The 56,010-nt window shown below is 39.7% G+C and overlaps 1 protein-coding gene and 1 non-coding gene across 2 annotated transcripts; both read left to right on the top strand.

Annotated features, from left to right (window-relative positions):
* Positions 1-2,124: 2,124 nt before the first annotated feature.
* LOC126419564 (neurofilament medium polypeptide-like) lies at positions 2,125-52,729 on the top strand. The gene is made up of 3 exons (XM_050086752.1): positions 2,125-2,277; positions 50,864-51,163; positions 52,129-52,729. Exons 1-3 carry the CDS (start codon positions 2,252-2,254, stop codon positions 52,727-52,729), a joined length of 927 nt encoding a protein of 308 aa, XP_049942709.1. The 5' UTR covers positions 2,125-2,251.
* Trnas-uga (transfer RNA serine (anticodon UGA)) lies at positions 43,637-43,711 on the top strand. The gene has a single exon. It is a non-coding gene; the product is annotated as a tRNA-Ser (tRNA).
* Positions 52,730-56,010: the final 3,281 nt, after the last annotated feature.

Raw genomic sequence — 56,010 nt, 5'->3', positions numbered from 1 at the left:
TTCCTTCAGCTCAAGGCGTCAGAAATATCATCTGCCAATCAGCATTGCTCTTCTAAAACGGGAGAATGACGTTTCGTTTAAGGCGACCAATCTGGAAACCTATAGCTTTGGCGTTTAGCGTTTGCTGTCTTCCTGTGAAAATCTCTGAAACTGTGTGTAAAGAATACATAGACTGGCCGCTCCCACACAATGTAGCGTAATTTGCTTTTAAGCCGAACACTGGGTTGTTCCCCCTTTCCACTCGGGCCCACGCTGTTCGCTATGGGCGGTCACCGGCTGACATGGGCTGGGTCGTCCTCTGAAGGGCCTGGCGTCCCGTTGTGCGGCCTCTCTCCCGAACTTTAGCCTCTGTGACCGTCGCGTCTGGAATGTATGTGTGCACGCCAACCTCGAGTGTTTCAACCACGGTGCTCTCACTTGTCAATTGCATATCGTTTGCATGAATTTATACAACATTGACTTTATCTTATCGAGTTTCGGTTCGAATGAAGCGTCTTGATGTGCGGAACATGATTGTGAGGTCGGAATATGTAAGCAATGAAGGTCAGGAGACCACGACGTCTTACAGAATGTGTATGGGCATGTCTGTTGAAAATTATCGTTGTGGAATGGTGCGACAAAGGGTGCCGCTGCTTCATGATAACTCACGTCCTTATAAAGTCGTAACGCAGAAGTTACGCTAACTCATGTATTGAACTAGGGACCTAGGAACGACAGAGAGGCTTCATCCCACCGTAGCCCTCAGTGATTCACAACGCCACAACAGGCCACAGCAGTCAAATGGTTCAAATGGCTCTGAGCACTATGGGACTTAACATCTGTGGTCATCAGTCCCCTAGAACTTAGAACTACTTAAACCTAACTAACCTAAGGACATCACACACATCCATGCCCGAGGCAGGATTTGAACCTGCGACCATAGCGGTCACGCGGTTCCAGACTGAAGCGCCTAGAACCGCACGGCCACACCAGCCGGCTTGCAGCAGTCAACCCGCCCCACACCGAACCCAGGGTTATCGTGCGGTTCGGCCCCCAGTGGACCCTCCTGGGAACGCCTCGTACCAGACGAGTGTAACCCCAAATGTTTGCATGGTAGAATAATTACGGTGTACGCGTATGTGGAGACAGTGTTTGCGCAGCAATCGCCGACACAGTGTAACAGAGGCGGAATAATAGGACCCAACCCGCATTCGCCGAGGCCGATGGAAAACCGCCTTAAAAACCATCCACAGGCTGTCCGGCACACCGGACCTCGACACTAATACGCCGGGCGGATTCGTGCCAGGGACCGGCACGCCTTCCCGCTCAGGAAGCAGTGCGTCAGGCAGGGCGGCTAGCCGGGCTAACATCCTATGACTACAATATCAATGAGTCATGTAGGTGTTGGTCAACTCATACAAATATCTGGATGTAACTCATTTTATCGATATGAAGTGCAAAGATCACATAGACTCAGTTACAGGTAAAGCAGGCGGCAGGTTTCTATACATCGGTAGAATACTGGAGAAATGCAATGAGTCTACAAACGAGACTGCCTACAAAACACTCGTCTGACACATCCTAGAATATTACTCAAGTGTGAGGGACCCACACCAGATAGGACTAACAGGGGATACTGAACGTATACAAAGAAAGGCAGCACATATGGTCATAGATTTCTCTGGCCGTTGTTGAGCGTCACGGAAACGCTAAAAACTGAAATGGCTTGAAGATAGATACAAACTATACCTTGCAAGCCTACTTACAAAATTTCAAGAAGCAGCTCTAAGTGACGAATCTAGGAATACACCACAACCCCGTATGTATCGCTCTCATAGGGATAGCAAAGAAAGATTAGAGTGGTAACAGGACGTACTGAGGCGTTTAAACATTCATCCTTCTCGCACTCCATGCACGAATGGAACGGGAAGAAGCCCTAATGACAGGTAAAATGGAAAGTACCGACAGTCATGGGTTTTACAGTGGTCTGCAGAGTGTGGCTGTAGGTGCAGAAATGTGTTCATCCGGAAAACACACACTTACTCGCAGGATGTATGATTATCAACTATTACCTGCGTTGTAGCGCACTTATAACGCAGAACAGTAACACGCAGACGATAAACGCTGGTGGGGTGACGTACCTCACTGCGATAAACCAGGCAGTGCGAGGAGTACATTGCCAACTCTTGTCCTTGCCACGATAACAAAACTCGAACGTTAAGTCCTGAACTAGGACTTTCAGCGGCGTCTCAGTTTTCGCCCTCTCTCCGCCATGGACACAACATCAGTGACTTTCAGGTGAGTTCCAGAAGTGTATGCAACAATCAAAATTTTACAGCAGACACTATCGTTAGCGTACCCTAAAATTTCATAATTAATTCCCTCCAGGGCGTTAATGGTAAGATAAAGATCATTTATAAGAAGGATTGAGTCGTACAGCATAGTTTTCTGTGGTACCACAAGAGGCAGATTAAGCTGCCTAATCGCAAAGGATTTTCTTCCTCCCCATACAATGGTCACTGCCTGGTTTCAATCTGGCCTGCTGAAAGAATTCGCATAGTTACTTCTAATTGTTTGTCGACTGGGATTGCTTGCCTTGTTGGCGTATTTTGTTGTTCTGTTCTTTCTCATGTCAACATGAGTAAATAATTCTTGTCCGCTATAGACGTATTAGAACACTGCAACTGCTGAAACGGAAGGTAATTTATAATGAATTAGCTGCAACCAGTTGCTTTTATAGACTTTCATTTTTCCATGTAGTCATTTCAAGATGCCTGACAACCTTTCACCATGTGTTTACGTTTATTTATGTGTCGTGAACATTGTTTCTTTACTTACAGCGTTGTAGATTTTTGCAACGGAAGTTTTTAAGACAGCTATTCTAAAACCGTAAATAATGATACAAAGTTCACAACGAGTAAATAAATATAATCATATTGTAAGTAGGCTGTTTAGGTTTTTACTTTGTAATGCGTAGTGCTGTGTATGAAAATAGCGGGCTGTGCTGTGTGCAGTCTGTGGTTGGTTGGACTCATTGTTGGAATATTCGCTAGTGTAGTGTTGGGTAGTTGGATGTGAACAGCGCGTAGTGTTGTGCAGTTGGAGGTGAGCAGCCAGCAGTGGTGGATGTGGAGAGAGAGATGCCAGAGTTTTGAGAGGTTACTGTAAGCGGACAATCTGGACGTGTATCCGCCAGAAAAAGGAAATTTGTATAGATGGTTGTCTTGAATTGATAGATATATATATGATGACTTTTGAAAATTATTAAGGTAAATACAGTGTTTGTTCTCTATCAAAATCTTTCATTCGCTAACTATGCCTATCAGTAGTTAGTGTCTTCAGTGGTTAGAATCTTTTACTTAACTGGCAGTAATGGCGCTCGCTGCATTGCAGTAGTTCGAGTAACGAAGATTTTTGTGGGGTAAGTGATTCACAAAAGGTACAGGTTATTGTTCGTCAGGGTCATTTTTTGTAGGGATTATTGAAAGTCAGATTGCGTTGCGCTAAAATATTGTGTGTCAGTTTAGTGAGTGAGATCTTATGGGACTTAACTGCTAAGGTCATCAGTCCCTAAGCTTACTTAACCTAAATTATCCTAAGGACAAACACACACACCCATGCCCGAGGGAGGACTCGAACCTCCGCCGGGACCAGCCGCACAGTCCATGACTGCAGCGTCAGTTTCAAATGTGTGTGAAATCTTATGGGACTTAACTGCTAAGGTCATCAGTCCCTAAGCTTACTTAACCTAAATTATTCTAAGGACAAACACACACACCCATGCCCAAGGGAGGACTATAACCTTCGCCGGGACCAGCTGCACAGTCCATGACTGCAGCGTCAGTTTCAAATGTGTGTGAAATCTTATGGGACTTAACTGCTAAGGTCATCAGTCCCTAAGCTTACACACTACTTAACCTAAATTATCCTAAGGACAAACACACACACCAATGCCCGAGGGAGGACTCGAACCTCCGCCGGGACCAGCCGCGCAGTCCATGACTGCAGCGCCTTAGACCGCACGGATAAACCCGCGCGGCGTCAGTTTAGTGATGATCAGAATAAGTAAAGAGAGAACTGTCTGAGCACGTTCAATTTTGCTCAGCTGTTTGAAAATCAAATAACGTAAGAGTTTTTCCAGCACTGTCATTCTTAATTTTCAAAGGGGAAGTTTCAATATGAAGATGAGATGAACATAAAATGAATGTACTCTCAAAAACGCGTGTATTGAGGCATAATTTGTCGGCGTGATGTGTCGGGCAACGGGTGCCATTTATATCGGTGCGTTACCTCATAAACATTAACGTCATGGGCACTATAGTTTAGACTTTATGCGCTAGGAGCGCTGCCAGCGCGTCACTTGATTAAGCGGCTCGCGATTTTTGGTAAGTACGCTGATCAGCCGAAGCATTATGACTACCTACCTAATAGCCGGCATGTCCACCTCTGGCATGGGCATTGAAGCAATGAGGCCATAGTAGGTCGCTGGTGGGAGTTGGCACCACATCTGTACACATAAGTCACTTAATTCCCGTATATTCCGGGGAGGGGAACAATGAGCTCTGACGCCATGTTCAATCACTTCCCAGATGTGTTCGATCGGGTTCGGATTTGGCGAGTTGGAGGGCCAGTACATCAGTTGGAACTCAAAAATGAGTTCCTCGAACCACTCCATCGCACTCGTAGCCTGATGACACAGTGTCATCTTGTTGAAAAATGCCATGCCATTGGGAAACATGATTGTCAGGAAGGGCTGTACATGGTCTGCAACCAGCGTACGATACCCCTTGGTCGTCATGGTGCGTTGTACGAGCTCCACTGGAGCAATGGATGCCCACATGAATGTTCCCCAGAGCATAATGGAGCTGTCGCCACCTTGTCTCCATTCCGCAGTACAGGTGTCAAGAAGCGGTTCCCCTGGAAGACGACGGATTCGCGCCCACCCATTGTCATGATGAGTAAGTATTAGGATTCATCAGACCATGCAACGCTCTGACACTGCACCAACGTCCAGTGCCGATGGTCACGTGCCAATTTCAGTCGCAGTGCCACTGCCGTGGTGTTAACATTAGCACTTGCATGGGTCGTCGGCTGCAGAGACCTGCCGTTGGGAGAGTTTGTGCATTGTGTGCTCAGACACACTTGTACTCTGCCCATCATTAAAGTCTTATGCTAATTCCACCACAGTTCACCTCCGCAGCTCGTGCTCTGGTGGCTAGCATTGCTACCTCTGGATCGCGGGGTCCTGGGTTCGATTCCCGGCCGGGTTGGGGATTTTCTCTGCCTGGGGACTGGGTGTTTGTATTATCCTCATCATGTCATCATCATCCCCATGATTCGCGGCAGTGGCTAGATTGGACGGTGAAAACAATTGGTCTGTGAAAAACTTGGCACTTTGTAATGACCGCACAGTTGAGGGCCCACGAACCAAACATCATCACCACCACAGTTCGCAACCTGACCTTTTTTACCAGTCTGTCCAGCCTACGACGTCCGACATCTGTAACGATGGGTGGCCGCCAATCCCATGACGTCTGGACATCGTTTCACCTTGGTTTCACCACGTGTGGTAGACACTCACCACATCTTTACTCGGACACCCTAAAAGTCGTGCAGTTTCCGAAATGCTCGTGCCGAGTCTCCGGGCCATCACAATCTGCCCTCAGTCAAACTCAGATACACTGCGCGCCTTCCCCATTCCAAACACGGACAGCACACTCACTGATACTAAACGCACAGTGCGTGTGTCTGACTAGCGGTCATTCCTCGCCAGGTGACGCTGCTATTGCCTGGACGGGTTTATATCGATAGTAGGTCGGTGGACATAATGTTCTGGCTGATTAGTGTATGTGAACGAAGCCCGCAGGCTGTGTATGCCTGTCCAAGAGATAGGTGGCTGTGACTGTCATAGATGAACGTATAACGTGTGTCTTGTTTGTGTTGGATGGTGATTAGCCACACAACCCACTCCTCTTGAGTAGCACCACAGGGGCCGCCCATCTTAAACGCCCTCATCTGACAAACGGATCACCATCGACTAAGTCACTTTCGCTCACGTAGTGAGACACTGCAGGAAGGTGTGAAATTTAATCCAGGCCAAAGGCGCTGTTTGAAGACTTAGGAACTCTGCATCAACACCCCTGCTCCCCCTGTAGGCTAAACACTGGCGATGAAAGTTTCTTCCGCCACGCGGGTTCGCACCGACTACTGCAGGGTCGAGCACCTACGCCCAATCATCTGTTAGTGACTTCGGCTACGGAAGCGGGTGTCAATTACAAGTTATTATCCGGTTTAACAAAAATTTATTTTCATCAACTGTGAAATAAGTTTTTTTAGAGGACGTCTCAGGAGGAATGGTCAATATTTAGAGGTATGACAGAAACCATCATTTGGAGCAAAAAAATCTAGTATACAGAGGCTCTAAAATGCACGCCTTAAGAGGTATGAGTATTTCTTCATCTTAGATACTGTGAAACAATCTCTTCTGCTGGAAGCTCTTCGCTTTCCATATTTTGAGAGTAGGTAGTGTAGATCAAAACAAGAAAAAAATGTGTAGAAAACATCGGCTCTAAAATGCATACCTTAAAAGTCGTGAGAACTTGTTCAGTAGGAGAGATTTGTTTCACATCATCGAAGATGAAGAAGTGCTCATAACTCTTTAGGCACGCTTTTTAGAGCCCATGTTTATAGAAGTTTTTGCTTAGAATGATCATTCCTGTCATATCTCTGAATATTGACCAGTCCTCCCCCGAACACCTCGATTACAGAGCGTTTCAGATAATGTGGGTTTCTCTGTAGCTTATAAAACAATAAGTGAAAGCAGTAGCCTTATTTATTTACATAGGTAAACATAAGATAAATTACTCTTTCTGTTGGGTTATGAACGCAGTTCATTTAGTCATTTTTAATATAACTGAAACAACGAGTTATAATTTTTCTAAACAGAACATTAGTTTTTTCTACAGTGTAGCTCAGTAATTACCAACCTTCCTAAGATTATTACCCATGAGTGAACCAGATGTAAGCTAGGAACCCATCACTCCCTACCATCATCAACATTAGCGCCTAACTAAACTTAGACTGAAAAAGTGTTTTCTTTTGACACTTTTATTTTTAAAATGACGAAACACAAATGATATTTAGTTTTTGTAGGTATTTTATTAAACTACGAACTAATGAGTCAATGAGGGAATTGCTACTGCTAACTTCTATCAACCATTTTTACAGAATAATGAATCTTTTGTCAGCGTATCGCGAGTGCTACCTACTCCTTCTCAGGAAAGAAAGCTAGCTGTCCGCATCGTTACAAATATTATCCCTCTGCACCACTCCTCTCCCTAGCGACACTTGCTTCACGCGCACCCTTCGCCCTCTAAAATCAGTCAAGTTAAAATATGTGCACTATACTTAATATCTTTAAATCACTTGTGTGTTGGACTCCTTAGTTATGAAATAGCAAAAATTGAAAGACTAGTCAGTACATTGTGTCTGACCATTGTCATTAATAATTGCAGTAATAATAATAATAATAATAATGACATAATGATAGTTATACGCTGGAGAGCCAAGGAAACTGGTACACTTGCCTAATATCGTGCAAGGCCCCCACGAGCACTCAGAAGTGCCGCAACACGACGTGACATGCACTCTACTAATGTCTGAAGTAGTGCTCGAGGGAGCTGACACCATGAATCCTGCAGGGTGAGAGTATCTGGGGGTGGGAGATCTCTTCTGAATAGTACATTGCAAGGTATCGCAGATATGCCCAATAATATTCATGTCTGGGGAGCTTGGTGGCCAGCAGAAGAGTTTAAATCCAGAAGAGTGTTCCTGGAGCCACTCTGTGGCAAGATTGGACATGAGGGGTGTAGTATTGTCCTCGTGGAATTGCCCAAGTCCGTCGGAATGCACAATGGACATGAATGGTTGCAGGTGATTAGAGAGGATGCTTACGTACGTGTCACCTAACAGAGTCGTATGTAGACGTATCAGAGGTCCCATATCATTATAACTGCACACGTCCCATATCATTAGAGAGCCTCCGCCAGCTTGAACAGTCCGCTGCTGACGTGCAGGGTCCATGGATTCATGAGATTGTCTCCATACTCGTACGCGTCCATCCGCTCGTACAATTTGAAACGAGACTCGTCCGATCAGACAACATGTTTCCAGTCATCCCAGACGAGGGGTAAAGCTTTGTGTCGTGCTGTGATCAAGGGTACAAGAGTGGGCCTTCGGCTCCGAAAGCCCATATCGATGATGTTTCGTTGAATGTTTCGCACGTTGACACTTGTTGATGGGCCAGCTTTGAAGTCTGCAACGATTTTCGGAACGGTTGCACTTCTGTCACGTTCAACGATTCTCTTCAGTCGTCTTTGGTCGCGTTCTTGCAGGACCTTTTTACGGCCGCGACGATGTCAGACGTTTGATGTTTTACCCTATTCCTGATGTTCACGGTAAATGGTCGCACGGGAAAATCCAGACTTCATCGCTACCTCGGAGATGCTGTGTCCAATTGCTCATGCGCCGACTGTAGCACCACGTTCAAACTCACTTAAATCTTGATAACATGCCATTGTACACAGCAGTAAGCGATCTAACAACTGCTTCAATGTTATACTGTGTACACTCTCCAGCAGTATAATATCCATTTCACAAGACACTAGTGCTGTGACTCTCAATTAGATTTTTATTGTTGCGAAGTGAATAACGAATCTATTTCTGGCCTATTATGGGAACTAACCCCAAATCGGAGAAAGAATTTCCACGAGGGGTTTAAGAGTATGTGATGTATACGTCTCATTTTTACTTTCATAAATCCGAGGGCTATCCACAAAGTACATTACGTTTTGGAATTAAAAATAAATAAAGTATTGGAAATTGTTTTTATTATATACAGATGAAAGCCACACTTAAATACTACTTTTCTACATAGTTGCCATTTAAATTAAGGCACTTTTCGTAGCGATGGACGAGCTTGGAAATTCCTTCGTCGTAAAATTCGGCCGCCTGCGCCTTCAACCACGTGGTTACCTCTTCTTGAAGCTGTGCGTCGTCATCAAAACGCTGCATAGCCAACCACTTCTTCATTGCTGGGAATAAGTGGAAGTCGCTCGGTGCCAGGTCGGGACTGTACGGCGGATGAGGAAACAGCTCCCACTTAAAAGATTCGAGAATTTCACGAGTGGCATTTGCCGTGTGGGCCCGGACGTTGTCGTGAATCAGCAAGATCTTTGAGCCCAACTTTCCCCTGCGCTTGTTTTGTACTGCTCTTCTGAGGTTATGCAGAGTTTGGCAATACCTTTGAGAGTTTACTGTAGTGCCTCTTTCCAGGAAATCCACAAAAATCACACCTTTTCTGTCCCAAAAGAGGTAACCACGTGGTTGGAGGCGCAGGCGGCCGAATTTTACGACGAAGGAATTTCCAAGCTCGTCCATCGCTACGATAAGTGCCTTAATTTAAATGGCAACTATGTAGAAAAGTAGTATTTAAGTGTGGCTTTCATCTGTATATAATAAAAAAATTCCAATACTTTATTTATTTTTAATTCCAAAACGTAATGTACTTTGTGGATAGCCCTCGTACATGATACAAAGTACCAAGTATATGGGTAGAAGACTATTTGAGGACGACGTTGTTCATATATTAGTTTCACAATTAGTAGCCTCCGCCCCACGGTGTCACGTGTTAATTCCAGCAAGTTAAAAACAGTGATAATAGTAATAATAATGATCTTTTAAAAATAATTTAGTTTTTTAACCGAAACACAACTGAACCCTTTTGTTTTTATTCCCCAGAAAATTTAATTTTGCCCTCAGGTAGATAATTACCCGTCTGGTTGGGAACCACTGACTTGCCCCTCTAAATACCTCGCGGCGGCAGAGAGTGCCGCAACCCAAGTGTTGCTCACTTTCTATTTATAGGAATTCCCAGATTCGCCCTTCCCCCGAGAATGCCACGTGTCTATCTCCTGTTTCCTTCTATATAATCAGTGAGAAACTATCCGTTCAAGTGAAAACATCGCACAACCGGCATTCCATACCGCGCGAAGTCAGTCAGGTACGTATTTACTTTGACGTATCTCCCTTTACTTTTACCGTTGTTTGTGCTAACCGTCGCTGCATATCCCGATAAGTGCAGTGCACATAATTACGTCTGTGGTCCCTTTTGCTTTTCTAGGAATAGGGACCATACACCTGATGAAGTTGTACCTCAAATACTTCGTGGGCTGTCTGACGAAGATGAAGGGGTAGAGCCTCCATGTGACTTCACTAATGAAAGCGAAGGGTAGGAAGAAATTGTGAACGCGGATTGTCACAGTAGCGACTCAGAACAATCCAGGGACGAACATTCCAATCCTTTAGATGGAAATGTCGTGTGGCTAGGGCCTCCCGTCGGGTAGACCGTTCGCCTGGTGCAGGTCTTTCGATTTGACGCCACTTTGGCGACCTGCGCGTCGATGGGGATGAAATGATGATGATTAGGACAACACAACAACACCCAGTCCCTGAGCGGAGAAAATCTCCGACCCAGCCGGGAATCGAATCCGGGCCCTTAGGATTGACAGTCTGTCACACTGACCACTCAGCTACCGGGGCGGACATCCTTTAGATGATATTCAAGGCAATGATTACCGTTTTAACGGCGGAAAAGATGGAGAAACACTTTGGAAAAGCAATTCCTTATACCTATCGAATAAAATGAGATTTAAAAAAAAAAAAAAAAAAACATTATAAAAGCATCACCAGGCCCGAACAGCGAGGGCAGAAATATTTCTTCGGAATTGGACGCCTTTATGAGATTCATTCCTTCAAATATGAGTGACGAAACTGTTCGTTACATAAAACTGTATATTTCAGGACAGAGCTGTGCAATTCAGTATACGACGGAAAGAGGTTCTAGGTTTACATCTTCTTCAGAAATGGAAGTTCTTTCTTCTTATTCTTCATCGCTCCCAACAAAAGTAGCCGCACCAACACCCGAAGAGCTTGAAACGTAATTGTGCAGGGATGATGGCTTGCCGATCTACGTTTTCCTATTACAGATTTATTATGGACGTACCGAGCAGCATCAAGTTTAACGAGAGGGCGACCAGGGCAATAAGAGAAAAGTATGATAAATTAGCAGCTCTTAGGGAGGTACATAAGGACTTTGAAAGTACCTGTAAAAACAATTACTCCGTATCAGGATTTGTGACCATTCATGAAATGCTGCTTCCCTTTCGAGGTCGGTACAGTTTCATGCAAAACATGCCTGTCAAGCTGGCAAAGTAGGCTTGAAATGGTATGCCATGTGCGACAGTAGAACATTTTACGTGCACGGCTTTGAGATGTAGTGCGGCAAACAAAGAGAAGGTCCTTACTTTAGATCGAACAAACTGTTCGACATAGTCAAGACCCCTTCTTAGGTTCTTACAGAAACGTGATCACCCACAACTACTACGCTAGCTATCCACAGGTGCAGTTGTTTCTGGAGAACGGTGTAAATTTTCTTGGTACAATGAAAGAGAATACAAAAGAAATCCCCTCCGATTTTCTGGATCTGATATCCCGAGAAAGGAACTCTTCGCTATTTGGATTCCAGAACGATTGCACCCTGGTATCTTAGATGCCAAAGAAGAAAAAACGTATCCTCTTGTTGTCTACAGTGCTGAATTTCAAGGCAACAGACACACAAACGGGAGAACCTACCCCAACAACGGACTATAACAACACCGGGGGGGCATGGATCAGTTCACCAAAAGTGTTTCCTTTATTCGGCTTCAAGAAAAACGAAAAGGTGGCCGCTGGTAATATTCTTCAGATTTTTGGACATTGCAGGAATAAATGCACAGATATCGTGAATGTGGTATAATATAAACCAAACACGAAGTAGGCAGGACCTCCTGGAAAATATGGCTTTCGGGCTTCTTGAAAAACACTATCGAGAACCAACTAACACCAATTCGTCGAGACAATAGAAAGAAAAAAGAGTAGGTCTGTGCCAAGGATGCGGCCCACACTAAAGTAGCAAGACATGCAAACATTTTGCATGCAAGAACGATTCAAAACGCCAAGTAGTTTGTGATTGCAGTCGTCGAAGGGATGATGGGGTAATGGAAGTGCAGAGCGATTAATACTTAGTGTATCGATATTTATATATGGTGTAATTAGTAATATCGCTAATTTCTGTTAACACGAGAAATATATGAACATGATTTAAGCTGTAATTAGTCAATATTATACGTTATTGAAAGCAAAAGTCTTACTGTTATAATATCAAACATAGCTACATACTCATTTGTCTTTACCCCTAAATTGGTATCGAAGTAAGAATAAATATTATTTTTCTGTGACTTGTAATGTCCTTATTTTCTACTGACATTATACAAGTAATAATACTTACAAAAATGTACTAATGGTACCATTTTGTACCTGGTATCCAGTACCAGGGCCTCGTGCAGTATCTCGTGAAACTATGACGCACGTGGTATTTAGAGGGCAAAACCAACTGTGTAAAAATCGGTTTAACCCTACACTGCATGAATTTATTTTTAGTTATTAAATCATGGTAAAAAAATTCAGTAATTTTGGGCAGAAAAAATGAATTATAACTTTAAGATTCCTTAAATTTTCGTTTATTATTGCATTATGGGTACAAAACGAAAAATGTGCGAAAACGCTACATCATGCTGTGAGACTAATATTTGATATTGTGCAAAAACGCTACATCACTCAGTGTGACCTGAAATGGGTTAGATTAGCACCATTTAACAAACTGTACAATCCATATTTCATAGCTTCTAAGATGTAATTCAGCACAATATTGAAAAATAGTCACATTTTTGCAAAACTGTCAGTCACCATGAAATATTTAGATACAAACACTGTAAAAAATGACCCTTATTTAATGTGATAAATTTTGAAGCAATCAATGTTCTTCTTCACACACAGAACTACTCCACACTTTTCACACTGGACTAATGTAAATGCCTTGCAACTGGCACGCTTACAACGTTGACGCTTTTCCATCACTTTTGGCCAATGACCAATGCCATCTCTCCGTACCTCAATTGTTGGCTGAGCTGCAACAGGAGACCTTATCACTTTATTCAGAGGACTGGATGTTGGTCTACCTCGCTTTCGTTGTGTTCCTCCTACTTTGCAGAGACTTCTCCCAACGTCCATCCGAAATTCAGACAATTTCAGTGTTTTTAAACCTGTGTTTTGCTTTGCAATACGCTTGTAGAGAGTCCAGGCATTGATGGTTGCAACATCTGTTAGATGATAAAATAGTCTAAAGTACCATTTTTTGCTCCTCATTACAATTTTGTAGCGTCCGAGTAGACTGTCATGAAGTTCCACACACCCCATATGTTTGTTATATTCCTGTATCACATAAGGATCACTTATCACTTCCCTCTGTTTCTTTTTGTGATTGTACCTTTCGGCCGCACATCTCGGTAGTTCCCCTGCGTATGTTGACAGTAATGTTACGCATTTATTGTCTTTCCATACTACAGAGGATACATCTGTTCCACTTATGTGTGTCATATACTCCACAGAAGTTCCCCTTGACCCCTTTCGCATATTATCATCTGTTGGAAGTTTACAGTCTGGAATTCTGTTTCTCCTAACAGTTCCCAGAGACAAAATTCCTTGAGAAGCCAAGTATGTTGACTGATTTGACCCAATATATATATATATATTTTTTTTTTTGGGGGGGGGGTTCCTAAAGAATCGTGTTTATGTCACCGAATCCACGATCCCAGATAACTTCAAATAGGCGTCGTCGAGGAATCTTGTCACTGTGTCAGACAAGAAACTTTATTTACAGCAATTTGCATCCACCGCTGAAACTTTGAACATTTCTAGCTCACTTATTACAATTGATAGAAATTTGATTTCAGCTGAATTATACTCAATTTAAACGCATCACCTACACGAAAGGAAAAAATTCTGTTCTGTTTAAAGAAATATACTCTAAGACATAAAAAAACACGCACCGCCGAAGAATTATCCTAATGGAAATCGTTAGATATGATGTACATATACAGACAAATAAGTGATTAAAATTTCAGAAAAATTTAATGATTTGTTCAGGATGATGATGATGTTTCTACATCTACATCTACATTGATACTCCGCAAGCCACCCAACGGTGTGTGGCGGAGGGCACTTTACGTGCCACTGTCATTACCTCCCTTTCCTGTTCCAGTCGCGTATGGTTCGCGGGAAGAACGACTGTCTGAAAGCCTCCGTGCGCGCTCTAATCTCTCTAATTTTACATTCGTGATCTCCTCGGGAGGTATAAGTAGGGGGAAGCAATATATTCGATACCTCATCCAGAAACGCACCCTCTCGAAACCTGGCGAGCAAGCTACACCGCGATGCAGAGCGCCTCTCTTGCAGAGTCTGCCACTTGAGTTTATTAAACATCTCCGTAACGCTATCACGGTTACCAAATAACCCGGTGACGAAACGCGCCGCTCTTCTTTGGATCTTCTCTATCTCCTCCGTCAACCCGACCTGGTACGGATCCCACACTGATCAGCAATACTCAAGTATAGGTCGAACGAGTGTTTTGTAAGCCACCTCCTTTGTTGATGGACTACATTTTCTAAGCACTCTCCCAATGAATCTCAACCTGGTACCCGACTTACCAACAATTAATTTTATATGATCATTCCACTTCAAATCGTTCCGCACGCACACTCCCAGATATTTTACAGAAGTAACTGCTACCAGTGTTTGTCCCGCTATCATATAATCGTACAATAAAGGATCCTTCTTTCTATGTATTCGCAATACATTACATTTGTCTATGTTAAGGGTCAGTTGCCACTCCCTGCACCAAATGCCTATCCGCTGCAGATCTTCCTGTATTTCGCTACAATTTTCTAATGCAGCAACTTCTCTGTATACTACAGCATCATCCGCGAAAAGCCGCATGGAACTTCCGACACTATCTACTAGGTCATTTATATATATTGTGAAAAGCAATGGTCCCATAACACTCCCCTGTGGCACGCCAGAGGTTACTTTAACGTCTGTAGACGTCTCTCCATTGATAACAACATGCTGTGTTCTGTTTGCTAAAAACTCTTCAATCCAGCCACACAGCTGGTCTGATATTCCGTAGGCTCTTACTTTGTTTATCAGGCGACAGTGCGGAACTGTATCGAACGCCTTCCGGAAGTCAAGAAAAATAGCATCTACCTGGGAGCCTGTATCTAATATTTTCTGGGTCTCATGAACAAATAAGGCGAGTTGGGTCTCACACGATCGCTGTTTCCGGAATCCATGTTGATTCCTACATAGTAGATTCTGGGTTTCCAGAAATGACATGATACGCGAGCAAAAAACATGTTCTAAAATTCTACAAGAGATCGACGTAAGAGATATAGGTCTATAGTTTTGCGCATCTGCTCGACGACCCTTCTTGAAGACTGGGACTATCTGTGCTCTTTTCCAATCATTTGGAACCCTCCGTTCCTCTAGAGACTTGCGGTACACGGCTGTTAGAAGGGGGGCAAGTTCTTTCGCGTACTCTGTGTAGAATCGAATTGGTATCCCGTCAGGTCCAGTGGACTTTCCTCTATTGAGTGATTCCAGTTGCTTTTCTATTCCTTGGACACTTATTTCGATGTCAGCCATTTTTTCGTTTGTGCGAGGATTTAGAGAAGGAACTGCAGTGCGGTCTTCCTCTGTGAAACAGCTTTGGAAAAAGGTGTTTAGTATTTCAGCTTTACGCGTGTCATCCTCTGTTTCAATGCCATCATCATCCCGTAGTGTCTGGATATGCTGTTTCGAGCCACTTACTGATTTAACGTAAGACCAGAACTTCCTAGGATTTTCTGTCAAGTCGGTACATAGAATGTTTGGTTTGTGGGGTGCTCAGCTGCGCGGTTATCAGCACCCACACAAATTCCCAACCTTTGCTCAGTCCAAACTCGCCATTTTATGAATGATCATGAAATGATGAGGACAACACAAACACCCAGTCATCTCGAGGCAGGTGAAAATCCCTGACCTCGCCAGGAATCGAACCCGGGTTTGTTCAAGAAAAAGAGCTTCACAAATGGAGTAAGTCACTAACGCGTTGGTCCTGCTCTGGCCCTCATGCAAACAGTTATCTGCTTTACACTGATTGACAGAGTTCTTGGATGTCGTCCTTAGGTATATCTTGCCATATCCTGTCTAATTAGTGCGTTATATCGTCAAAATCCCGAGCTGGTTGGAGGGCCCTACCCATAATTTTCCAAACATTCTCAACTCGGGAGAGATCCGGCGACGCTGTTAGCCTACGTGGGGTTTGCGAAGCACGAAGACAAGCAGCAGGAATTCTCGCTGTGTGCGGATGGGCATTATCTAGCTGAAATGTAATCCCAGTGTGCCTTGCCATGAAGGGCAATAAAACAGGGCATAGAATATCATCGACGCGGGTACCGCGGATAACAACTAGAGGGGTCCCGCTATAAAAAGAAACGGCACCGCAGACCATCACTTCCGGTTGTTGGGTCATATGGCGGGCATCAGTCAGGTTGGTATCCCACCACAGACCGTGGCGTCTCCAGACATATCTTCGTTGATCATCGGGGCTCACCTCGAAGTGGGACTCCTCAATGATGACAAACCTGCTCCCATCATTGCGATTCCAGTCCGAAGACGTGTCTGGAGACACACTGGACACAACCGGGGGATACCATCATAACTATCGCCCGCCGTACGGCTAGACAACCATGAGTCACGGTCAGTTGATTAGGTAGCGGTGTGGAATACCTTCCGGAAGTCAAGGAACACGGCATTCATCTGGGCGTCGGTATCTACTGCGTTCTGGATCTCGCGAACGATCGTAGCGAGCTGGATTTCACACGATCGTTGTTTTTGGAACCTATGTCGAAACCTACAGAGGAGATTTTTGGCATCAGTAAATGTTATAATACGCGATTATAAGACATGTTCCAAAATTCTACAGCTGACTGAATTGGGAGAAATAGGCCAATAGTTTTATAGATCCGTCCGATGACCTTCCTTGAAGACAGGTATAACCTGTTGACCTGTGCTTGTTTCCAATTATCTGGAAAACTTTGCTTCTCCAAAGATCTACGGCACACTGCAGCCAGAAGAGGGCCAAGTTCTTTCGTATAGTGTACGTAGAATCATTATTGGTATCCAGTCAGGTCCAGTGGCCTTCCCTCTATTGTCTATTGAGTTGCTTACCTATCACATGATCACTTATTTCGATATCAGCAATTTCGTCGTTCGTACGACGAGTTACAAGAGATACTACAGTGCGAGCTACCTCTGTGAAACAGTTTTGGAGAAACACATTTAGTATTTAGGTCTTTTGTGTCTCATCTTCCATCTCTTCTGTGTCGTCCTCCGTCTCAATGCCAATCTAGTCATAGAGTGTGCGGGCAAATGGCTTCGATATGTTTATTGATTTAACATAACACTAAAACTTCCTAGGTTTCTCTCTCAATTCGGTACACAGAATTTTACTTTAGAATTCTTCTAACCTTTCATTCACGGTTCTCCTCACACTGATTTTGCTTTCGTTTGGTTTTTGTTTGTCTGTGAGGCTCTGGTTACGTTTAAATGTGCAGTGAAGCTCTCTTTGCTTTCGTAGTATTTTTTAACATGACTGTCGAACAACGGCGGGTCTTTGCTGTCCCTCCAGGTTTGCGTGGCACATACCTGACCTCCTTCTATTCATATTTACAGCCGTATTCAGTGACGCTGTAATGGCCTTATGATCACTGATTCCCTGTTCTACACTGAGTCAAAAGTTCGTGTTTAAGATGTCATCTTCAGAGTCCTTCTCTGATTATCTGCTCAAGGTAATTTTCGACTAACGCACTTGGAACAATTTCACTTGATTCTCTACATTACAACATGACCAGGAAATTTACACGTAATATTCTCCAAGTTCCACTTCAACTGCAAACTTGAAATATAACTTCTTTCACGATACATTTTTAAGGGTATTTGAAAATTGTTTTCCCAAGAAAATAGTTAAACATAATTCCAAGAAAACATATAAAAAAACCTTGGCTAACTAAAGGAGTAAGAATATCTTGCAACCGTAAAAGAGAAGTGTATCTAGCAGCAAGAGGGAGTACTGACCCCGAAATTGTTCAATATTATAAAAACTATTGTGCGTTACTAAGAAAAGTTATTAAAAAGTCCAGAAGCATGTGTACCATGTCTGAGATCAGTAACTTTGATAATAAAATTAAAGCAATTTGGAATATTATTGAAAGGGCAACCAAGAGCACAGGAAGACTTTAGTGCCATAAAACTGAATGACAAGTGTACTAACAAACAATCAGAAATTGAAAATATTTTCAATAATCATTTTTTAAATGTTGTGGAGAAAATAGGATCTAGACCTTCACTAGAAAAGGCAAGGCTACTAATAGAAGAGGCCATACCTGTGCAGTTTGAAACAACTGTAATTCCACCAACCTCTCCCTCTGAAATCAGTAAAATAATAAACTCACTGAAAAGTAAAAGCTCTTACGGAATTGATGGCATTTCCAGCAAGGTACTTAAAGCTTGTTCCCCACAGATAAGTAGGATTCTCAGCCACGTATGTAATAGCTCTTTGGAGCAGGGTGTTTTCCCTGATAGACTGAAATATGCCATTGTAAAACCATTGCATAAAAAGGGGGATACGTCGGATGTCAACAACTACTGCCCAATCTCTCTTCTGACAGCTCTACCAAAAATTTTTGAGAAAGTAATGTATTCAAGAGTAGCCTCCCATATTTGTAAAAATAAAGTACTAACAAAATGTCAGTTTGGTTTTCAGAAAGGCTTTTCAACAGAAAATGCTATATAAGCTTTCACTGATCAAATATTAAATGCTCTGAATAACTGGACATCACCCATTGGTATTTTTTGTGATCTCTCAAAGGCCTTTAATTGTGTAAATCATGGAATTCTTTTAGACAAGCTAAATCATTATGGTTTGAGGGGGGCAGTGCACAAACGGTTTAATTCATACTTAACTGGAAGAATGCAGAAAGTTGAAATAAGTGGTTCATGTAATGTTAAAACAACAGCTGATTCCTCAAACTGGAATGGGGGGGCTATCAAGTACGGAGTCCCACAGGGTTCGGTCTTAGGTCCTTTACTGTTCCTGATATACATTAATGACTTACCATTCCACATTGATGAAGATGCAAAGTTAGTTCTTTTTGCTGATGATACAAGTATAGTAATAACATCCAAAAACCAGGAACTAAGTAACTAAGTGATGCAATTGTAAATGATGTTTTTCACAAAATTATTAAGTGGTTCTCAACAAACGGACTCTCTTTAAATTTTTATAAAACACAGTATATACAGTTCCGTACAGTAAATGACACAACTCCAGTAATAAATATAGACTTTGAACAGAAGTCAGTAGCTAAGGTAGAATTTTCAAAATTTTTAGGTGTGTCCATTGATGAGAGGTTAAACTAGAAGCAACACATTGATGGTCTGCTGAAACGTCTGGGTTCAGCTACGTATGCTATTAGGGTTATTGCAAATTTTGATGATACGAATCTCAGTAAATTAGCTTACTATGCCTACTTTCATTCACTGCTTTCGTATGACATCATATTCTGGGGTGATTCATCGTTGAGTAGAAAAGTATTCATTGCTCAAAAACGTGTAATCAGAATAATTGCTGGAGCCCACCCACGGTCATCGTGCAGACATCTATTTAAGGATCTAGGGATCCTCACAGTAACCTCACAGTATATATATTCACTTATGAAATTTGTTGTTAATAATCCAACCCTGTTCAAAAGTATTAGCAGTGTGCATAGCCTTAAGACCAGGAGAAAGGATGATCTTCACTATGCAGGGTTAAATCTGACTTTGGCACAGAAAGGGGTAAATTATGCTGCCAAAAAAGTCTTTGGTCACCTACCAAACAGCATCAAAAGCCTGACAGATAGCCAACTAACATTTAAAAATAAATTAAAAGAATTTCTAGATGACAACTCCTTCTACTCATTGGCTGAATTTTTAGATATAAATTAAGGGAAAAAAACAACTTAAACATTAGTGTCATGCAATATTTGATGTAATGTAATATCTTGTACAGACATCTTTTATTAACCTGACACGTTCCACATCATTACGAAGTGTCGTATTCATGATCTATGGAACAAGTATTAATCTAATCTAATCTACTGTTCCACTACTACCGCTGCCGAGGAAAGAGACATCCGATGACCATGTTTGGTCCACCTTTAATGCTTATCTTCATCCATATTATTTCATATTCGGAATCTGTACTAATCTCTCTAGATATTACCGTATTTATTATGGCTATAAATATGCCTCCACCACCAGCGTTCATGGTATCTTTGCAATATAATTCCAATCGGAGTTTAGAATTTCAGTGCTATTGTCATCTGGTTTCAGCCAGCTTTCTGTCCTTAGTATTAGACGGGCATTGTTACCATTTATAAACGAGATTAACTCGAGTGCATTTCCACAGGCGCTCCTGCAGTTAGCTGATATTATATTAACATTTTCTTTCTCCGATCTGCTATGACGAATGATAGTCTTTCTGAACTCAAAAGACATCCTATCGGGCCTATGGAGGGATTTCTGTACCCTAAAAACCCCACATGTGCACGCCACACGTACTCCGCTGCCCTAGCAGGCGCTTCTTGCGTGTAGTTAACGACTGATCTATTAAGTGAGACCCAATAGTTTCCCCTCCGATAGCGGTGGTCGATAAATTTGCATCCAATATCGTCGCAGAATCGCCTGAGTCTCTGTGTTAGCCCTTCCACTCTGCTCCAGACCAGAGGACCATGAGCAGTTCCCCGTGGGCAAAGCTAGTTGTCTCCACCAACACCAAATCTGCCATCTGCATGTAGGAACCAAGGGTAGTGCAGAACACAGGCGACAGGTGTCATTTGTGTCTACGTGAGCTACGTTTTGCAGCTGGGTGCACCCCATGCACTCACAACTACTGTCAGCAGAGCTTCCTCCACAACTGGGATGAGAACCCCAGGCAAACAGGCTGGACACTGACCTTCTTCCCTGACGTGCCCGCTATTTTCCTGAGGGGCTCCATCACGCGCCTAACATTGGAGCTCCCATCGACAAGGAATTTGATCCTCTGAACTTGTCCAGAGCTCTCAGGAAGATCAGCCACAGTTGTAACATACGAGGTGTTCCGAGCTGACTAGGATGGACTTTTCAAACCTGTTTTTAAAGAGTAAGGGGACAGCCGTGCGGTCAGTACCCACTTTCAGTTCCTGCCCAGAAGTTCACGACCCCGCCACTATTCGCCAGTCACTGTCAGGTAACTGTCGACCGACCTCGACGTGCGATTTGGAAGACGCAGTGACATCAGGAATCCCAGGCGACACAACAGGCTCCAGAGGTGCCACAGCACTCGCCTCAGATGCCACAACGCCACCGTAGCCCAGAACAGCAGCATGAAGCCTGTCGACCATGGCCAACACAGCTTCCAGTTGTTTACGGTCAGTGGCTAATTCCTCCTGCATCGCCGTAGTACTTATCCTTCTTTAACCAGCTGTTGTCTGAACCACAGGTAATTTAACCATAAGCCAAGAAACTGAAATAACGACACAAAAAATCGAAAAATACGCAAACTCTTACAACAAAAATAAATAGCACAACTAAAAATAACTGTATAACGAGCTACTGTTCACTTCTACTACGAAGTAAGTTAGATGACCACTAAACTAAACGATGTATGCAATCTATATGCAAAGATTAAACTGCTGCTACCGTTGCTGACTCCGCTCTGCTAGGAAATGAATCCAAATCATGGTATGGAAACCACCTCTGAAATTACACATAACTACCTCCAGCCTGAGCTACACTCTCCATACTCACCGCTGATTAAGCATCTCATTGGGCCGCCGGGGTACTCGAGGCCTTGTATCTTTAGGAAAGAGGTAACATCGCGACGTGCTGGAAATACTACCTGCCTCCAGTCATAAAATGTCCAGTTTCTATGTTTTTTGGCCCATCGAAGTGCACCTTTATATGCCGCTGTGAGCAACGGATTTTTGTGAGGTATCTGCCTCCTAATATCTGTTTCATGCACTTCCCTTCGCAATGGTCGCTCGAAAACTAGATGAGACGGACCTGCATTCACTGACACCAGTCCCTGTTGACTATGCTTTTTTACGACCATTGTTCTTAGTCCATCTTACGTGGCTGCGGCGAGTGAAATGTGCCGCGCAAATCGTGAAATCATAGTACTCTAATCATTGCAGAAAGAACTGAAAGCCACAAGAGAACATGCTCTCTTGTTGGAAAACATTATTAAAAGTGTATCTGACCCATCACATAAAGAACTCGGTCAACTTCAGGAGTACAGTGAACCAAAGAAATGTGCAAAACCTAAATTTGTTTCCAGTGAGTTAAAAGTTCCGTTAAGAAATCGATTTCAACATCTTATTACGGATTGTGAACTTAAAAATGTTGAAACAAGCAACTCACACCAAGACTACGAATCGGAATCGGCGGACAGGAAATTTACAAAGCGTAATACGTCAGTAAAACGTAACTGTCTCGATGTTGCAAACAACGTGACTCCTAAAAACTTTAGTAGGCCTACAGTTTTGCTTGCTGACAGCCACGGAAGAGGACTTGCAGGAATTCTTCGTTTCCAGCAGGATCTCAATGTTACAAGTGTTGTGAAACCTGGAGCAGGCCTAAAAGAAGTTTTGAAAGACTATAAAAACAATAATCACGTGACACAAAGTGAATGCGTTGTAATATTGGGCGGCGCAAACGATGTATATAAGAATGAGCTAATAGTAGCAAACAGAGCGCTAAGAGATGCGCTATGTACAAAAGAGGATCAAAAAGTTATTGTTGTAGGCATACCACACAGACATGACCTTACTGAATCTTCTTGTGTGAACAGAGAAATCCAAAAAGCAAACAGGGTGTATAAAAAGATCTGCAAGACCACTTCAAATGCTTTTTTCCTCAGTATTGACGATCTTGAAAGAGAGCACTTCACAACACATGGTATGCATTTAAATAAATGGGGCAAATCGCTGCTCAGTCAAAAGATCAAAATGGTAGTGGATAGTGTTTCTCCTAGATGGAAGAAAAGTGATCCTATTCCACTACCACTGGTAAGGGACGCCTTCAAAGTATCTTACCTACCATGTACTCCAGTTGCAGCAGTAACACAACATCAGGTATCACTGATTACAAAAGAATATGCTGGGAGAGAAGAAGCTGTAACTACAGTTACAACAGGTAGAACACCTCATTCAGGAACTAAGATAACAGAAACAGCAAAACTGGCAGCATATTCAGCAACAAGTGTACCAACAGGTGATCCAGCTGTCCATTCTGCAACATTTGAACTACCTACAGTGGGAGCCCAGCCACTTAGATCATGCCATGAACAAGAAGAAGCCAAGAGACCTCCAAGAGTAGAAGTAGTATCAAGTGTAGCGGGCAAACGGAAAACTGTACCTCCATTACATCTAAATGATTTTTTAGTAGAAGGCAGCAAGGGGAAGAAGCCCATAAGATAAATAGTGCCAGAGATTTAATAGCCTCTCAGCAAAACAGTGCATCTGTAAAGAAATACAGGTTTGATTTTATAATCTGTTATCTTAACATTGAAGGAGTAAGGGATAAAGAATTTATTGTCAATGACTTTGGATTAGAAAATAAGTTTGATATCTTTTGTTTAAGTGAACACTGGGCTAGTGAGAGTGAACTTACATTTATTAAATTTGATAATTATAATCTAGCCAGTAGCTACTGCAGAAAATTGCATTTAAGAGGTGGTGTGGCAATATATGTTAACAAGTCACTTAGCGGTACAGTCAATAGATTAGATCTAGATTTTCCGTGTGATGAACAGAACTTTGAAGCTGCTGCTATAGTAATAGACAGTTTTAAGTTAGTTGTAATTTCCCTGTATAGGTCACCTAAGGGTATAGCCAATGTATTTTTAGAAAAACTGGACCTGCTGTTACATGTACTTACAGATACTAGATGGATACATCATGATATTGTGATAGGTGGAGATGTGAATGCTGAATTTGATGTCACAACACAAAAACGTACTGTCACTGAACTCCAAAACCTACTAAGACAGTGCAACTTACATTCAGTCAATAACAAGCGTACAAGAGAACATGCATGTCTTGACAATATTTTTGTAAATTTTAAAACAACAGAAGAATCATGTTTTGTGACAGTATTTCCATATTCTGATCATGATTCAGTATCTTTAAATTATACAAGTAGGTTCCCTCTTGATAAGAGTAATGTAAATAGGCTTGTCCCAGAAGTTGCGGTCACTAGACCTGTCACAGATGAGAAAATTGACAGGTTTCGTACGTCCCTTTCTAACAGAGATTGGTTTGGCCTGTGTTATGATAAGACACATTATACTCTAAGCAATTATCTGCCAGCAAAGGTACTATTTGATAGGTTTTTCAAAGCATTTTTGGGACACTTTAATGACTGCATACCAATAAGGAAACGCAAAGTAACTGACAGAATTCTAAAAGCAAAAGTTCCAAATAGACAAAATACATGGTATACAAAACAGCTGTCTACTATGAAAAATCAAGTTATGTTGTTGTACAATATTTATAAAAGTCTGAAAACCAACCATGCTAAATTAGCCTACATTAGATCTAGGAATGAGTACAAAAAAGCACTTGTGGAAGCCAAATAAGCACACAATCTCAGAAGTATTGAGAAATCCACCAATAAGTGCAAAGCAGCATGGACTGTAATAAATAGTGTCTCCAAAGATAAAAGAAGTGACAAAATTAGTACCTCTCCCCAGGAATTTAATGACTTTTTTATTAAATCAGTTGAGGAAGTAGGAAGTGCTATAATTAAACATGAAATCAGCTCATCACAGTTACTGTCAAAAAATATTGCGAGGTCATCAACAAACACAAGTACCTTCAATTTTTCTGAGGTCTCATCTGGTTTTGTGTTAAAAATAGTGAAGCAGTTAAAATCATCAGACAGTGTAGACATATATGACCTGTCTTGTAACATGCTGAAGAAAGCAATAGACTGTATAGTTTACCCCCTAACATATTGTATATACAAGTGTATACTCGAGGGTTTCTTCCCTGATGAGCTTAAACTGTCTAGGGTAGTTCCAGTACATAAAAAAGGAGATAAAAATTCTGTCTCAAGTTACAGGCCAATATCCATAGTCCCAGTTTTTTCAAAAGTTCTAGAATGCATAATTTACCAACAATTATCTGTTTACTTTGATAACATAGGATTAATGAGTAGATCACAGTACAGCTTTAGGAAAACCTGTCAACCATTGATGCCATAGACAATGTTGTTAAATACATCCATCAAGTATTTGAAGATAAATGCTTTGCTCAAGTGACTTTTTGTGACCTAAGCAAAGCCTTTGACTGTGTAGAACATACACTACTACTCGAAAAAATGGACTTTTATGGTGTTAAAGGTAAAGGCCTTAAGCTATTAAGATCATATTTACAAAACTGTAAGCAAGCTGTCTGTGTTGGGAAAGAAATGTCCAGTATAGAACAAGTTAAGGTAGGTGTTCCGCAGGGATCCGTGCTGGGCCCTTTCCTTTTCCTAATAATGATAAATGACCTGCCATCATTTATTAAATCCAGAACAGTACTCTATGCTGATGATACAACGTTTCTGAACAGCAGTAATGATCTTAATAGCCTTAAAACATATGTTACAGAGACAATTGAGCAAGCTTCACTCTGGTTTAAAGCAAATGGGTTCTTGCTTAATGAAAGCAAAACCCAGCAGATGGTATTTAGTTTAAAAGACAAGTTTCCATCAGATGATCCTAGTTGTGTTAAATTTTTGGGGGCATATTTGGATGATAAACTTTCTTGGAATCCACATATTCAGTATATTAGTGGTAAATTGTCTAGGGTAATCTATTTGTTAAGGCAATTAATGCACTGTGTACCTAAAAATTGTGTTAGAGTATCTTACTACTCATTTTTCCAAAGCATCATATCCTATGGCATTATTTTATGGGGAAAATCCACTTGTGTGCATGATATACTATTGCTGCAAAAGAAAGCTATTAGGATAATTACAGGCTCACCATACAAGGCTCATTGTAAACCTTTGTTTACTCAACAAAAAATCATGACAGTAATAAACCTATATATTTATGATGTTTTAATCTACACAAAAAAGAACTTACCTAAAGTAAAACGCAGGGCAAATATACATTGTTACAGCACTAGGACAAACAGCTCTATCTATACGCCCTACCACACACTGTCAAAATCAGTTAACAGTTATGAACTTGTGGGCCACAAATTATTTAACAAACTTCCACAAGCTATACAAAATTTACCAGAGCAACGATACAAACAAACACTTTATGACTGGTTAGTTGTAAACCCATTCTACAATATAAAGGATTTCATGACCTGTGATATTAAACTGTAAAGTTCTTAACAATTCTGTTCTTTTCTAGCATGTACTGTACTGTATTGTATTATGTGTATGACTTTGTCTATTGCTGTAATGGCTTAAAGACAATAAAATTATTATTATTATTATCACAACTTACATAACTATCAAATGAAACTATATGGTTCCAGACACCTTTTCAAGTCTCAGACATTCATGATGTATACAGGGTGGTCCATTGGCCGTGACCAAGCCAAATATCTCACGAAATAAGTGTCAAACGAAAAAACTACAAAGAACGAAACTCGTTTGGCTTGAATGGGGAAACCAGATGGCGCTATGGTTGGCCCGCTAGATGGCGCTGCCATAGGTCCAACGGATATCAACTGCGTTTTTTTTAAAATAGGAACCCCCATTTTTTATTACATATTCGTGTAGTACGTAAAGAAATATCAATGTTTTAGTTGGATCACTTTATTCGCTTTGTGATAGATGGCACTGTAATAGTCACAAACATATGGCTCACAATTTTAGACGAACAGTTGGTAACAGGAAAGTTTTTTAAATTAAAATACAGAACGTACGTACGTTTGAATATTTTATTTTGGTTGTTCCAATGTGATACATATACCTTTGCGAACTTATCATTTCTGAGAACGCATGCAGTTACAGCGTGATTACCTGTAAATACCACATTAATGCAATAAATGCTGAAAATGATGTCCGTCAACCTCAATGCGTTTGGCAATACGTGTAACGACATTCCTCTCAACAGCGAGTAGTCGCCTTCCGTAATGATCGCACATGCATTGACAATGTGTTGACGCATATTGTCAGGCGTTGTCGGTGGATCACGATAGCAAATATCCTTCAACTTTCCCCACAGAAAGAAATCCGGGAACGTCAGATCCGGTGAACGTGCAGGCCATGGTATGGTGCTTCGACGACCAATCCACCCGTCATGAAATATGCTATTCAGTACCGTTTCAACTGCACGCGAGCTATGTGCCGGACATCCATCATGTTGGAAGTACATCGACATTCTGTCATGCAGTGAAACATCTTGTAGTAACAACGGTAGAACATTACGTAGGAAATCAGCATACATTGCACCATTTAGATTGCCATCGATAAAATGGGGGCCAATTATCCTTCCTCCCATAATGCCGCACCATACATTAACCCGCCAAGATCGCTGATGTTCCACTTGTCGCAGCCATCGTGAATTTTCCGTTGCCCAATTGTGCATATTATGCCGGTTTACGTTACCGCTGTTGGCGAGTGACGCTTCGTCGCTAAATAGAACGCGTGCAAAAAATCTGTCATCGTCCCATAATTTCTCGTGTGCCTAGTGGCAGAACTATACACAACGTTCAGTGTCGTCGCCATGCAATTCCTGGTGCATAGAAATATGGTACGGGTGCAATCGATGTTGATGTAGCATTATCAACACCGACGTTTATGAGATTCCCGATTCTCGCGCAGTTTGTCTGGTACTGATGTGCGGATTAGCCGCGACTGCAGCTAAAACACCTACTTGGGCATCATGATTTGTTGCAGGTCGTGGTTGACGCTTCACATGTGGCTGAACATTTCCTGTTTCCTTAAATAATGTAACTATCCGTCGAACGGTCCAGACACTTGGATGATGTCATCCAGGATACCAAGCAGCATACAAAGCATACGCCCATTGGGCCTTTTGATCACAATAGCCATACATCAACAGGATATCAACCTTTTCCGCAATTGGTAAACAGTCCATTTTAACACGGGTAATGTATCACGAAGCAAATACCGTCCGCACTGGCGGAATGTTACGTGATACCACGTAGTTATACGTTTGTGACCATTACAGCGCCATCTATCACAAAGCAAATAAAGTGGTCCAACTAAAACATTCATATTTCTTTACGTACTGCACGAATATGTAATAAAAAATGGGGGTTCCTATTTAAAAAAAAAAAAAACGCAGTTGATATCCGTTTGACCTATGACAGCGGGCCAATCATAGCGCCATCTGGTTTCCGCATTCAAGCTAGACGAGTTTCGTTCTTTGTAGTTTTTTCGTTTGATGCTTATTTCGTGAGATATTTGGCCCGTTCACTATCAGTGGACCACCCTGTATATACAGACTGAAGCGACCAAACAGAATTGGTACCAAGGCCAGGATTCGAACTTCGGTCTTCTGCCCATTAGGCAGATGCGCTATCTGCTTCTCCAGCCTAGCACAGTGGCTTTGCACACCTGCGTGGACTACACTAGCGTGCCTACTTCCTCAAACCAAATTTCCATTCACGCCTCAGTCCACTTGGTATTCCCCCTAAACTCAAACAACATTGCGGAGGCTATCCAACTGCATTTGAATAGCACATCAGCATCGAATGAAATGGGAGATCCTGTCTTAAACCCAGCCATAGATGAGATGCTGAGTTGCTATTCCAATACAATTTTAGGTCCTCTGCAATGCTGTTCGACTTTAGGGGGAATGCCAAGTGGACTGAGGCCTGCAAGTGAATCTTACAAGGCCTTATGAATTTCTGAATTGTCCGATAACTATCCGAATGCGTACAAAAAAGTGTGCTATCGAACATTTCGTATGAGTCCTGGGGGAGGCTGTACCATTATAACACTAATTTCTTTTTATACATTTTAGCCTGAAATAAAAGGTGTACAACTGTACTTCCGCCGTTTTTTCCCCACAATTTCAGGCTTTAACTAAACAAATTGGTTACACATGTGTCATTCAAAGTATTTTCCATCGCTGGCCACTACTTTCTCCCATCTTTCAGGCAGTGTACGAACCCTGTGTCGAAAAATTTGTTCATCTTTTGAAGCGAACCATGAAATGATCCCATTTGTGACTTCTTCATGAGATCGAAAGTGTTGGTCAGCCAAGCCACGCGCCATTGATCTAAACAGGTGATAATCAGAGGGAGCAATGTCTGGAGAATGCGGCGTATGGGGTAGGACTTCCCATTTTAACGTTTCCAAGTACGTTTTGACCTCTTTTGCAACGTGGGGTGGAGCGTTGTCATGCTGCAAAATCACTTTATCGTGCCTCTCGCTGTATTGCGGCCGTTTGTCTTTTAATGCTGTGCTCAAACGCATTAACTGCGTTCAACAACGATCACCTGTGATTGTTTCACTCGGTTTTAACACCGCATAGCACACGACGCCGAGCTGGTCCGACCAAATGCAGAGCATGGTCTTGGAGCCGTCAATATTCGGTTTCGCCGTCGACGTGCTGCCAAATCAGTTTATCGTGCCTCTCACTGTATTGTGGCCGTTTGTCATTTAATGTTCTGCTCAGATGCATTAATTGAGTTCGATAATGAGCACCTGTGATTGTCTAACTTGGTTTTAATACCTCATAGTACACGATGTCGAGCTGGTCCCACCAAATGCAGAACATGATCTTGGAGTCGTGAATATTCGGTTTGGCCATTGACGTGGAAGCATGGCCAGGATACCCCAGTGATTTTTTGCGTTTAGGGTTATTGTAATGACCCCATTTTTGGTCCCTGGTCTCAATGCAATGCAGAAATCCCTTCCGTTTTTGCCTCTGAAGCAACTGTTCACAAACACACAAACGCTGTTCAACGTCTCTTGGTTTCATCTCACACGGGACCCAAGTTCCTTCTTTCTAAATCATGCCCATAGCCTTGAGACGTTTAAAATGGCTTGCTGTGTCACTTCCACAAATCGTGCCAATTCTTTTTGAGTTTTATGTAAGTCTTCACTCAACATTGTCTCCAATTCTGCAGCTTCGAAAACATTCTCTCTTCCACCACTGTGCCGGTCTACAATGTTAAAATCACCATTCTTGTAGGGTTGAAACCACTCATTACACATTCTTTCACTTATAGCGTCCTTACCGTATGAACTTGAGAGCATTCGATGAGACTCAGCTGCTGTTTTCTTCATATTGAAACAAAACAGTAACACCTCCCACAAATGACAAGAATTAGGCTTGTAAATTAACATTTTCAGTCAAGAACAACTTTATGATGCAGACACAAATTGACTAATGTTTGAATGAGTTTATGTTGACTGAGGTCCAAACTAACTGAATGACATCTGCAATCTGTTTCTTTCAACCGCTACTTACCGTTGTCGCCACCTATCGGCAAACGGCAGAAGCAAAGTTGTACACCTTGTATAATACATTGTATACAAAATAATATGAGTTCTTTTAATGAAACAGATGAGATAATTTTATTCTGTGTGAGACTCAAGATTATGCATGGTATGGGTTATCTCTATAAAAAAGAAGGTAATGTTAGAGGAGGGTGATTTATTACGATACCCACCTCATAAAATTTGGAAACAGGGTGTTTGCAATAGTTTGTGACAGACCATAAGGTTTGCCAAACTGTGTACAAAATGATGCACAGAATAGCAGATGGATGTATAGAAGTATCTGATACATAACATATTATAAAGCATGTAAGAAAAATGTCTACTATAAAAATCATAATCTATACATGTATCAGGATATGGCATTCAGATTTTCAGATATGTGGAATATACTGCCACAAGACAAATAATATGAGGTCAGAACTACAACATTATACCACTAAACTATAGAATTAAATACGGAGACAATGTAAATTACTAGAAATTATAAATGGTAAGTTAAGATCTATACAATCAAACCTTCAAAATTTTCGGAAGAGAAGAGAAAAAAATTTCAGAGCCAAAGTGTACAATGGGTGAGCCGACTCAAAAAACTGACAATGACATGTACAGACCAGAAGGAATGAGTAGGAATCAATCAGCTGTATAAACCATAGTATATATGGATGTGTTGACTCATGAAACAACAAAATAATGGAAAAATATTAGGGCCTAAGTTTACAATGTGGGGATCGACTCATGAATCCAAACCACACTGGGTACAAACCAGCAAAAAAGTTTCGGCACAACAAAATGAATAAAGTTCACAATCATATCAATGAGTTCAATTATATGCAATGAGCAACTGTGAGAAGCATCTAGCTTCGATCAATGGTTGTACGATCTGCTTGAGTACACACACACAGTCATGATGACCAGGGATACCCTAAACAGAATTACGCAGAACTCTGTCTACAACTCAAAATCCAATCAGATACAATATTCCATTACTCATGGTAAATTCAGGTAAACATAGTCATAATCAGCTTTGAACGATGATACAATCTAGAAGCTTGAGAACCAAAATCAGATCATTAATATACATCTTGTTATATTGTCCATACTAGTAAATGTCTTCCACACTAACCTATGTACACAAAGACCTAGAAGATTCATTTATAATTAATAATAAAAAATAAATTCTGATTTAAAGTTACATAATGATTGCATAGTCAGCCCCCAAATAAAACTAAAAAAACATGCATTTATGCTGAATAACACCGTCTTGGATAAGAACTCACACACATCAGACTCAACACACATTCCAGTCGACAGATGCTTGAGTACATTACCCAGCACCCACAATCTCTTGCAAGATGACTAGTCCAACAGGGCACAGCCATACAGCAGTGTGAGGAGTCGATCTACCCACGTATTCCAGTTTCCTCCTTAGGGTTATCGTCACAGGCTCCAACATCTAGCATTCGCATCAAATCCTGAAACATTGTTTTTTGTAGTAAATATGCTTTTCAATACCTCCTTCACATCACATGAGATAAGTTCTCCTTAGTAACTTTTAAAACTCAATTATATGGGATTTATGGCAGTTGAGGTTAAAAGTATTCAGATTAGAAACATTAATAAACGAAGTTAAATGCAATAAAGAATAATTTGAGCTAATAAGGTAATACACACAGATATGCTCTGATACTATTCCTATCTTTACAGTACAAGTTATGAATATTGTCCCATTTCAAAACTGTAAAAAGTTCCACTCATTTAGTCTCATGCCGTCTATATATGTAATTCTAAAGTGCAAATCCATAGCACATGATACACATATTGTGTATCATAGATTTTAACTCAGTCAATAGATAAGACAAAACTTCAAAATTCACATCAACTCACACACTAAATTTGAGAAAAAAAAAACCACGGTTATACTGTCTTATGAATCTACAGATAGTTTTAAACTCAGTCAATGGATAAAACAGAACTCTAGAAATCACATCATCTTACATACTAAATTAACAACAATGGAAATAAGAACAAACTAACAAAAATTAGATACTTATGGATCACATCTACATGCTTTCAGTTCAGTGGTATTGTGTAATCCTAACAACATCTTGGATTTTGGATACACATGTGTGTATGCATTAGGATATGGATTTTTGAGAACTTTGAATGATCCAATATAAATATCAAAAAATTTCTTTGTCTAAGATGTCAACACTTTAGATTTCTCTTTGGCTTTCACCAACACAAGATCTCCTACTTCAAATTTAGAAAATTTACCTTTATCATCATGTCTCTGATTTCTCCTATTCCCCTGTTTTTTCATCATCTCCCTAACATGCTTCCCTCTCTTGTGGTGACAGAATTTTACGTGGTGGAAACTCAACATTTTCAGAAATAAAGTTAGCTGGTCTCAGATTAAATATGATTTCAAATTGTGAAAAACCTGTTGAAGAATGTTGTAAGCTGTTCATAATATCCTCAAAGTAACTAACATAATCTGTCCAACTGGTATGAGTCTTGCTACAATATGTTCAAACAGTCTTCCAGTCTCTCTCATATATCTTTCTGCAGGGTTATTTGAAGAATGGTACACCTAGGTTAGAATATGCTTTATTTTTGTGTGATCAACAAAATCTTTCCCAGCTTGTGACGTAAACTTAGACCCATTATCAGATAAACTTGCTAAACTTAGAGATGATTTGCTTACTGGTAGCTTTCTTGAGAGGAAACAACTTTACGAGCTTCAAAAATACATCAGCCACACAAAAACATAACAAAAACCACTCTTAAACTTAGGTAAATGTCCACAAACATCGACATACATGAGATCTAGGTTACTATTAGCAGTATGTTTTGCATTTGGCCTCTACTTGTTTGCTTACTTACCTTCACTCTTTGACATCTGTCACAGCTGGCAATCTTCTTCTTGACTCTTCTTCCTATGTTATAAAAATAGATGTTTTCCTGAATCTTTTGCGTGCATTTTGTTGATCCACAATGACAAAAACTCTCATGTATATAATTAATTAAAGTATCAATACATTGTTCCAGCCAACATAGTTTCCAATCCTCTGAGTCAGTCTTATGTCTCCTGAATAAAATACCCTTGTGTACCTTATAATACTGTTCTGTCTTTTCTCCTCATTGCTTACCCAACATGCTCTTAACCAATTTCCAGTTCTGATCATGAATTTGATATCTACGGACGTCTTTGCAAATTTTCAAGATCTCTTTTTCCTCTCACACCTTCCAAGTACATGATTTTAAACTCTTTCTCACCTTCTCCAAAGTTGTTAGATTATTCACCTCCTAAAGGTAGCCTAGACAAAGCATCATTGTCTGTGCCCTTAATGGATCTGATTTTCATAATTAAAGTGGTGTAAAAACAAGGCTTAATGAGTAATTCTATTGTGGTACAGTTTACACACCTGAAGATAACATAATGTTTTGTGATCAGTATAGATGATGACTTTGTGACCTAGTAAATAATTTTTAAATTTGTTGAATACCCAATGTACAGCCAAAAGTTCTTTCTCAGTAAGAGTGTATGTCTTCTCATGTTTCTGCAATACTCTAGTAGCAAATGCAAGAGATCTATGTTCAATAACACCATTAATTTCAACCTCCTTAAATAAATGAGCACCCAATCCAACATTACTACTGTCTGTCATAATACAAAAAGTTTCTTTTGGCTTAATTATTGTTTCAGTCCCACTTATAGGCCTTTGAAAAGGGTTGTACTTTTACAGTTGGATCTGAGGACCCGATCACACCCATCTCTGAAAGTGCCCTGGTTCCCACCAACTAGACCATAAAAAACAACTGATTATGCTCTAATAATTACAAAGTGAAAAAATCTGAGAACTTGTAGTAAATGATTTAGAGCACATTTTAAGTGACCTAGAAAAATTAGAGCTTACACATAAAATTGACATTATGCCACATACCAAAGAGTAGGAGCTGCAAAAAAAGTGGATGGATAATGTCCTTGAGCTGGAGTAAGCATCGTTGAAATAAATGCAACTGATCTCTCGATACATTCTTTAACTTAAGAATGTGGCAATGCATCTCTTGCCAAACACCAATGGCAAGAGCAGCTGATAGACCACAAGATAAGGTGCTGATGGAAGAACTGATTTTACTCTTCATTTTTCAGATCACTGAAATGGGATTCCCCCTCTACACAGATAGTTGACTCTGTGGGCTATGGAGGTTGTCTGGGGAATAAACAGAGTATAGTAATTCAATTTTCCAAGAAATGCTCAAAGATTCTTCATGGATTTAGGCACAGACATGTTCTAAATGGCCTCTATATGTGCTTTTGTGGTCCAAAGGCCCTCTGCACTGGTGATATTGCCTAAATAAGTGACCACTGGTTATTAGAAGGTGAATTCAGAAAAATTATCCTTAAGACCATCCTGTGCAAAGGCTACAATAACCAGACATAGATTATACTTGCAATAGTTAGATTGAGATGATGTGTACAGGAAACCTGATGCTAATTTAAATTTAACCTATTTCATGATTCTATTATGAGTATATTTGAAAATGGTTTCCCTGAGAAAATGGTGAAACATAATTGTAAGAAACCATCTAAAAGTCATGACTTACTAAAGGGACAAAAATACCTTGTAAACAAAAAAGGGAAACGTATATTGTAGCTAAAAGGATAATGATCCAGAAACAGTCAAACATTATAAAAACTACTGTACTGTAGTAAGAACAGTTATTAAAAAGTCTAGAAGTATGTGCATTATGTCTCAGATTAGCACCTCTGATAATAAAATTAGTAGGACAATGCACAAATGGTTTACTTCATATTTAACTGGAAGAAAGTAGAAGGTTGAAATTAACAGTAATAGTTTGCAAAAATCAGTAGCTTACTCTAATTGGGGAGGTATCCAGAATGGTGTCCCACAGGGTTCAGTCTTGGACCCCTTTTTGTTCTTAATATATGTTAATGACTTGTCACTCTGTATTCATGATGATGCAATGCTAGTTCTTTTTGCTGATAATGCATGTATAGTAATCACACCCAACAAACAAGAATTAGTTAGGAAACTGTAAATAATGTCTTTCAGTAAATTATTCAGCGGTTCTCTGCAAAAGGACTGTCACTAAATTTTGAGAAAACACAAGATATACCATTCTGTACAGTAAATGGCATAAAGTCATTATAAATATAGACTGTCAACAGAAGTCTGTTGCTACGGGGAAATATACAAAATTTCTGGGTGTTTACATTGATGAGAAATTGAATTGGAAGAAATACATTGATGTTCTGCTAAAACATTTAGGTTCAGTTACTTACGCTGTCAGGGTTATTGCAAATATTGGTGATAAACATATTAGTAAATTAGTCTACTATGTCTGTTTTCATTCACTGCTTCCATAAGGCATCATATTTTGGGGTAATTCATCATTAAGAGAAAAAGTATGTGTTACACAGAAGTGTGTAATCAGAATAATAGCTGGAGCCCATCCAAGATCATCTTGCACACATTTATTTAAGGAACTCAAGATATTCTTAGTACTGTCACAATACGTAGATTCACTTATGAAATTTATTATTAATAACCCATCCCCTTTCAAAAATAATAGCAAAGTGCATAGCTACAACAATAGAAGAAAGGATGATCTTCACTGTTCTGGGTTAAATCTGACTTTTTCACACAAAGGAATGAATTATGCTGCCACAAAAACCTTTTGTCATGTACCGAATAGCATTAAAAGTCTGACAGATAGCCACCCTGCATTTAAAAACAAATTGAACACATTTCTGAATGACAACTCCTCCTGCTCAGCAGATGAATTTTAAGATATGAAGTAATAAAAAATAAATCAATAAAAAAATAAAAATTATATCACGTAAAGAAAATTTATTTCAAACTGACACATTCCACATCTTTAAGAAATGTCATGTTCCTGATCTATGGAACAAGTATTTATGTAACATAATGTAATGTTCTACCACTGCATGCACAGTTATGAGCATAATGTTAAGATTTTATTTTTTATTTTATTTATTTGTTTTTCTGCATAGAGTCAACAAAGGTGATGACTTTTGCAATGGTCAGTGTTGTTTTACATCATTCTGAGAATTTCTTTTGAAATACAAACGAAGCAAATAGTTGATATAAATTAACAAAACTGCAATGCAAGTACATAAAAGAGAATGTAAAGCCACAAAAGAAGGTATACAAGTAAAGTATGTCTAATTTCCAATAAAAACTGTTAGATCACATGTTCTCAACTGAAAATTTAGAAAGTGAGAATAAACATTTCTGTGTCAGGAACTATTAAGTTTCTTTTTGAAGATATGTCCACCATGCACATACAAGTTGTAGCAGTTATCCTACTTTGTTTCTTCATTTGTTGTCCTTGGTGTTGACATATTGACTGAAAAAATAGGGGATGGATGTGCAGTACTGTCTACATTAAATGATGTAACTTACAAATGCACTACTGTGTTTCACAGTCTCATACTTTCACTTTTCACAGCTCCCCAATAATACACAGTTATATACGGGCAGTGCAATATTGTTGTAACTTCCCATAAGCTTCATTAATAGTTTGCAGGTGAACATCCACATACTGCTTCAATAGTGTACTGCTGAACATATATGAGCAGTAAAAACACAACCAAATAATTCACAGTTCTCGAAGAATAGAAAGGTTCGCATGGAACAGACACTGTCATTGCTTTAACACGTGGCCTATTGGTGTAACACTTATTTCACTGTTAAGTTGATGCATTGTTGTCATTCTAACCAACACAGGTTTCTCATCTGAAACTCAACTGTGGATTGACTGTTTCATGACCAAAAATCAGGTCCTTATATATCATCACAATAATAGATACTGAAACTGCACATTGTTCAAAGTTAAATTTACAGAAATTACACTTAAAACTTAACTCATTATATTAACTGAATACATTAAAAAAATCCGTTTTTTAACAGTTTCTTCTACTACAAGGCTGAATTATTTGTTTAAATGATGAAATTAACATATCCTATCATTACATAAACAATAATTTTGACGAAACTGTTATTTACTTTGGAATTAATAAAGGGCTGGTTTTCGTAACACGTTTTAGAATTGGGCCAAATAGATACTTTAAGATTATTAGTATTTCGTCTTCCAAATAATTACAATTAGTACAGAACTTATATTTGTTTGTACATCAACAATATAATTTAAGTTATGAAACAATTACTGATTTTGCCCTATAATAAAAGATACTAACTAGTAATAGCCCAAATAAATTGTAAAATCAATTACATATATAAAACTAAGCACAAAATTAGTTCTGGTGTTGTTGTTGTTGTTATGGTCTTCAGTCCTGAGACTGGTTTGATGCAGCGCTCCATGCTACTCTATCCTGTGCAAGCTTCTTCATCTCCCAGTCTCAGATTAAATATGATTTCAAATTGTGAAAAACCTGTTGAAGAATGTTAAGCTGTTCATAATATCCTCAAAGTAACTAACATAATCTGTCCAACTGGTATGAGTCTTGCTACAATATGTTCAAACAGTCTTCCAATCTGAATCTGATTAGTGTATTCATCTCTTGGTCTCCCTCTACGATTTTTACCCTCCACACTGCCCTCCAATACTAAATTGGTGATCCCTTGATGCCTCAGAACATGTCCTACCAACCGATCCCGTCTTCTGGTCAAGTTGTGCCACAAACTTCTCTTCTCCCCAATCCTATTCAATACTTCCTCATTAGTTATGTGATCTACCCATCTAATCTTCAGCATTCTTTTGTAGCACCACATTTTGAATAATTCTATTCGCTTCTTGTCCACACTATTTATCGTCCATGTTTCACTTCCCTTCCATACATGGCTACACTCCATACAAATACTTTCAGAAATGACTTCCTGACACTTAAATCTATACTCGATGTTAACAAATTTCTCTTCTTCAGAAACGCTTTCCTTGCCATTGGCAGTCTACGTTTTATATCCTCTCTACTTCGACCATCATCAGTTATTTTGCTCCCCAAATAGCAAAACTCCTTTACCACTTTAAGTGTCTCATTTCCTAATCTAATTCCCTCAGCATCACCCGACTTAATTCGACTACATTCCATTATCCTCGTTTTGCTTTTGTTGATGTTCATCTTATATCCTCCTTTCAAGACACTGTCAATTCCATTCAACTGCTCTTCCAAGTCCTTTGCTGTCTCTGACAGAATTACAATGTCATCGGCGAACCTCAAAGTTTTTATTTCTTCTCCATAGATTTTAATACCTACTCCGAATTTTTCTTTTGTTTCCTTTACTGCTTGCTCAATATACAGATTGAACAACATCGGGGAGAGGCTACAACCCTGTCTTACTCCCTTCCCAACCACTGCTTCCCTTTCATATCCCTCGACTCTTATAACTGCCATCTGGTTTCTGTACAAATTGTAAATAGCCTTTCGCTCCCTGTATTTTACCCCTGCCACCTTTAGAATTTGAAAGAGAGTATTCCAGTCAACATTGTCAAAAGCTTTCTCTAAGTCTACAAATGCTAGAAACGTAGGTTTGCCTTTCCTTAATCTTTCTTCTAAGATAAGTCGTAAGGTCAGTATTGCCTCACATGTTCCAGTGTTTCTACGGAATCCAAACTGATCTTCCCCGAGGTAATTTTCACATCTGTCAACACCTGCTTTCTTTGGGATTGGAATTATTATATTCTTCTTGAAGTCTGAGGGTATTTCATCTGTTTCATACATCTTGCTCACCAGATGGTAGAGTTTTGTCAGGACTGGCTCTATATACTCCTTCCACCTTTCTGCTTTCCCTTCTTTGCTTAGAACTGGGTTTCCATCTGAGCTCTTGATATTCATACAAGTCGTTCTCTTATCTCCAAAGGTCTCTTTAATTTTCCTGTAGGCAGTATCTATCTTACCCCTACTGAGATAAGCCTCTACATCCTTACATTTGTCCTCTAGCCATCCCTGCTTAGCCATTTTGCACTTCCTGTCGATCTCATTTTTGAGACGTTTGTATTCCTTTTTGCCTGCTTCATTTACTGCATTTTTATATTTTCTCCTTTCATCAATTAAATTCAATATTTCTTCTGTTACCCAAGGATTTCTACTAGCCCTCGTCTTTTTACCTACTTGATCCTCTGCTGCCTTCACTACTTCATCCCTCAAAGCTACCTATTCTTCTTCTACTGTATTTCTTTCCCCCATTCCTGTCAATTGTTCCCTTATGCTCTCCCTGAAACTCTGTACAACCTCTGGTTCTTTCAGTTTATCCAGGTCCCATCTCCTTAATCCCACCTTTTTGCAGTTTCTTCAGTTTTAATCTACAGGTCATAACCAATAGATTGTGGTCAGAGTCCACGTCTGCCCCTGGAAATGTCTTACCATTTAAAACCTGGTTCTTAAATCTCTGTCTTACCATTATATAATCTATCTGATACCTTTTAGTATCTCCAGGGTTCTTCCATGTATACAACCTTCTTTCATGATTCTTAAACCAAGTGTTAGCTATGATTATGTTGTGCTCTGTGCAAAATTCTACCAGACGGCTTCCTCTTTCATTTCTTAGCCCCAATCCATATTCACCGACTATGTTTCCTTTTCTCCCTTTTCCTACACTCGAATTCCAGTCACCCATGACTATTAAATTTTCTTCTCCCTTCACTATCTGAATAATTTCTTTTATTTCATCGTACATTTCTTCAATTTCTTCGTCATCTGCAGAGCTAGTTGGCATATAAACTTGTAGGTGTGGGCTTCGTATCTCTCTTGGCCACAATAATGCGTTCACTATGCTGTTTGTAGTAGCTTACCCGCATTCCTATTTTCCTATTAATTATTAAACCTACTCCTGCATTACCCCTATTTGATTTTGTGTTTATAACCCTGTAGTCACCTGACCAGAAGTCTTGTTCCTCCTGTCACCAAACTTCACTAATTCCCACTATATCTAACTTCAACCTATCCATTTCCCTGTTTAAATTTTCTAACCTACCTGCCCGATTAAGGGATCTGACATTCCACGCTCCGATCCGTAGAACGCCAGTTTTCTTTATCCTGATAACGACATCCTCTTGAGTAGTCCCCGCTGGAGATCCGAATGGGGGACTATTTTACCTCCAGAATATTTTACCCAAGAGGACGCCATCATCATTTAATCATACAGTAAAGCTGCATGCCCTCGGTAAAAATTATGGCTGTAGTTTCCCCTTGCTTTCAGCCATTCGCAGTACCAGCACAGCAAGGCCGTTTTGGTTATTGTTACAAGGCCAGATCAGTCAATCATCCAGACTGCTGCCCTTGCAACTACTGAAAAGGCTGCTGCCCCTCTTCAGGAACCACACGTTTGTCTGGCCTCTCAACAGATACCCCTCCGTTGTGGTTGCACCTACGGTACGGCTATCTATATCGCTGAGGCACGCAAGCCTCCCCACCAACGGCAAGGTCCATGGTTCATGGGGGGGGGGGGGGGGGGGGAGGATCTGGTGCTATATTCTTTAAAACTGAGGGCCAACTTTTTTCTTTTATGGAAATGCAGATTATATTCATGTATGTTAATGCTAATTAGTTAAAAGTGAAAAAACGATTTTAAGGAGACTGATGGCAAAACAAGAGGGCAAGTAAAAATATACAGTTGGCTTAGTCACAGAGTCTTTTAGGAATTTGTTAAACCAGATTCGACATCTGATAAAGCACTGTGGTCTGCTACTTTTAGAATAGTTCTTTGCCTAAAATAGTGATTTTTATTTCTAATACTGTAGTCATGTATGTCATTGTATGTTCTAAAATCTTTTTGATGATATACAAAAAAATAAAATCACCTTCTATAAAAACAAGAAATATACTGTAAGGTACTTTCATTCTTTATGTTTATGAGTTGTTAGAAAAAATAACTAAAGGGACAACAGTACTTTTTGCAGATGACACAAATATCCTTATCAAATCATGTGATGAGGAAAGCCTACAAAATACAGCTACAGGTATGATACAAAATTTAACACAATGGTTCAGAACAAACAAGCTAATAATAGATAATAAAAAAACAGTGACAGTCAATTTCCACAATTCACAGATACTACATCCTGCAAGACTGATTTTTAAAATTGATTGGAAAACTCTCTCATCTGTGAGCGACACAAAATTTTTAGGTATACGTATTCAGCAAAACCTAAAATGGGAGGCACATCTTAATCATGTAAATAAAAAGTTAAACACACTTACGTATGCAGTAAGAATCCTCTCACAAAATACAAGCGGTGTGTCAGTGATCACAATGTACCATGGCAGTATTCAGTCACTGCTGATGTACGGCATTATTTTTTGGCGGAACTCCGTAGGTACAAACAAAACATTTAGGCTACAGAAAAAGATTGTTAGAATAATAAACCATGCTAAGTACAGAGACTCTTGTAGACCAATATTTAAAAATGTAAATATACTGCCTCTTCCTTGCTTATATGTGTATGAAATACTAAATTTCACAAAAGAAACATTTTAAAAGATGGAAATATCTTCAAGTATAACTGTGATTTCGACCCTCTTGATACTATGCAGAAGCACTATTTGCATGTCTACATCTACATCTACATCTACATTTATACTCCACAAGCCACTCAGTGGTGTGTGGTGGAGAGCACTTTACGTGCCACTGTCATTACCTCCCTTTTCTGTTCCAGTCGCGTATAGTTCGCGGGAAGAACGACTGTCTGAAAGCCTCCATGCGCGCTCGAATCTCTCTAATTTTACATTCATGATCTCCTTGGGAGGTATAAGTAGGGGGAAGCAATATATTCAATACCTCATCCAGAAACGCACCCTCTTGAAACCAGGCGAGCAAGCTACACCGCGATGCAGAGTTCCTCTCTTGCAGAGTCTGCCACTTGAGTTTGCTAAACATCTCCGTAATGCTATCACGGTTACCAAATAACCCTGTGGCGAAATGTGCCGCTCTTCTTTGGATCTTCTCTATCTACTCCATCAACCCGATCTGGTACGGATCCCACACTGATGAGCAATACTCAAGTATAGGTCGAATGAGTGTTTTGTAAGCCACCTGCTTTGTTGATGGACTACATTTTCTAAGGACTCTCCCAATGAATCTCAACCTGGTACCTGCCTTACCAACAATTAATTTTATATGATCATTCCACTTCAAATCATTCCGCACGCATGCTCCCAGATATTTTACAGAACTAACTGCTACCAGTGTTTGTTCTGCTATCATATACAATAAAGGATCCTTCTTTCTATGTATTCACAATACATGACATTTGTCTATGTTAAGGGTCAGTTGCCACTCCTTGCACCAAGTGCCTATCCACTGCAGATCTTCCTGCATTTCGCTACAATTTTCTAATGCTGCAACTTCTCTGTATACTACAGCATCATCTGTGAAAAGCCGCATGGAAGTTCCGACACTATCTACTAGGTCATTTATATATATATTGTGGAAAGCAAGGTCCCATAACACTCCCCTGTGGCACGCCAGGGGTTACTTTAACATCTGTAGACATCTCTCCATTGAGAACAACATGCTGCGTTCTGTTTGCTGAAAACTCTTCAATCCATCCACACAGCTGGTCTGATATTCTGTAGGCTCTTACTTTGTTTATCAGGCGGCAGTTATCAATACAGTAAGTACAAACATTTGTAAGACAGGAGTGAATCACACTGGCATAATGCTGTACTACCACATGCCATCCTATTTGAAACAGATGCAAAATTTACAAAAGTTTAAAGTGAACTAAAATAGTACTTGCTTGACCACTGCTTCTATTCTTTTTCCAAGTTTTTAGATTACCAAAAAAATATAGTATTAACTGTTCAAATATCAAACTTCCTGGCAGATTAAAACTGTGTGCCCGACCGAGAGTCGAACTCGAGTTCGAGTCTCGGTCGGGCACACAGTTTTAATCTGCCAGGAAGTTTCATATCAGCACACACTCCGCTGCAGAGTGAAAATCTCATTCTGGAAACATCCCCCAGGCTGTGGCTAAGCCATGTCTCCGCAATATCCTTTCTTTCAGGAGTGCTAGTTCTGCAAGGTTCGCAGGAGAGCTTCTGTAAAGTTTGGAAGGTGGGAGACGAGGTACTGGCAGAAGTAAAGCTGTGAGTACCGGGTGTGAGTCATGCTTCGGTAGCTCAGTTGGTAGAGCACTTGCCCGTGAAAGGCAAAGGTCCCGAGTTCGAGTCTCGGTCGGGCACACAGTTTTAATCTGCCAGGAAGTTTCATATCAGCGCACACTCTGCTGCAGAGTGAAAATCTCATTCTGTTCAAATATCCTTAACCAATCTATTATTTTATTTCATTATCTTAACTTTGTCATCAATATTCAACGTGTATTGAATAATTTTTAATTATTTATCTTTTCAAAATATCAATGTGTATGATGTTATATATACTGTACCAACCTGACTTGTCCTATATCGTTTGTGCAAAATATGTACCCAAACATGATTTACAGGACCAATAAAGAAATACAAATACAAATACAAAAAATGGTTAAAATGGCTCTGAGCACTATGGGACTTAACATCAGAGGTCATCAGTCCCCTAGAACTTAGAACTACTTAAACCTAACTAACCTAAGGACATCACAGACATCCATGCCCGAGGCAGGATTCGAATCTGCAAGCGTAGCCGTTGCACAGTTCCAGACTAAAGTGCCTAGAACCGCTCGGCCACTGTGGCCAGCAATACAAATACTTATATTGCACAAAAACCTCTCTATAACAATCACGGTGACCGAAACCATGCATTATTCTAAAAGCCTTCTTGTGCAGAATATTTTACAAACTGTAAGGTGGACATTTTTCTTTGAAAAATTGCCTCCAAAATTCAGATGCATTTTATACTCAAAATTAATATAAAAATATCCAGTGTTTGATTTAACGTTCCTGCCATCTCAAAAATTGTCATATATGCAATGCCACGGGAAACCTATCTCTGTCTGGCAACACTGGATTCAGCTGGCAGTAATAGTGCATCAATGTGATGAACAGGAATTGGGGGGGGGGGGGGGGGGGGCGGGGATTCACAACCTTATTAATACTGTTTTCCTCCCACCTTCCCATCAGAAACATAGAACACTGTCTAGCCTGTGATGCATCATTGCAGTCTACAGTGCTAGTGAACTTGAATTGAAAGTGATATATGTTGTCAGTAACAGTACAATATTTTTATTAGTAGCTAGTTTCATAATGGAACAAAATAGGTATTCATATGATGTGGGCTATAAGTTGAAAGTAATAGCAGATTTAGAAGAACATGGAAACAGAACAGCTAAGTGGCATTTCAGTCCTTCATCAACAGAATAAAATCTTCTCGCAATTGGCAAGTGAGTTAAAAAGAACTGGAAAAAATGAGGTAGACTAAATTTGCAAATAGTAGACTGAATGCAAAATGGTCAAAACTAGAAGATGATGTATTGAAATGGATTTAAGGACACCATCAAAATTTCACTAGAATTAACACAAAGATGATTCAAATACACACTCATAAGCTAGTGCTACAGTACAACTTAACAGACTTCAAGGGTGCAGTTGGTTGGTGCTACAGTTTATGAAGCATAATAGACTTAGCATGTTAACCAAAAACGAAATACCTCAGAAAATGCCACAAGAGTAGGAAGAATAAATATTATCTTTCCATCACTTTATTACTCAACATCGAAAGGAAACCCGTGTGGCACTAAGCCAAATAGCAAATACAGATGAATCTCCTCCAGCATTTGATGTGCTGAATAACAGAACTGTTACCACGAAAGGTGCTGAAACTGTAACTGTAAAAACAAGTGGGCAAGAAGACATGCACTAAACTGTTGTCCTTTCATGTTGTGCTGATGGTACTAAACTTAATCCAATGATCATTTTCAAGTGCAAAACAATGCTGCCACGTGTGGTTGTTCACATACATGACCAGGGTTGTATGGACAAGATTGGTCTGATATCTTGGATTAGCAGAGTGTGGACAGAAGGAAAGGTGCTTTATTGAAGAAGAGTTCTCTTCTTGTCCTAGATTAGTTTAATAGTCATTTGAAAAATTCTGTGGAAGAGATACTGACACAGGGATATACAGAGCTTGCTATCACTCCAGGAGTACTTATTTCACAATTGTAACCTCTTAATGTCTCAATAAATAAACCATTTAAAACATATATGAGAGACGAATGGAACAAATGGATGGTGGGTGAAACTCCACATGAATTCATGCCAAATAGAGCTCTAAAAGACTTACAATCAAACAAGTGTAACAGTGGATAAAACAGTGTCATGGTTTAGAGTGAGAGAAGACATTATCATTAAATGTTTCAAGAATTGTGGCGTAAATAATGCTCTTGATAGCAGTGAAGACCATCTCATACATGAACAGGACAACAAAGAGGAAGAAAGTGAAGAATGTTCAGATGACAATTTTCAGGGATGTTTAAAGGCCATTTTGATTTTATAAACTAACTTTTTTTTAGTCTCGCTTTTCAGTCTAATAGTAAAAATGGTAAATATTTTATTTTTAAAAAATTCTTAAAAATTAACATGTGTCTTAAGTCTGTAGCATATTATAGTCCATAAAATACGATAATCTAGGTGTGTATCTGAGCACAGACCCATAATTCACTACCATAATTTAGTTAAGGATATATTGTTCCATAGTAAACAGTTTTGATAGTAGGTTGTAACTATTTTTGCTAGGTGACTGAATAGATATAATCCACTACTACTCTTCCCACATACAAAATTAATATGATTTCATCATTGCAAGTTTTCTACTAAGTGTAGCTCTAAGAATTGGCAGCTATTAGTGTCCATTGCTTCAATTTCATATACATTATTTATAGAGGTACAGTTCTAATTAACTGTCTTAATTGATAACAATTATAATTTGTTAACATTTACATTTAGGTCTTACGCATGAAATTACTTAATTATATGCATTACCCCAACTGTTCCAGAGGATATAAGCTCACAGGTATTTTTGTCAAAAACAAGAGAGATGCATCATCTGCATAACTCACTATTTTGGAATTTTGTGCCTGGGTGGCATCAGTCACATAGACTAAGAAGAGAAAGGGACCAAGAATTGACCCCCGTGGGACGCAATGTTTCACTAAAAGACTGGGAGACTGCAACTCGGTTATTAATTTGATAGGTTAGCTTTCTTGATTGCTTCCTGTTTGACAGGTAGCTGGTTAGCAGTAATATTGCTGAATCTTTTAAGCTACATTCCTGAAGTTTCTTTATTAATAGGTCATGTTTAACTGAATCAAATGCTTTAATAGATGAAGAAATTTGCCTGTTGCCAAATTTCCTTCATTTAGGACACTGCATGTACAATGTAAAAATTCAGAGATTGCTGAAATGGTGCTGTGGTTTTTCTTGAAACCATGTTGAGTTTCAGTGAGCACATTATTTTTTGTGAAATAGTCACTGATTGTGAAAGCAAAACACATTCAAAGACTTTGCTAAATATGGGAATTAATAAAATTGGCCTTAAGTTTTCAACATGTTTTTTGAATCCTTGCTTACATACTGGTTTAACTAGGCACCTTTTTAATGAGTCAAGGTAGGTGTTTTCCACAACACAGCAGTTAATGAGTTAGGTAATTGGTTTAACCCATTCTTTGTGACACTTCTTAATTAGGGTATGAGATATCTCATCACAGCAAGCTGAGTGCTTGGTCTGTAATGTGTTGATTATTCAAGTTAATTTATGTTCACTTACAGTTCTGAATTCAAGGGTTATACCTTGGGGTGACCAAACGTTTCATCTGACTGTTCTGGTCAACGGGTTGAGCTGGAATACCTCTATTCTTGAGTCTTCTATTAATTTTCCCTCATGCACTATGCTTGTTTCTTCCATATTCATGTATGATGGTGCTTCCGAGTATGGATTAATGAGCTTCCAAGATGCTTTGCTCACATTATCATATTTCATAACTGAATCACTGTGAACATTTTTTCTGAAATTCAAAAGCTCTATTTTAATCATTTCATGGCTTTGCAATACTCTTCCTTGAGAATGATATCCTTGTATCCTTGTTAGATCTATAAAATAAGCAGAGGTCAATATTCATTCATTCATTCATTTATTGAGCATCCATTTTATCATATACAATGATATAGGAATTGTCATGTTACATTATATGAGTTTGTAATCATACAGTAAATTAATAACATAGGACTACGGTGGTAAAACATATATAAATATATATCTCATACAGTGTATAGTACATAATAAGAAAACAAACAATAATTAATTATTTATAGTGCATACTATTTCATACATTTGTTTTTCAGATATGACTTATCATTATCATTGACCACTCTAGTAGAGAATAACAGAACAAACAATAATTAATTAATTATAGTGTGTACAGGATCATTCTGCTTCAGTTTAATCAAACTACTGGGTAGTTTCCGCTTTTGATTCTTTCTGTGTATTAGAATCCTTTTAACATCTTTATAAATGGGCAGCAATGATTATAATGTCTCAAAGTTGTTTTATAGAATTCATCCCTTTTAATGTTTAAATGTATAAATACTGTTCAATTCCTACTGGGCTAGTTTATGTTTGAGATGGTTTGTATTATGATTGTTCAGGGTTCATTTCTGTCAGTAGCATTTGTTGTTTCTGCTGTGTTTATACCCACATACTCAACAGACTGATAGTAATGGTCCAAGTCCTGAAATTCTATATTGCTGTGTTTAACAATGTAGCATGTTTACTGATTATGACGTAATCTGTCCTGCTGGCAGTGTAGTCTGTCACTCTCATATCAGTGCCTACTATGTTTACAAGGTTTATGAATTCAGTATATCTGTCAGCCTCAAGTTAGTCATGTTCTTGGAGTCTGAATTAATATTCAGATCTCGAAGTATAGTAAAATTACTGGAGCCACTTAGACTAAATACTGATCTAAGACTATTGAAAAAGTGCATACATCTGCATTTGGTGGGTGATAAATTCCTGTTACTTTGTGGTTCATGTAATTACTACCCTCTCCCTTCAGTTCAAGAGTAATTCCAGTAATTTCTAGATTTATTTCACTGTTGTGTTCATCCAGGAATGATATTTTTGAAGTAAGAGTATCTTGAACAAAAATAGCCATCACCTTTTTGCTGCTGCCTACAGTAGCTGTTAGCTACAACACAACACTCTAATTTACACAAGTTTAATTCCTCAGCTTTAAGACCACATTCAGTAATCACAATCACATGTTCAGTAACAAAAACTTGTGAAAGGGGTGGTTTATTTCACAGGTACTGAATATTTATGTGCATCAGTTTCAGAGCTTGTTTCATATGTGCTACACTACTGAATTGTTCAGACCAAAACTGTTCAGACCAACCTGGCTCTCACAAAAAAACCTTGTCTACAGTAATAAGCATATTAATTCTTTTGTTCCACCCTACTTCTTTGTCTGATGTGGGAGACTGGAGGCTAATTTGTTCATTTATTATGTGTGCTACTTTGGATCCTCCCTACCATCTGAAGACTCAATGCACTCATGGAATCCCCAAAACATCCTGTTCAGGAAACCTCTGGAATATGGTGGGGACACTGTCAAGACCCAAAGGGTAGCCTGTTGCAGTCCAGACAGTGTGTCAGTAACGAAAACTTTTTGCCTTTGTCAAGAGGCAGCTGAAAGTATGTGCCCTAAGATCAATTTTAGAAAATAATTTTTCTCCTGAAAGTTTATAAAACAAATTCAATTCATCTGGATAAGGCAAGAGATTAGAATCAATGTCCACTTTTGCATTAATCGTTTGATTGAAGTCTCCACAGAACTGAACACATCTCAAGCTTCATAACTGTGCTAATGGTGAAGCCCTATCACTATAGGAAATAGGGGACAAAATCTGTTGTTCTAATCTCTCTAGTTCAGTCTTAACCTCATCCATACTGTGCGCATAAACTGAAGTTGGAGGGATGGGTGAGGGTGGGATGGGGGGAGGGGGGGGGGGGTGAAGGAAAGAGGAAAGGAAAGGGAAGGAATTGTTGATGTCAGCTGGGACAGTATGCTAAATTGTTTGCAATGAATGAAAATTTGTGCTGGACTGGGATTTGAACCTGGGATCAGTTGCATTAACCACTGCGCAATCCAGAACACAGTTTTTATCATAACTGCGATGACTATCTCAGCACACCTCTCAGCTGACTCCTACTCACATCCAGCACCACCTATCCACAGCTCTTGCCCATGTCCTCTATGTTCACTACTCAGAGATTCCCTCAATAGGTCAGACATATTTGTACATCAGCACTGAAAACAGTGGATTCATTCCCCATCTAGGTGAATCAATTATATGAATGTGTGGTGTCTGCTGTTTTACACACATTCAAAGGAACAGATGCCACACATTCATATAGCTGATCAACCTAGATGGGCAATGAATCCACCTTCTTCAGTGCAGATGAACAAATACATCTGTCCTCCTACAGGAATCCGTTAGTAGTGAGCATGGTGGACATGGACAGGGCCTACAGATAGGTGGTGCTGGATGCAAGTGTTGGTTAGGCAGTGGTTAATGCAATGCCTAGTAAGCAGAGATCCCAGATTCGAATCACAGTCTGGTGCACATTTTCATTTATTGCCGCTGATTCTGCATAATGTCCCAGTGCAGCTGACATCAGTAATACCTTTCCTTTCCTTTCTCCCTCCTCCACTTTCAATTTACATATAATATAACACAGCTGTGGAGTCTGTGTGCTGTCTGTTCTTTTGGACATGCTTGAAAGAACAGGCACCATGCATTCCTATCATCCTTCCTTTCCAACAAAATCAGAAGAGCTTCATAAAATTGTGGATTTCCTATTGGCTTTAAGACAATGTGCTTGAAAGTCAGGAAAAATATTTTTTTTTTAAATTTAAAAACATAATTGTTTTTTACTGTTAACATACAAGAAGTCTTTATAATAAAATTTGGAACTGTGAGAAGTTTTTTCCTGACAACACAATTAAAAATATGTATTTTAAGTATATTCATTGCTGTACACAATTTTAGTTATATTTCCTTATACATTTTTCATCAATGGCAAGAACTTTTCTCAATGTTATTGAACACAATTTACCAAACACCTTGCTTGCCAAAATAACATTCTGTTTGGAGAGCACTATTCCATCTACTCTTGTACTGTGTTCACACCTGAATCTCTGAAACTGATACTGTTTGCTCCATCAGATTCCAGACAATTTTAGGTCCACTATGCAATTCATCCTACTGTATGTGCCTAAAACATATTTTATCCTAAATAGCTCAAATTTGTTGTTTCAGGGAGAAAAAGCTATTGCATTATTTCTGAAAATACTGTACTTACAGAATACATACAGTAACATGTTTGATTTTCTGAGTTAACAGGCTCCTGCTGGTGGTTGGAAGTGCAAGCTTGGGCAGTTGCCTAGGGGATCAGTGCTCTGTAGTACACTATCTGGCAGCTGGGGAAATGCGATCTTTCCCCTTTCGGTCTGGCAGTCAGTTCATAGACAACCTGCACTGCATCTTCAGCTTCTCAGCACCCATGGATCATCATCTGACAATCACAGTGTCTGACCTTGATATGGCACCACCCTCAACTGATATGAATGGCAAGACTTCATGTGTCAACGATGTGCTCACCATCTATGACCTGACTGGTGGACAGTTACAAGCCATTGGCAGGTGTGTCTTCCAATATTACACCCATTTCTCAAGCACTGTTTGACCAGTTTCCCAGATTTTAAAACTTTCTGATATTTGTTATGTGTTTTTATCACTTCTAACTTTTGATGACAACTGCGACAGACAAACAGAGTAGACAGAATGAATCAAAACTGGGAGAATTTGTAAAACTTGGTAATAACTACAAATCACTTAGAATACAGCAAGCTATACTCATAGACCCAGCAGTGCATACTCTTATGTAAAGGGAAAGATCAGTGTTATGTCAAGCAAAGCTGAAACATGATGGCCAGCATCAGTATGAGATGTCAACATCAGACAAACATCACAGTATCAGCTTCTGGCTAGGTTAGGACGCAGAAGAATTATTGGTCTCTAGGAAATGGCTTTGACATTCAGTGACTTTTTGCCTTTGTATTGCATATACTACAATAGAAATAGTGATGGTGTGGAACCTGTGGATAGAAGAGGGTCAGCTGCAGCAATGAACAGACATTGGAGAACACAAAGTGCACACATCATAAGATGACTCCATCATGTCTGTGATCATAATGGGCCAGGCAACTTCATACACAGTATTGTGTTGATGCGTGAGCTCTGAGTATGGACATGTTTGTGTCAAAAGTGTGAAGTCATCTGCTACATATTAATCTGGCAGTACAGAGTCCACTGGGTCAGCATCCATTGCGAAAAACTTGTCTTTTTTGGAGGAGGGGGGTAGACGTTATCGTAGGGAAACCTTAAAATACCTCAGTCATAAATGATTGTCATAATTTGTTGTTACCACATGTACCCACATGCTCAAATTATGTTTTCTTCTAAAACTTCAAACAAAACATTTACTTAAGTTTACACAGATCAGTAATACTGACCAACTTGTTACATAAATAATGAGACCAAATAATTGAAAATTAAACCAAATTAATACATGGCCTGACAACTTACATGATGTATTCTTGTTGCAGCTGTTGCGGAAACAATGCTACTGTGAATCCAAAGTTTGTCCTGTCTTCAAATGTTGCTGTGGTGAGCTTTGTCTCTAATGAGAGCTCTACACCACGCAGGTTCACTTTAACACTGGGAGTTGTACAGCAAATGCAGCAAGTGCAGCAGAATGGATCTACTTCTGAAGGACAGAAAGAAGTGGAGACAGGAACAGAAGAAGGACAAGGAAATGGAGAAGAAGGAGAAGGAAATGCTGAAGAAGAAGGAACAGGAGAAGAGGAGACCACAACAGAGACTGGTGAAGGAGAAGAGGAGACTGTGACAGAGACTGGAAATGGAGAAGGGGAGGAAGAAAGTGAAGAAGGGGAAGGGGAAGGGGAAGAGGAAGGGGAAGGGGAGGGCAATGAGGGTGAGGAAGCAACTGGTGAGAGTCAGAGGAGGGGCAAAGCTGTGCCAAAGAGCTCAGCCGTAGCTCCAGGTCAAGGGTCAGTCAATGCTTCAATTCAGCAAAGAGCCACAAGAAAAGCCAGTAAGCAACAAGATGTGAGGTGGAATGCCACAGATAAACTTAGACAGAAAAGAATCAAGCATAAGAAGCGCCAAACAGTACATACAAAGTAAGTAATTCATATAAGCAACACAGTTATTTTGTACAAACTCATTATTTTTACAAAAAGACTTGAATCTTGTGAAAGCTCTGTTCTTATTTTTGTTAAATGACAGACTAAGCTAAACACAAATATTGTGTGAGAAATTAGAGTATCAGATGTTTCAAATAACTTTATATGTATAACAAACTAGCAGATCATCTATTCATTTCAAAAACAGTAGAATATGTTTGAACACAACAGTACCATCCAACCAAAATGTAATTCATTTTTGAGCTAGATACAAAATTGAATTCACTAACATTGACAATGGCCACCATTACCAGCAGATAATTCAACCACTTTGAGAACATATTATTAATTACAGTTACTTCAAAGCATAGGTGCTTTACCATTGATGTATGCACGCTTATCATGCAAACTTGCTTGAAACTTGAAATTATAGCCCACTGATTATATGAGTGCCCTGGAGAAAACTTCAAGTCTGCACACACACACAAGCAGGGTTCTATTCTTGTTTTAATGATAGTGACTATGTGGGGACATGAAAGTACCTCCCATCCTAGAATATTGCTCAAGTGTTTAGCCCAAACCAAATAGGACTGAAGCATGACATTTAATGCATACAAAGAAGGGCAGCATAAATGTTCATATGTTCGTTTGCTTCATCAAAGGATATCACAGAAATGCTGAAAGCTCTGAACTGGCATGATACTGAGGACAGACCTCAGCTGCCCTGTGAAAGCCTACTTACAAAGTTTCAGGAACCAGTATTATGTGATGACGTCTAAGAATATACCACAGCCTCCTACATATCATTCCCATAGGGAAAAGACAAGATTAGGCCAATTATAACACAAGTAGAGGAATTTAAGCAATCTTTTTTCAACACTCTATTAGCAATTGGAACAGGAGGAAACCCTGATATGTGGTATACTGTGGAGCACCATCTGTAGGCTACTTCACAGTGGCTTGTAGACAGAACATTCTGTACCATGTTAAAGTAGGTGAAGAATGTGTAGAGCTGAAATACTGAATTCCGTTTCCAAAACTTTCCTCGCAAGGGAAATCTAGAAATGTTTTTACAAAGATGACGTATGCACATACAACAGAATTACTAGTGTTGAAAAGCAACTGAAACTGCTAAATCTCAGCAAAGCTCTAGGGGCTGACAGACCTTTTCAAGTGGTATAAAAAATCTGAAAGTGATGTAATGATTACAAGCTTGAACATAATTTACAGGAGATTTCATGAACACAGAATTATTATCAGAAACTAGAAGAGAAAACTGGTTACATCCTCCTACAGAAAAATAAGAACAGATCCATAAAATAATGTCATATATCATTCATCTTCACCTTTAGCAGAACTATGGAACATGTTATTAACAACCAACTTGAAACAAGGCAACAAACATGGACTTTTAAGGAACTGATAATATGTCAAAGAATTTGTTTGTTTAAGGTATGATATCCCAATACCCCCAGTTAAAGATAATCCGGTGGATCAAGTATTTCTAGTCTTTGCTGTATTTATAGATTTGCAAAAAGCATTTGACTTAGGACCACATCTATGCTAATTATCAAATGTATGATCATCTAGGAGAAACACTATCCACTACCATTTTGATCTTTTGACTGAGCAGCGATTTGCCACATTTATTTAAATGCATACCATGTGTTGTAAAGTGCTGTCTTTCAAGATCGTCAATACTGAGGAAAAAAGCATTTGAAGTGGTCTTGCAGATCTTTTATACACCCTGTTTGCTTTTTGGATTTCTCTGTTCACACAAGAAGATTAAGTAAGGTCATTTCTGTGTGGTATGCCTACAACAATAACGTTTTGATCCTCTTTTGTACATAGCGCATCTCTTAGCACTCTGTTTGCTACTATTAGCTCATTCTTATATACATCGTTTGCGCCGCCCAATATTACAATGCATTCACTTTGTGTCACGTGATTATTGTTTTTATAGTCTTTCAAAACTTCTTTTAGGCCTGCTCCAGGTTTCACAACACTTGTAACATTGAGATCCTGCTGGAAATGAAGAATTCCTGCAATTCCTCTTCCGTGGCTGTCAGCAAGCAAAACTGTAGGCCTACTAAAGTTTTTAGGAGTCACGTTGTTTGCAACATCGAGACAGTCACGTTTTACTGACTTATTACGCTTTGTAAATTTCCTGTCCGCTGATTCTGATTCGTAGTCTTGGTGTGAGTTGCTTGTTTCAACATTTTTAAGTTCACAATCCGTAATAAGATGTTGAAATCGATTTCTTAACGGAACTTTTAACTCACTGGAAACAAATTTAGGTTTTGCACATTTCTTTGGTTCACTGTACTCCTGAAGTTGACCGAGTTCTTTATGTGATTTTATTTATTTATTTATTTATTTACATGAACGTAAAAGGGAAAAAGATTATTAGTGCCGAAATACTTAAATTTATTAATGAGTCATCTGTAATGGAAGTGTCTCCAATCCCAATTCCGCCAAAACAAGAGTTGTCTGTAACAGTGGAACCATCATTATCTGCAGTAGAGCTACAACAAACACCAGTAGCAGCAGCAAAGGCTCAGATATTCTCACCAGCAGTGTCAGATAAACCAATAGCAGCAGAATCACCACAATCATCAGCAGAGCTGTCGACATCAGCAACAGCATCCAGAACAGCAGACCCCATAATACTACCTCAAGGCAATGAAAATGCATGTGAGGAAAACATACAAAGGTCATTAGCCGCAGCAGCTAACAAAGAAGGGCAGTCACCAAGTCGGGGAGCACAGGAGCCACCAGCAACAGCAACCACACAGAAGAGGTGCCTGAGGCCTGGGATATCAACAGCAGAAGCAGCTTCCAATCAAGACAGGTGCCTGAGAACTAGGAGACCTGCTACACTAAGTGAGGATTTTTTATGGTACCGAGTAAGCAGAAAGAGAACATGGAAAAAGATGTAAGTAAAACTGTCCATCTTAAATACCAGTGTGACAATAGTGAGAGGAATATAAACACCGGACAAAGATACGATCCAGGTTTAATGACACAAACTGAAAAAAATCACTGCATAGTACCAGAAGCAAAGGGAGCAAGTAAAGTGCTTAGTATATTACAGGAAGGGGAACTATTACATTTAAAGCCAACTGTTAGAATACTTCACCAAAATGTTCAATACATAAACAATAAAACAGAGGAACTAGAGGTAATATTACAGGAGTATAGGCCAAACATTCTAGTAGTTACAGAACATGGGCTAAAAGAAAATCACATAGGAATTTACAACTTGAAGAATTATGTGAAAGT

This window comes from Schistocerca serialis, chromosome 9 (genome assembly GCF_023864345.2).
Source record: "Schistocerca serialis cubense isolate TAMUIC-IGC-003099 chromosome 9, iqSchSeri2.2, whole genome shotgun sequence".
NCBI classification, from domain to species: domain Eukaryota; kingdom Metazoa; phylum Arthropoda; class Insecta; order Orthoptera; family Acrididae; genus Schistocerca; species Schistocerca serialis.
This window is presented reverse-complemented; position numbering and strand designations above follow the sequence as displayed.

Coding starts and splice junctions, on each gene's coding strand:
- LOC126419564 (XM_050086752.1), top strand. CDS start 2,252: ATGGACACAACATCAGTGACTTTCAG. Junction 2,278..50,863: donor ACAACATCAGTGACTTTCAG/GTGAGTTCCAGA, acceptor CTGAGTTAACAG/GCTCCTGCTGGTGGTTGGAA. Junction 51,164..52,128: donor CAGTTACAAGCCATTGGCAG/GTGTGTCTTCCA, acceptor TTCTTGTTGCAG/CTGTTGCGGAAACAATGCTA.